The 64,742-nt window shown below is 43.6% G+C and overlaps 1 protein-coding gene across 2 annotated transcripts; it reads right to left on the reverse strand.

The window, feature by feature from the left end:
• Nucleotides 1-296: 296 nt before the first annotated feature.
• Nucleotides 297-48,901, reverse strand: LOC147416575 (coniferin beta-glucosidase-like). 2 transcript variants are annotated; one of them, XM_086508245.1, is made up of 8 exons: nt 48,187-48,502; nt 47,947-48,013; nt 2,379-2,437; nt 2,224-2,299; nt 1,844-1,915; nt 1,682-1,769; nt 1,350-1,602; nt 297-706 (listed from the first exon to the last, which is right to left on the reverse strand). In XM_086508245.1, the coding sequence occupies exons 1-8, from the start codon at nt 48,331-48,333 to the stop codon at nt 587-589; spliced, it is 882 nt and encodes a 293-aa protein (XP_086364371.1). In that variant the 5' UTR covers nt 48,334-48,502; the 3' UTR covers nt 297-586. The 2 variants fall into 2 exon arrangements, with proteins under 2 accessions (XP_086364371.1, XP_086364372.1); XM_086508246.1 differs by lacking the exons at nt 47,947-48,013; nt 48,187-48,502 and adding an exon at nt 48,576-48,901.
• Between the last annotated feature and the right edge of the window lie 15,841 nt (nt 48,902-64,742).

Raw genomic sequence — 64,742 nt, forward strand, 5'->3', positions numbered from 1 at the left:
CCAATGCCATCCTAGGAGTGCAACTCCCACTCCGTGTCTCTCTAAAAGTTCAAGTGTTAAAGAGTTTTTCAAGTTCAGTCTTGTGTAAATTCATCGCCTCACCAATGGCTTGCCAGTTCCGCACAGGTCCGCACGCACACACACATCCATACATACATATGTGTATAAACATGATGAACGTTGAAACCATGTGAAGAAAATGCTCTACTTTGTTTTTTGGACCAGCACAACATAATATGGTAAAAAGAGATTCCATTCAGTGAAAATTGTGTGAATAAATCACAATAAATAACAAAACAGTCTGCCCTTTTTGACCGGGCCACATTAATTTTTCTTAAGCTTATCGTACCCATCATTTAAAAAATTAATCTTTATGGGTCCAATTCTTCCTGATGGTAATCTCAAAAGCCCGAGGAGCTAATTTTTAAAAGTAATTTGATTGATGGATATAAAAAGTTCTCGAAAAGAATTGTAGAAATCCTTTTCAGAAACATGTGGCATTTTGTTCAAAACCTAGGCAGATTCGACAATCAAAGACTGTTTTTTGTACCAAACTAGTGTTGAAGTGATATTAACGCTCTTTTTCTTACCATCCAATTGAAAAATCCAGTGCTCTTTGGACTGCCATCACATCTGCATCAGAGCTGCTCATGGGGACATACCAAGCAGTACTAAAAGTCATGCCAATGGAGCCTCCTTGTGTAACCTAAGAAAAGGCATCTTGAGCACGGTCCATGATTGACAAACAAGTACAAGTAAAGAAATAGGGGCTATTTATAGCCCGAAGGCTATTTTTAAAGGGTGTTCAAGTTCATCACTATTTTACAAAACTCATTTGTCGAAAAATTAGCACAAAATTTCCAAATTTTTGTGGCTTTTGGAGAGAAATTTGTGAAAACATACTGAAAAATGCCATTTTCATCAAAAATTTCAAAAGATTCGGCCCAAACCCTATACTTGAAGGTTATATATACTCGCAAACCCATCTATAGCACAAAATTTTGCATGGGTCCTGATTTTTACCCTGCACGTTTAGCTATTTTTTACAAATTCGTGGGAGGGTCCTATTTTTTGAACGAGTCTTCAAGATCATTTGCTTATTTTACAAAAAATCATTTGTCAAAAGATTAGCCCAAAAATTTCAAGTTTTTGTGGTTTTAAGAGATACCTTTGTGAAAATTATGAATCTATAAAATTTACACTATGTAGTGCCATTTTTGTTGAAAATACTCGCCAACCCATCTACACTTACCAGTTCTTGAATGGTATTGTATTTTGCCCCGGCAGGTTGCAAAATTAAACACAAGCAATGTAATATTTCGTAGGCCGCATGAATATCAGAAGCACACCTGATATCTATCTCTATAAGCTCTTACAGCAGCTGCATGCGACAACAAAACATTGTGTCCAGCAATATAAGGCTCTGTCCCCGAATCTCCCGAAGCACACCCACCAACATACTTTGAGCATCTTCCTGGTGGAAAGGACCCATTGTTGAAGCCCAATAAAACAAACACACTAGGCTCATTGAACGTAATCCAGTGCTTCACTCTATCCCCAAACTCTCTAAAACACATTTCTGCATACATAGCAAAGTCATCCCTGCAGGTTGATACTTCTCATTAATACAAGTATAAAGAGACAGCTAGGTGACATGATGCATTCATCGTGCATTCCTTACACAATTTGTGGGCTGAGCCAGCCTCCATATGCATCTTGCAGATCCTGCGGCAAGTCGAAATGGTGTAAAGTGGCAAAGGGTTTGATCCCTGCACCCAGCACAACAGCTCAAAAGTTGCCTTCTGACTTGCTATTAGCGAGTTGGCTAATTAATGTATAATACCTTTCTCAAGAAGACCGTTGATAAGATTGTTGTAGAAATCCACTCCAAGCTGGTTAACTCTCCCTCTGCCCTCTGTTGCACAACAACAAGGCGAATAGAGACGTTAAATACGATAGATTAAGTACAAAAAAAAAGGTTGCACAATACTGGGCCTCAACTTTGAACCATATGCTAGGGAGTGCAAATAAGAGATGAGACAAACTCACCCCTTGTTCAAACATGTAATGAAATTTTTTTTAAGTGCCTACATATGATTGTCTAAATGTCAGTGCTTGTTGTATAGTTATTGATTTTGACATGTCACGGTCTTCTTTAGTCATTGCAGCACTGCTTTACTCTTTTGTCATGAATATTGAGAAAGAGGAAGACGTTTTACCTGCCTGGGATTAGTCGAGACCATGAAAATGAGAATCTGTGGGCATCAATCCCCATTTTAGACATCCGCTCAATATCCTCCTAAACAAAGAAACATGAACAGCACAAAAGTTACATATCCCGTTTATCAATTATTCACTCATTATGTTTTGCATACTACCTTGTAACGGTGATACTCATCGTTAGAAACACTTCCACTAGAGCCATCCACAGTATTACCTGCTTGCACAGTGAAGCATTGTTGAGACTTTTTCATGGCCTTGAACCACCCCTCTCTCTCTCTCTCTCTCTCTCTCTCTCTCTCTCTCTCTCTCTCTCTCTCTCTCTCTCTCTCTCTCTCTCTCTCTCTCTCTCTCTCTCTCTCTCTCTGTGTGTGTGTAACCAAGTAGCCGCATCAGTCACCAGCCTTGCTGCTTTGCCAATCCATCATAGCTACAAGGTCTTTGCTGCATGTGTAACCGGCTCCTGTTGCTACTTGCGACTTGATATTGCTGCGTGCCATTTGCTTTTATGGATTGCCGTGTCTGCTGTGTTGAGCTGTGATTTGCAAGCGGTGCCCCTTGTGAATTACTTGCTGCAGTACCTTTTACCTCTTTGCTTATTGCTTGTGAATTACTAAGGGCACAGAGACAAGGGAGGTTCTTGCAAGCCAGCACAAGTCCTGTAGGTTGCACATATCATAGATAATGAACCAACCAGACAATACTTTTGATCCAGATACATTTCAAACCCAGCCCAAAACAAAGGTTACATTCAAGCGGAAAGTCGGGACAACACATTGTCACCTAGTTCTCTCAGAGCAAGAAAACTATCCAGAGGAAAGGATGACCTAATATTTGAGAAGGTACATGTGATGATTAAAACAGAGTTAGACCTTATGAGGGGAGACCTTGAGAAAGAGATAGTATGCAAATGTGGAGAAATATAGAAATGCTATGTATGCGCATATGAGGGAAGACATGGAAAAAGAGATGCTTGGTAAGCATGATGAGATGTATATACGAGGGAAGAGAGGAAAAGAGATGCTTGGTAATCGTGATGAGATGTATACTGTAACAAACTTGGACACCCCAAGTCTAGATTCTACCGTGACACAGCAGAGATTCACTTTAAAACAGTTCACAAAAGATGACACAGCCTGGCGTAGTTCCGTGCCAAGAAGTATTGGCCCCAAAGACTGGCATCCCTTTCGGTATTTCTTTTTATATTAATCTGTGTGCACAGTACAAAGAGAGCCCGTGGGTGTTCACTCTCAAACTCTGCGTCCAGATGCTTTGAGAAATGAGCCCCTAAGGCCACTTATAAAGATTACATAGGGTTGCTAAAGCAGAGTCCCCAAAAGCTTCAAACTCAAAAGCAATCATCTCCAAAAGCTTCAACACTAAAAAAACAACCAGCGTGATTTGCATAATTCCGTTTGTCAAGCCACGTCAGCAGCCACCGCGTTTTGCGGCCGTCCGTACAGTGAACAAAAATTGCGGAGAGCCGTACGGCAACCACGTTAGCATATCTTGCGCTTTAATTTAATGTCCCCGAGGGGCCCTTGTCCTCTGGCGCTAGCCTCTTACTATTCAAGCTTGCCCCATGCTTTGATCCCTACTTTCAGTGTTTGCTCACATCTGAACGTACCTCTTTTCCCATCTGGGACGAGATTCTCCCTTCCCTCAAATAGATCAAGGGGCACTTCGCATTCAGAGCGGGACGTGTTGTTGATGCTGAAGGACCTTTGATCACTCGAGGAAGTAGCAAGAAAGGCAAAGGTAAGAAGAAGAAGAAGGACAAGGACATCGAATGTTACCACTGTCACAAGAAAGGGCACAAAGAATCAGAATGCAGAAAGAAGGAAGCGAGGAGAGGCCAACAAGGAGAAACAGACAGCCTTGACTGCAGTTGTAGCCTCTCACGAGAAGGCGGGGACCGCTCTTGTCACGACGATGGACCACACTCTTGCTACATCGCAGTCAGGTACTTGGGTTGTCGACAGTGGAGCTACCACTCACATCACTCCCCAATAGTCATGGTTTAGCTCTCTCACGGAGACTTATGGGCAGACCATCACTATGGATGACAACCATGAGATTCCAGTGTCTGGCACAGGCCAGATTACCCTCTTCCGTTTTACCTCAGACCCGAAGTTCAGTTTAGTGGAGGCGCTCTACGTTCTAGACATGGCCTTCAACCTCCTCTCTGTGTCGAGTTTGGACTCTCAGGGAGCTGACATACACTTTGGTAGTGGCACGATGACCATTTCTGATTCTACGAGAGGTATTGTTCTTGAACGCGGTGAGTACGATGGATCCCTATACCGCCTCACTGCTCTTCTGTCTCAGACCACGGAGTCTTCTTCTCTATGGCATGCACGATTTGGACACTTATGCTATCAATAGCTCCAGCAAGCTGCTAGGACCTCTCTCGTGGAGGGTTTACTCACCATCCACTCTTTTTTTTTTTTCCGAGAAAAATATCCTTCTCTTAGTTAATAAAGCTGCCCATAGGGCTACAACCACCTCTACTAGAGAGGGCTACATCAACCATAAGGGGAGACTCTCCCAATGAGAAAACAACATATGTACAATGAGGGCTAAATCAGGAGACAGGAGGAGGGAAAAGCCACACAGTTGGACGGTAGTGCCATCGGGGCTCACCCCGGACCATGGTGAAGAAAGGCCCAAGGCGCCAAAGTCGAAGGAACTCCTTTCTACGCTCCCGCATGCTGTCGGAGCTGCCCTGAAGTCTCTCGAACTGTCCCTTGAGAGTATGAATCAGGCCACAGGCAAGCTCCCGACACACCTCTCTCTCACTGCACCACTCTTGTGGGGTAAGCTCTGTAGCAGGCTGGAGTGTAGGTCGACCCCTGTAACAGACTTGGATACTCCAAGTCAAGAATCAACCGCGACAGCACCAAATAACCACTTCAAAACAATTCATAGATCACAATAGATTTGCACTGGCCCAGCGGAGTTCCGTGCCTAGAGATATTGGCCCCAAAGACTGGCGCCCCTTTCGGTATTTCTTTTTATATTAGTCAATCATCAAAGTACAAAAGAGCGGTTAGGGTTTCACTCTCAGACTCTGCGTCCAGATGCCCTGAGAAGTGAGGCCCTCACTACTAATTTAAAGGTTCCAAGGGATGCCCAAAAGCAGAGCCCCAAAAGCTTTAAAAATCAAAGCATCAGTTCTCTCTCTTAGAGAGAGTCTCTTTTTTTTTTTAATTAAAAAAAAGCAAGTTCTCTCTCTTTTATGCAAAAAGCAACGCCCAAAAGCTGCCAGCGCAAATTGCGGCGCAATTTCCGGAAAATCCGTACAACCCTGCCACGTGGCACTGGCGCCAAAAATTAGGGTTTCAGCCAGCAGTTAGGGTTTCCAGAAATTAGGGTTTGCTGCGAATTAGGGTTTCTGGCAATTTATAGGGTTTGCAGGAATTTTAGGGTTTCTGGCAGAAATTAGGGTTTCTGCTGTCCGCCACGTCATCACTTTGTGACATACCCCCCTCTTGAAAGCATTGTAATCGACCGCGATTACGCCTGCAAAACCGACAAAAGCCATAAACCGTCTTAGCAAAAACTGACTATTAGTACCTACGTACTAGGAACACACATCTAGCACATGTACAAAATCGACAGTCACATCACACGACATCACAGGACATCACAGGACATTCAACATTCATTCGGATCTTAGACCATGATTTATCGGCAATGTAGCTAGCAATCACATCTAGGTCCAATCGGGACCTCATCGATGTCCGATTGACTAACCCCTATTGCAACCATGTCTATTCGAGATCAATCAGACCAAAATGCTGCAGTCATTTCGGCTATCAGTTCCTGCACTCACAAGAAGTCAAGAACAAATCAGTATCATAATCAGGAATTCCATTTCATAAAGTCATCCAGCAGAATACTGTCAGCTCTCAGTATCCCTGAAGCTCAAAGAGACATCAGTGACTTTAGTATCAAAATCGAGGCATCTGTTGACAAAGGAGTGGAGTGACTCCCCTCTTGTGCATCCCACTGCACCAGATCTTCGGCCAAGCCGAGTTTCTGGCTTCCGTTTGGAGTAGACTATGCTAAACCAAAACATCGAGGTAAAGTTTCACAATACGAGGAGTATCTGCTAGGTCCTCCTCCTCCATCCACTTCGCATCAAATGCAGGAAAGTTCTTGAACTAAACCAAGAACCGCCTTCGGACTTTACCTTTCTTCGTATCGTTATGTGCCAAAATCTGTTTAGGAACAAGGATCTTCTCGTTTTCTTCCACTTCGGGTTGCTCATCGAGCTCCCCATCATCAGGCACATCACCCTTAACAGGGTTCAAGAGACTCACACGCAATGCATTATGAATCCTCCAAGTATCTGGCAGTTCCAATCGGAAGGAGACATCATTTATCTTGTCAGTAATCTGGAAAGGTCCGTAGTATCACATACTAAGCTTTGGAAAAAGCCTCTCCTTTCCCTTTTTCTTTCTTAGGCGTGCCTTCTCAAAAGTAAGAGCACCCAATCATCCTCCTTCAGTTTCCAGTCGCGACGATGGGGATCCGCTGCCTTTTTCTGTCGTTCTTGAGACTTCTGTAAAGTCTCGCGAACCTTGGCAGAAGCCGTATCCAAATCTCGCGAATATTCATCCGCTTCAAATTTCTAATCTTTCGTGCTCAGGAAGGATGGAACCTTCGCAGCAGTTTCAACAATCTCTCATGGCGTCTTCCCCGTCGAAGAGTGTATCGTGTTATTGTAGGCAAATTCCACCAAAGGTAAGTTCTTTTCCCATTGAGTCTTCTGATGCGAGATACAAGACTTCAATAAATCTAAAATCACTAAATTGGCAATCTCAGATTGCCCGTCAGTCTGCAAGTGGAACGATGACGAGAACTGCAACCGCGTGCCAATGTTCTCCCAAATTGCCTTCCAAAACAAACTCATAAATCTGGGGTCTCTGTCGGAGACAATCGTCTCAGGCGTGCCATGTAATCGGAAAATCATCGTGATCGTTCTGTATTCTCGGGAGATTAAAAAAAATGAAATCCATTTCAATACTTTCCCAGGGGCGGGTGGATATGGGTAAAGGCTGTAACAATCCCTGTGCCTTATGCCTGTCAAACTTGACCTTCTGGCATACCAAGCAACTGCGCACAAACTCTTCCACATCCTTCTTCAGTCTCCGCCAAAAGAAATCTCTCTCTACCCCTTTCATGGTGGTAGCAATGCCGCGGTGACCCGTAAAAGGTGGACAGTGGCAATCAGTCATAACCTTTTCCCTCAACGGCTGTGTAACTCACAACATAGTCTTTTTCATCAAGTAGCCTTCCCGAAGGGAGTATCCAGCTACTATCTCCCATCCCATATCCATGTGAAAATATCTGCAAAACCTGTATCTGTGGCATACTCATCGACCATATCCTCGAGGCTCCTATGATGTATCGCGGAAATAGCCAGAACCAACGGTTTCCGAGACAAAGCATATGACACCACATTCTTCTGTCCCTGCACATGGACAATTTGGAAGTGGAACTGTGACAAGATGTTCACCCACCGCATCTGCTTTTCCGAAAGCTGCTTCTGTGACAAGAAGTAGCGCAAACTCTGATGGTCTGTAAAGATAGTAAAATCCGCTCTGAGTAGGTAATGCCGCCACTGAGTAAGAGCATGTATAACCGCCAAAAGCTCTTTCCCATAGATCTGTGCTGTCATCTCCGGCCTAGAGAACAAACGGCTCTCGTAAGCTATGACATGGCCTTCTTGCAGCAAGACCGCACCCAGACTACGACCACAGGCATCACAATATACTTCAAATGACTTCTGCAATTCCGGCAAAGTCAAAATAGGTCTCGTAGTCAATTTCTCTTTCAATGTCCGAAAGGCAGTCACCTTTGTGGGTCCCCACGAAAAAGGTACTCCTTTCTGTGTCAAGGTATGCAAAGGGGAAGCAACCTCTGCAAACTTTCGTATGAACCGCCTGTAGTACGAACACAGTCCCAAGAAGCTTCTAACTTCATGGACATTCCTCAAATCAGGCCAATCACGGATAGTCTCTATCTTGGCCGGGTCCATTCGCACTCCTGCTGCTGACACAATGTGTCCCAAAAAGTGTATCTCTAGTAGGAAAATTTCACTTTTCTTTGCATTAATCACTAACGTGTGATCTCGTAATGCCTGAAAGACTTGAAGCAGATGATCTCTGTGTTCTGCCTCATTCTTCCAGAAAACAATGATGTCGTCAAAGAAAGTGCCAACAAATAGCCTGTACTCTCGAAAAATCCTATCCATCATCCGGTTAAATGTCGCAGGAGCGTTGGTTAAGCCAAAAGGCATCACCAAAAACTCAAATAATCCAAAAGTCGTCCGAAAGCTGTCTTGTAGACATCTCCCGGCGCTATCCTGATCTGATGATATCCACTCTTCAAGTCAATCCTGCTAAAGCACGAGGATCCCTGTAACCTGTCGAGTATATCATCGATCCTAGGAATCGAAAATCTGTTCTTGATGGTGATTTCGTTGAGAGTGCTATAATCGATGCACATTCTCCAAGATCCGTCTTTCTTCAAAACCAACAACACTGGAGAGCAATACAGTGAAGTACTAGGCTGGACAAGACCCTTTTCCAAGAGGTCTTTCACTGGGTTCATAATCTTTTCATTCTGTACTCGGCTCACACGATAAGGTGGCCGATTCGGTGGCGTGCTTCTAGATATGAGATCAATGGTATGATCTTCAGGCCCTCTCAAAAGCAATCGGCATGAGCGTGGAGAAAAAATCTTGGCGTTCTTTTCTTCAGGTCAAGACATATTGAACCTTTATCCATCGTTCAGTTCTCCCAAAAGAATGAGTAAGAAAACTGAAGTTCATCAAGTACAATCTCTAAGCCCTTCATTTATCAAAGTCGCTTTCTCGGCCCGGTAGTCAACCACGGCGTAGTTCTTGTGGTACCAAGGGATCCCGAGTAGAACGTCACTCGCGTGCCCTGAACACCCCTGTCATTGCAAACGAAGTTTGCCAATGCTCGGTGTAATGGCAACATCCCATCTGGGTGCCAGTCGAACTACCTCCGCTGTGGCGTCAGTCTGTCGGGCGTAGTTCCAAATCGAGCCGCCAATTCCAAGTGAAAAGAAGTTGGCCTTGGCTCCTTCAAAAGAGCTTCCTGATCCTTCGCTTTGCCCCGAAAGCGGCAAAGTTTGTACTTTCATTCATTAGATTCGGTGCAGGTCCCACGCCATGTGGTACCAGTTCCAAGTGAAAAGAAGTTGGCCTTGGCTCCTTCAAAAGAGCTTCCTGATCCTTCGCTTTGCCCCGAAAGCGGCAAAGTTTGTACTTTCATTCATTAGATTCGGTGCAGGTCCCACGCCATGTGGTACCAGTTCTGCTTTTCTATCTGCCTTTTCTGCCACATTCCTCAGTTGCTCTCGAACTCTCAGACCTGTCGTCGTCTTTATCATTCTGTTCTTTCTGTGCCTTATCAGGCCACTTTGCGGAAATATGTCCATGTTCCCTGCATCCAAAGCACTTCCACTCTCTGATGAAGCGAGCTCTCTCCTCAGGAGTAAGCTTGGGTCGTGCATCCTTTTTTTTTCTCTGGGTTGCTCTTTTTCATTCTACTTTCATTCCCAGAAGTCTGTTCGGCTCGTTGTGTCATGGCCTCATCTGTGGGATAGGTCAGACTACCAGAGTGAATGGCAAAGCCCCGCTTCGCATGACTCATCAACTCCTGAATAGAAGCCGACTTCTGTTCCAAGCAGTGATCTCGGATCTCTGTAGGTAGACCCAAGGTAAACCGCTCAATCTGTTCTCTGAACGAGATCTTCTTGAATGAAGAGGCGCGTAGAAAAGAGCTCCAGAATCTTTCACAATAAGAATTCACTGTATCGCTCTTGGTCATCCGGAGATGGTTCCAAGCAGCTCGTATATCTCGCTCAAACTCTTGAGTCAACCAAGAAGAAATAAAAAGCCTCTTGAATTTCAGCCATGTAACTGGCACAGTCTTGCTTAATAGAAGCGTGGACCACCAAGTACGAGCATTCCCCTTAGAGTAAGAGGCAGCTCTTCGAATCTTGGAGTGCTCTGAATAGCGTCCTCCCGCGAAAGCGATGTCAAACTGCTGTATAAAAGACAAAGCCTTCGAAGCATCTGAGTATCCTAAAAAGTATCAAACTTGATCGAGTGGCCACCTTCCTTAAACTCTCGGACTTTCTTGCTTTTATCTTCGAGAAAGTCATACTGGTTGGCTTTGTAAAAATTCTTCTTGCTCGCATAAAACTTTCCGTCATCGGAATCTGAGCTGTCTGTAGACGAGTCCTCAGTAGAACTGTCAGTCTCTGGGCGAGATGTAGCCTTCTTTGCCTTTTTCTTGCCCGTTCCGAAGCTTTGTGTCTTGCTTCGCTTTTTGCTTTTTTCTGTCTTCTTCGCTCTAATCCGAGGAGCTAGAAGAACTGTCAGAAGAAGAAGAAGAAGAACGGGGTACTCCTTCAAATCGAACACGCTTCTTCCGTTTCTTTGCCTTGTCAAATGTCAACCGACGACCCAAATATCCCGGGAAGTCAGTGCCTTTCTTCTGCTTTTTGCTGTGCTTGTTGGCTTTCTTTTGCGTGTCAAAAAGCTGAGCAATCCGTGCATCAACCACGTTCTCCAGTTCCTTCTCCGTATATTTCTTGGAGGCAGAAGGTTTCTTGAGAGCGGGTTTCGGGAGTGGTGTTGTGGTTCTCTGCCACTCCATCTGTACCTCTTTCAAAGAGGTCTGGTTCATATATTTTTCCATTATCGGGTCCTTGGCAAAATTGAGCATCATCTTTGTTGCATCGCCGATCAACTGGCGACGCTCTATCTCTCGCCGCTCCGCCTAAGTAGGCCAAGGCGGGCCATACTCTCTGCCTGAATCTTCGTTGTGATCCCAGCCCGCATCTCCAAATGCAGAGGGAGTCGACTGATCATTGCCTGAAGCCATAGGTGCCGCGGAAAAAAATTCGGGGATCGGATTTCCCGTAGAAGAGAAATCGGCCGTGCTCTGATACCACTGTAACAGACTTGGATACTCCAAGTCAAGAATCAACCGCGACAGCACCAAATAACCACTTCAAAACAATTCACAGATCACAATAGATTTGCACTGGCCCGGCGGAGTTCCGTGCCTAGAGATATTGGCCCCAAAGACTGGCGCCCCTTTCGGTATTTCTTTTTATATTAGTCAATCATCAAAGTACAAAAGAGCGGTTAGGGTTTCACTCTCAGACTCTGCGTCCAGATGCCCTGAGAAGTGAGGCCCTCACTACTAATTTAAAGGTTACAAGGGATGCCGCGACAGCACCAAATAACCACTTCAAAACAATTCACAGATCACAATAGATTTGCACTGGCCCGGCGGAGTTCCGTGCCTAGAGATATTGGCCCCAAAGACTGGTGCCCCTTTCGGTATTTCTTTTTATATTAGTCAATCATCAAAGTACAAAAGAGCGGTTAGGGTTTCACTCTCTGACTCTGCGTCCAGATGCCCTGAGAAGTGAGGCCCTCACTACTAATTTAAAGGTTACAAGGGATGCCCAAAAGCAGAGCCCCAAAAGCTTTAAAAATCAAAGCATCAGTTCTCTCTCTTAGAGAGAGTCTCTTTTTTTTTTTAATTAGAAAAAAGCAAGTTCTCTCTCTTTTATGCAAAAAGCAACGCCCAAAAGCTGCCAGCGCAAATTGCGGCGCGATTTCCGGAAAATCCGTACAACCTTGCCACGTGGCACTGGCGCCAGAAATTAGGGTTTCAGCCAGCAGTTAGGGTTTCCAGAAATTAGGGTTTGCTGCGAATTAGGGTTTCTGGCAGTTTATAGGGTTTGCAGGAATTTTAGGGTTTCTGCTGTCCGCCACGTCATCACTGACCCCCCTGTATCGCTATCATCCTGCTGGTGGAGGATAGCTCAAACTGTAGTGCATGGCCCGTGAGAGTGGACCAAGCAGCTGCCCCCAAGTGTAATGTCGTGCTGTGGAGAGAGCTGGCATCAGCCGAAGGACCCGAAGCCAGACTTGCTGTGCTGTAGGGCAGTCCCACAAACAATGATGCTGACTCTCCAAAGGATGGTCACAACTGCACATACTGTTGGAAGGCCGCTATGTACTAGCCAACTCCCACTGTTGTAGCTCTGTGTGCAACTAGCCACTGGAATGTGACTCGCTGCGGCTGTCTGGCTCCCACAACCTCGCCCAAAAGGCTGACAATGGCTGAGGAGAAAGGGTCCCTCCAAAACCACTCTCCAAGATCCCACTGCACTCGTGTCAGTGGACAGCTCTCCCAAGCCCAAAGCCTCCAGTGGCTTGTCTCAAGAGCTACTGGGTCAGGATCGATGACACAAGTCCTCCCGCAGATGCTCACTACTCGGATCCTCTGAAAACAACACTCTGCAACCTGTGGAGCCTCTACTGAGACTCTGTGTAGTTGACCCTTGCCCTCTATCTCAAAGAACATGAACGGTACAGTCTCTGAGCAAGCTCAAACTACAATGAGGACCTCCAGTCGCGTGAAGGCCCCCATCCATATGGGAGATGATGTCTCTAGAGGTGTGAGCCACTCAGCTGGTACTGCCTCTGTGATGTCCTGACACATGCTCTGCACCCCTCTCATGCCCTGCAACTGGATGCTCTGTAACTCCTCTGCCAAGCCTCAGAACTAAAGCCAGTCACCTAGAGTGCATGTTGGACCCTCTGCCATGGGACCCCAAGAAACATGAGGCCTACTACCAACCAAGTGGCCTCTCTGAGTGCTGACCAAGGGGTTCCAAACAAGGGGTTGTCTCAAGCGCTCCTCCATGCTTGTGGGCTAGTGCTGCTCTAGGCCTCTCTAGAGTTGCTCCCAAGAGCGAAGCAGGCTCACACCGAAGCGATCCTCTAGTCTCCAGCTCAGACCAACTTTGCGCATCTCTATAAAGATCCATTTGATGGAAGGTCCCCAAGGGCCTCCTGCCTGAGGCACTCGAGCTCTAAGCCGCTGAAGCAAAAGCTCCTTCCAGGACTCCTTCCCTGGAAGCAGTCCTCTAACCACAAACTTCCCAAGAACGGCTCTGCTCTGCTGTGTTGGGTCTTTGATCCCCTACCCCCCCTAAGAACAAGGTAGAGTGATGACCTGCCATGCTACTTTGGCCCGGGCTATCTGAGTGTCACGTCCTGACCAAAGAAAATTTCTGATCAGCCTCTCTACCTGGCTGATGCAGGAGCTCGAGAAGATCCAACAAGATATAATGTAGCACATAGTAGCCAACACTTGGTTGGCCACTACAACTCTACCTGCCAAAGAGAGTCGTGTCGAACTCTAATGTAGAAACTACCTCCTGATGGACAGGAGGAGGGGAGCAATCTGCTGCAATGGAGACAAGTCCAGGCCAACCTGATAGCCCAAGTATCGAACTGCAATCCCTGGGGGAATCCACCTAAAACCCTCACCTGGTAGCCAACCAGGCGTAGGAGCACTGCCAACCCAGAAAGCCACTGTCTTCCTCCAGTTGATCAGTGCGCTTCATGCATGACAAAAAAGTCTCAAGAGCCTGCTCACACATGTGCAAGTTGGCCACATGGCTCTCCAAGTACAAAGCTGTTGTCTCAGCATCTGGTGCTGAGAGGGGGTGTTAGAGTTACACCACCGTTGCTTCGCCATTTTGTACGGCTAGTGATTGTCCCGGGCTGGCCACACATCGCACATCATGGAGATTGCATGGGCGGACACTTTAGCACGTGTCCGGCCGGTCATTTTCTGAGCCTGGTTGGGTGCACACATTTTTAGCCATTTTTTGGGCTTTTATGTTTTTTGCACCAGTTACACATTTTGCCCTACCTCAGCTTAACATTCTATAAATAGAATGGTTAAGGTCTTGTAGTCAATCATTGTGTCACGAGATATCACGATCAAAGATGCCTTAGGTTGTTTTTGCTAGAGCTACGCAGACACAAGGAGTCTCTTGAGGAGATCAGGCAATGGGAGACATTCACAGAGGGAGATCATTGCCTTCTTTAGAAAAGACTCGGTAGTCAGATGAGCAAGCTTCACAGCAGACTTTCGAGCCCACCTATACCTCAGGTATATTAGTGGACAAAGCGATTAAGCTCGAGAGAGCTAGACATCCACGTCTACGAGGGTCACCACGACATCGACGGAGGGTCCATAAGAGAATCGAGACTATTCTAGCATGGCATGGGAGGCGTCTAGTACGACTATTTACAAAGACAGGCATTGACAATGCTCTTCAGCGACCGATGCATTACATTCTCGAACAATGCCCAATGCCAAGCATCCTCAGACAGTGATGATGATTTTAGTTTTTACTTTACTTCATTTTTATTTTGTGCCCAGACATTGTATTAGATCCACCAAGATTGTATCACTTTGGTCTCATAGGTCATTTTGGCCTTTTGAAGACGTTAATATAACATTTCATTTCATCTCTCTCTCTCTCTCTCTCTCTCTCTCTCTCTCTCTCTCTCTCTCTCTCTCTCTCTCTGTCTCTCTCTCTCTCTCTCTAAGTGGGGCTTAGAAAATTCATTGAAATCCTTAGTATGGAGTTGATCTAGATAATTTTCTATTTTAAGTAAGATGCAATAGAAGATCCACTTTGGAAGCTTACCACGAGCAAATAGTGAGTAATTTTGAAGATTGGTGGTCTTTAAGCATGAAGTAAGGATTTCTATACCATTTGGGATCTCCAACAACATCCTCAAAACAAATAGACTCTACATCGTGCACAATCTTCGCCATAAATGCACATTGGCCAGCCACATAACTGTCATAATTCAATCTTTGCACAAGATTCCTTACTCTCCCGGATCTATGACGTAAACTCCTCGTCCAGACTTTGCTTCGATCCACTTGAATCACCATCATCATGACCTACACTCAAATTTGGCATCCTTGGTGCATCATCGACCTTTTGTCTTCCTTTTCTTGATATATCTGATGAGTTTGCAATACTTACTCCCAAATGCACTGGCCCCAACATCTGGGATCCCTTTTTGTACTTTTTTTATATTGATAAATAACAGAGTACAATAGCCACGGAGTCACTCTACGATTTTGCTTCCAAGTTGATGTGCAGAAGTAAACCCGTAGGTTCACTCTTATAGGCACTTTTAAAGGCCCCTAGCCTAAAGGCAACAAATACAAAAAGTTGGCACTGCTTGAAAAGCAACTGCTAAAAATACTTGCGCTCCAGAATCTTTTCCTTACGCAAGAACTACCACGAGCAATATGATTTGCTGTGAATTGCACCGTAAAACGGGCTGCCTCATCAGCTTTGTACGGTGTCAGCCACGTCCTCACCTTGCAATGTCTCTCTCTCTTTTCTCTTCTGCTGACACGGTGATTTCCACATCACTTTCTGGCATGGGTGGAATTTGTTAGATTTACACCATTTTGTTGCTTCACACACACGTCTAGGGCATACATGTACGGCTAGTGTGCCTTCCGGCTGGCCACCCTTTGCATATGCATTTAACCTGCATTGTCCGGCTGCCCATTTCTGGGTCAGCCGCCCTCCTTTGTCCGGGCGCCTTCATATATTTCCATATATCATTTTCTTGTTGGGTTGTGGGTGAATTTTCCAGGCATTGCACTACCTCCCCTTGGGCACCTATTTATGGGGCCGGGGGGGGTACCCACTTTCATCATACTGATTGTATTGAGGGTCTTCTGCCCATGGTAGTCATGGGGGGCTGATCGCCCCCTCTTCACCATATCTTGCGTTTGTATTCTCTGTCTCTCTCTCTCTCCTCTCTCACGCTTCCGCACACGCGCACTCTCACATGGTATCAGCAGCTTCAGGCTCTCGATGATCCAAGGCGCATCTCCGGCGTCCGCACAAGTTCTCCTCCCAAGAGATCACATCAGCCAGCGTTTCTCGGAAAACTTGATCTGCCAGCATTTTCGATGGAGTTTAAGGCACTGCCGTCGCGGAGAAACCTTTCTCCACTTGCGTTTTTGCATTCACACAGAGGGATCACTTTCTGGCTGCCTAGCGCTACCCTTTTGGGCATTCACACAGAGGAATCACCTCCTGGCTGCCTAGCGCTACCCTTTTGGGCACCATCCGTCGCCGGAAAACCCCTCCCTCCCTCTACCTGCATTTTTCAGCCAGCAGATTTGCGTTTTCTGCAAGTGCACGACAGCAGCGTTTTTGCACAAGCAAGTCGCTTGCATTTTGGGCAGATCTGGCAGAGCTGCGTTTGTTGGACAGCAAAGCAACGTTTTTGCAGAGGGGGGGCAGCACCGGGCCTTGACCTCTACAGATCTTGCCTACATCACCGGCTTGGCATCCGGTGCCTTGCCGGCTTGTATCCTCTTCATTTCCATCAGATTACAGCCATTATACCCTGCTGTTTTCTCTGTTTTCAGCCTATCAAAGGTTGTGACTTTGATTCCCCACCCTCCCCAAACCCTCTGCACCACTCAGGACCCTACCGGGAGCGTACGAGCACGCTTTAAATTGCTGGACAGCAGCGTTTTCATCACCTTGTAGTTGCGTTTTTGGGTGGACAGCAGCCACATGGTTTGTGTTTTCACAGAGGATGAAGTTATCTCCTGCCAGGACACCAACCGATGGTGGTCCGTGCGGGTCTCTCAGTGACTACTGCAGTACATGGTATCTTCGACGTCGGCTTGATCATCTACGGCTGTATGATCCTTGGGAGATCCATTCATTCCAGCCTTTCATTCGGCGGTTGCGCACTCCAGAGGGGGTGGTGACTCGTGGTTTGCTATGGAAGCACGTATGCACTCATCAGAGGAGTTCACACAAGATATGGCCATGCTCATGGCATATGGGATTCCGACATTCCCGGAGACGACACCACCATCTTGGGTGGACAGACACTTACCACTTGACCTCGACACGTCTGATCACTTGCTTACACAAGAGCATTTACATGGACTTAGGGAGAGGATCTTGGATCTCTTCTTGGACAGGTTCATTGCTTGGATCTACAGACTGGAGCGGGACTTCAGTGCTTTGGACTCTCTTGGAGAGTTTACCCGCGAGATGTGGGAGATCGGGCATCATTATGCACCTACATCCGGAGTCACCCAGAGCTTGGCTTGGATGGTAGTGCAATTGCACTTCTACACTCTTGATCATTTGGATTGCTACCTTCAGAGTTGCTTACACTCACCCTCGGTAACCTTACAGCAGACTTATCCCCCAACCTGGGCAACAAGCCACTCCCAGCTCATTTACATTGCGTGTCACACCGAGTTGCGGTTTGGTGGCGTTGTTGGCGCGGATCCTGTTTTGGTTGACACCTAAGGATTGGAGGCAAGAGATACAGGCAAGACGGCGCAGACATCTTGGTCTAGCCACTTCACTTCACAGCGCAGACTGCTCGTTTTGGCTTCCCTACTTCCACAGGATGATTACGGTGCAAACAACTTGGTCTGACCACACCTCTTCTCAAAGGCCCTTCACAGCGCAGACTATTGAGTCTGGCTTTCCCTTCATCTTGGATTACCCTCCTACTGATAGGACACCATCCGGCGGTGGTCCGTAGGGTCTCTCAGTGACTATTGCAGCTTACGGTAGCTTCTACAATGCAAACTGTTTAGTTTGGCTTTCCTTGTTTCGGAGGACGTTTACGGCGCAGATTGCTACATCTGGCCTTCTTGGAGTTTTTACATAGCTTAGCCACCTGGCCACGCTGGGTTACAAGTTCATGCATTGACAAGCTTCCGTGCATACTAATAACGGTTCCTAGGCTTCCCCATTTTGTCCAGACAGTTTGACTACAGACACCACAAATCCTATTGGGCAGGACACTTGCAGGTCTATTGGCACTTCTTTTACCACAAGGAGTTGTTTTCACACTCAGTTCGGGACCTTCACGCAATATCGGTGGAGTAGAGCAGTTTGCTACACTGCTCGTCACGGCACTTTACCATGGAGATTTCTTGGCGGTCGTGACACCCCAGGCTGCTGCTACATTCGCGGAATTCGCCGAAGTATTATCCTTCAGTGGACATTGCAGCAGACATCTTCATCATTGGCCTCACATCTTCAGGCTTCATGCGGTTTGTTCAGCATCAGGTGCTAAGACAGGGTGTTAGATTTACACCACTTTGCTACTTCACACACAAGTCTAGGGCATACATGTATGGCTAGTGTGCCTCCAGGCTGGCCACCCTTTGCATATGCATTTAGACTGCATTATTCGGCCGCCTATTTCTAGGCCGGTCGCCCACCTTTGTTCGGGCGCCCTCATATATTTCCATATATCTTTCTCCTGTTAGGTTGTGGGTGAATTTTCCAGGCATTGCCCTACCTCCCCTTGGGCACCTATTTCGGATTTTGCGTTGACCTAATGACATGGCAGCTTGTACAAATTTCCACATTTTATGCTGATGACGTGGCAACTGTCACCAGCCAGTGGCAATTCCATTTTTGTTTATTTTCTCTTTCTTTGGGGAATTTCGTTTGTTTTATCTTTTGGAAACACCCCTCTAGAAATCTAACTGCCCTGCATTGCATAGCCAATGTGGAACTGTTCAGAGAGAGTCCAGGCCTGAGGGCTAAAGAGCACTAAGATTGGACAAGGACTATGGTTAGCCAAAGTGGGGTCATTGGCCAGCCAAAGCGGAATCCTTTGCTACATAGGCTACATTTCAGTTCTGGGTGTGGCTGCAATGTACAAAGAGGGTCAGATGACCTAGAAGAATATAATGGCAAAAACTCCTAAATTTTAGGGACTGCTATTTTTGGACGGCAAAATGTCTTCGCGTCATTACGTGCAGTTTGACATGGGGATCATTTTGTTACTTACAATGAACTCAAATGAAGTGCATGTTACATGAATGTTAGAGCTGTACAGATTGTCAGTTTGGCAATTGCTCTTATGGAATGTCCAAAAGTTTGTTTAGTGCTATAGAAGTGAGTATTTCTTGTCAGTTTGTCAAGGGTACATAAATTATTTCTATTGAAGAGTACATGTGTAACTGCATTCTTAAACTGTCGGTTTGGGTATGCTCGAAAGGTTACTAGATCCAACGTGTACTAAAAGACAGTGGCAAAATGTGACGCTTCCATTTTGTCATTGAAAAGTTATGGACTCAAAGCAATGGCCGAGTGTGACGCTTCCACTATGTCATTGGGACAGGGTTCACACGCAGGCAATACATGTGTCAACGAGGTGTTCACTGTGAGCATGTATGTGTCGTACATGTGTCGACACCGTTTCCGGACACCCGAGTGCTGACTGTAAGCATGTACGACATAGGTGCAAACGAGGACGTTTGAGATTTCAAAAGGGGGGTATGTCACCAGCCAGTGGCAATTTTTTGTTTATTTTCTCTTTCTTTGGGGAGTTTCGTTTGTTTCATCTTTTGGAAACACCCCTCTGGAAATCTAACTGCCCTGCATTGCATAGCCAATGTGGAACTGTTCAGAGAGAGTCCAGGCCTGAGGGCTAAAGAGCACTAAGGTTGGACAAGGACTATGGTTAGCCAAAGTGGGGTCATTGGCCAGCCAAAGCGATTCCTTTGCTACATAAGCTACATTTCACTTCTGGGTGTGGCTGCAGTGTACAAAGAGGGTCAGATGACCTAGAAGAATATAATGGCAGAAACTCCTAAATTTTAGGGACTGCTATTTTTGGACGGCAAAATGTCTTCGCGTCATTACGTGCAGTTTGACATGGGGATCATTTTGTTACTCTGTGGCCAAATCAACAGAGGCTGCAGGTGAGATATTTTTAGACGCGAGGGTCTAAAGTGGGAAAATGCACAAATGAGTGACACTCGGCACTCTGAGGCCAGTTTACTACTTAAAGAGAAGGCAAAAACGTGATTTTCAACTGTGAGCTCGTTTTTGAGTGCTGTCACAGGTGGGAGAGCTTCAATGGAGTGCTGGCTTACCCTCTATGTATAGTGAGGTGCAGGATATCATGACCTGCACACCTCTCACTGCTCTCTCTCTCCCCTATTCTTTATGGTTATGCCCCTCTAGTGGGCTTTTCAATTGACCAATGTACAGTTGTGTGGGTTCATGCGCGATTGCCGAGGCAAGAGCCTGTTGCACAGGTATTGGATTAGCTAGCGGCTAATCCCCCGCAGGTACGGGTGATTCGGAGAGGTTTCACCTGCGAAATCTCGTCCGATTCAAAGGGCAAGTATCCCTACAGGTGCGGGAGCTCGAGGACTTGCTACGGATGCGACCGGCACGCGAAACGGAGCCCGAAACAGTGAATTACAGCCTGCTGTGTATTTTTGCAGGTTTAGGGTTTTGGCCCTAAACGGACCCTAATACCCCCAGGAGGTTCGGGGACGCAAGGGGACCGCTGTACAGGTGATCTGGCGCATTTTCGGAGCAGAAAACAGAGAATTCAGCGTGCTGCAGATTCTCGCCAGGTTTGGCAAAGTGTCCGTATGCGTCGGGAAAGTCATCCAATGCGTGGGAATACTGACTGTGAAGGGTCCTAGTACAGTTATGCTGCCGAAATCAAGCCAGAACAGTTGAAATTCAGCCAAGATTGTGCGGGGCAGCTTGTAGGGAACCACAGCTTCTATTCCCTCTGTTAAAGAATAAAGAAATACCGAAAGGGGCGCCTAATTTAGGGGCCAGTCTCGTGTCGGTCTTCTCATACAGGTGCAATCTAGCATCTGTATCCCATTCCCCTCTCTTGTGTCATTATAGCACAGGTAGAATAGACGACTAATAATGGGTGAAAGCTAAATCAAGGTTTGAAGTAAAGTCTACCGCCCTTTTTGAAGTTAACAGGTTGGTTACATGGTTCCATCGACGGGATTAAATCACTTTTTTCTCAAAAAGTGAGCCTTGGTCAGTTTGGGTTAAAGACACACAGAGAGTTTGGGATGACCTTGAAAACACAGAGAGTTTGAGAGTAGATCGAGTGGATTTACAGGTGAGAAAGGCTACGAGAGTCTTTCTTTGGATACAGGTGAGAAAGGCTACGAGTCTTTCTTTGGATACAGGATGGATGGCAACAAGGAAGAGGGTTCCTCTTCAAAGGATAGACAGCCTATTCCAACTGCACATGAAATTGGCGAGAGTTCAAGCCAAGCAGAGAAAGCTTTGCAGGTTGTTACTACTGTGACCATGTTCAAGCAATTGATGGAGAATCCAAGATTTATGGAGTTCTTACAATCTTCATCAATAGCACATCAAGTTCAAGGCAGTTTTGGCATGCCAGGAATAGTGTTTAGGGGTATGCAAGGCATGGTGCCCAACCCCATTTATGCAAACATTGGTTTGCACCCAGGATTTCAGGGCACACAAGGTCAGTTTGGGGTGTCACAAGGCAACTTGGGTATGACTCGTTTTTCAATCCCATCAATGAATCTGACACCTGGACATCAACATGTTACTGGCCAGGGAGTACAGATGGCTCCCACAGGTGTACCCATTATGCAAACTGTCTCTTTTGACAATTTGGAGTCAACGGATAAGCTAAAGCCATACAAAGAAGATGATCAGTGAGTCCATTGACACATTCAATGGCTTTGATGAGAGGACAAAGGTTTTCTCTTTCCTCGAACAATTTGACAAAGCATTTGTTGGAAGGAGCATTTAAAGTCACTTTTCTGGAAAAAAAATGCAAGTCCGTGATGGAATACACTGTTGTTACAAGGACAGACTCCTTCCACTTGGAATGATTTCATACAGGTACCGAATTAGTTAAAGGCTAATTCAAAACAGGTACAGGATGATTTAACAAGATTTCTTGCGAGAAATCTCGTGTAAATCAAAGGGTAAGTAGTCCTACTGATGCAGAAGATCAAAGGCGACGAATTGGTGCAATTGGCACGCAAAACAGAGCCCAAAAGAAGAAAATACAGCTTGCTCTATTTTTCTACAGATTTAGGATTTTGACCCTATTTGATGCCTTTTTGTCCCAAGAGCTTCGGGGAAGCTAGAGGACAGTAATACAAGTAATCTGGAGCATTTTAGGAGCTAAAAACAGAGAATTCAGCGTGCTGAATTTCCAGGACAGGTTTGCAAAAGTGCTCTATTATGCGTGGATAATCACTTGGATATGTGGATTTTTGGTTGTGAAGGTTTCCACTACAGTTATGCTGCCAAAATTGGGTCAAAAAGAGAATTCTCAGCCCAATAAAAGTGACAACGTAAGGGTAGATCACAGGTTAATCTCCAAAGATCAAGATGAAGAGCAGAGAAAGATTGTTTTCGATGCTCAATATACAAATCAGTGATATTGCATAAAGGCTGAAATTGCCTGAGAGTTGGAAGATTCACAATGCGTTTCACGTGAGTCTTCTAAGACCCAATGTGGGTGATGTGCCAGAAGATATGTCAGCTGAAGATCAGCCGGAAGTCGAGGAACTTGACGAGATCTTGGTCCCGGAACAGATTTTGGCACATAAAGAAAGAAAAGAAAAGGCAAGGTTGCAAGGTGCTGTTTGGTAAAGTTCAAAAGCTATTCACCTCTGGATGTCAAGTGGATGGAAAAAAGTGAACTTGCAGAGTCACTAAAAGTATGGGAACTCAAAACCTTGGTTTGCAACCTACCTTGACCCCTTGAGATTCAGACCTAAATGGATTGTCAGTGTGACAATGGCTTTTGAAAGAAATAATGTACATGTTACTTACAATGAACTCAAATGAAGTGCATGTTACATGAATGTTAGAGCTGTACAGATTGTCAGTTTGGCAATTGCTCTTATGGAATGTCCAAAAGTTTGTTTAGTGCTATAGAAGTGAGTATTTCTTGTCAGTTTGTCAAGGGTACATAAATTATTTCTATTGAAGAGTACATGTGTAACTGCATTCTTAAACTGTCGGTTTGGGTATGCTCGAAAGGTTACTAGATCCAACGTGTACTAAAAGACAGTGGCAAAATGTGACGCTTCCATTTTGTCATTGGAAAGTTATGGACTCAAAGCAATGGCCGAGTGTGACGCTTCCACTATGTCATTGGGACAGGGTTCACACGCAGGCAATACATGCGTCAACGAGGTGTTCACTGTGAGCATGTATGTGTCGTACATGTGTCGACACCGTGTCCGGACACCCGAGTGCTGACTGTAAGCATGTACGACATAGGTGCAAACGAGGACGTTTGAGATTTCAAGAGGGGGGTATGTCACCAGCCAGTGGCAATTCCATTTTTGTTTATTTTCTCTTTCTTTGGGGAATTTCGTTTGTTTCATCTTTTGGAAACACCCCTCTGGAAATCTAACTGCCTTGCATTGCATAGCCAATGTGGAACTGTTCAGAGAGAGTCCAGGCCTGAGGGCTAAAGAGCACTAAGGTTGGACAAGGACTATGGTTAGCCAAAGTGGGGTCATTGGCCAACCAAAGCAGAATCCTTTGCTACATAAGCTACATTTCACTTCTGGGTGTGGCTGCAGTGTACAAAGAGGGTCAGATGACCTAGAAGAATATAATGACAGAAACTCCTAAATTTTAGGGACTGCTATTTTTGGACGGCAAAATGTCTTCGCGTCATTACGTGCAGTTTGACATGGGGATCATTTTGTTACTCTGTGGCCAAATCAACAGAGGCTGCAGGTGAGATATTTTTAGACCCGAGGGTCTAAAGCGGGAAAATGCACAAATGAGTGACACTTGGCACTCTGAGGCCAGTTTACTACTTAAAGAGAAGGCAAAAACGTGATTTTCAGCTGTGAGCTTGTTTTTGAGTGCTGTCACAGGTGGGAGAGCTTCAATGGAGTGCTGGCTTACCCTCTATGTATAGTGAGGTGCAGGATGTCATGACCTGCACACCTCTCACTGCTCTCTCTCTCCCCTATTCTTTATGGTTATGCCCCTCTAGTGGGCTTTTCAATTGACCAATGTACAGTTGTGTGGGTTCATGCGCGATTGCCGAGGCAAGAGCCTCCTGCACAGGTACTGGATTAGCTAGCGGCTAATTCCCCGCAGGTACAGGTGATTCGGAGAGGTTTCACGTGCGAAATCTCGTCCGATTCAAAGGGCAAGTAGCCCTACAGGTGCGGGAGCTCGAGGACTTGCTACGGATGCGACCGGCACGCGAAACGGAGCCCGAAACAGTGAATTACAGCCTGCTGTGTATTTTTGCAGGTTTAGGGTTTTGGCCCTAAACGGACCCTAATACCCCCAGGAGGTTTGGGGACACAAGGGGACCGCTGTACAGGTGATCTGGCGCATTTTCGGAGCAAAAAACAGAGAATTCAGCGTGCTGCAGATTCTCGCCAGGTTTGGCAAAGTGTCCGTATGCGTCAGGAAAGTCATCCAATGCGTGGGAATACTGACTGTGAAGGGTCCTAGTACAGTTATGCTACCGAAATCAGGCCAGAACAGTTGAAATTCAGCCAAGATTGTGCGGGGCAGCTTGTAGGGAACCACAGCTTTTATTCCCTCTGTTAAAGAATAAAGAAATACCGAAAGGGGCGCCTAATTTAGGGGCCAGTCTCGTGTCGGTCTTCTCATACAGGTGCAATCTAGCATCTGTATCCCATTCCCCTCTCTTGTGTCATTATAGCACAGGTTTGAAGTAAAGTCTACCGCCCTTTTTGAAGTTAACAGGCCGGTTACAGCAACTATATGAATCTCTGCAAAATACACTGGTAGCTTTTGGCGCTAGTGATTTTGGGACCGGATGCTTTTGAGTTTGATGCTTTTCATGTAACTTCTTTTGATCAGAGTTACCGGGGAACGTGTATTTCCATGCTTGGAACGCCGGCGTTCCGGCCGGTCGGCGGTGATTGGAACGCCCCGGAACCGACAGTCGGGCTCATACTGGAACGCGTTCAGAACGGCAGATCTCCAACGTTCAAAAACGGGCACAATTTTGAAATTTTCAAACGTTTAGAAAACGGGTAGTAAGCCCTCAAAAGCTATATATTGCCAAGCCCTCACACCCTTTTCCTTCACAAGCTCTCAAGCCCTCTTGCTCTCAAGCTCTCTTGCTCTAGCCTCTCAAGCTCTATTGCTCTCGAGTCTCAAGCTCTCAAGGCTCATTGCTCAAGCTTCAATCTCTCAAGCTCTCAAGCTACCAACTTCCAAGCTCTCAAGCTCTCAAGCTCTCAACCTACCAAGCTCTCAAGCATCAAGCTTTCAAAGTTCAAGGCTCTCAACTTTCAAGCTCTCTCTTGCTCTCGAGTCTCAAGGCTTTAAGCCTCAAGCTCTCTCGAGTCTCCTTCCAATTTCCATCATCTAGATTCCATGGCCTCTTCTTCTCGTACAACCCCCTCCGTTCATGCGGGCAACACTCAAAAGGCGAAGGAATGGTCGTGGTGGGATGAAGTGACCTCGGAGGGCACCTTGTCGGCGGCGGAAGGTTCTCGTGCATGGGCATGCAAGCTATGCTCCTACACGCGGAAAGGGGGGCATGACAAAGTGAGGGCACACTTTCTTCGAGTGCCGGGACATGAGGTGAGATTTTGCTCCAACGTAACCTTCGAGAAGAGGAAGGACCTCGAGGAAAAGGATTGGCAATTCAACCACAAAGCCAAGCCCGCACGCAAAGGTATTGATCCAAAGACCCTCATTTTCCCTTCTTCCTCTCTACCCGGTGTAGGTGTTGGTGCATCTTCACAAGGTCCAAAACGTCGCCAAAGGACCCTTGCCACATCTTGGGACCCAAAGAAGAAGGAAGAGGTGGATGCGGCCGTGGCTCGATTCTTCTATCACGACCATATCCCATTTGTCGCGGCGAGGTATGTTCATTGTTTTATGATTTATCAATCTTCTCTCTCATTTCTTCCGTTATGGTCGGTTCCACCTTTTTGATACTAACCTCTTCTATGTTTGATCGAAATAGGTCGGAGTATTGGAAAGTCATGGTGCAACGGATAGGAGAGTATGGCACCGGCTATGTGCCGCCATCTTCAGAGGCTCTCCGGACCACTTTGCTCGATCGAGAGAAGGCTATCGTGGAGCAAGCAACCCTCAATATTCAGCGTCTTTGGGCAAAACATGGCGTTTCCCTCATTGCCGACGGGTGGAGCGATACAAGGAAGAGATCTATCCATGGTCTCGTCGCATACTCGAGTCGAGAGATGTACTTTGTGCACTCTCATGATGCCACCGAGAGTGGAAAGTCCACCGATGTCCTCTCTGCAGAGTGGACGGCGGCCATAGAAACCATCGGTCAGCAACACGTGGTGGCCTTTGTCACAGATGGGGAGGCGTCAAATAGGGCAACAGCAGCTATTATAGAGGGCCACTATCCGCATGTGACAGTGTGCTTTTGCGTGGCACACTGCTTGAACAACCTTCTAAAAGACATCGGCAAGCTAGACTGGATCGCTCCAGTCATTGCTAATGCAGTGAAGATTGTTACTTTCATCAACAATCACAACTTGGTTCGGAGTGAGTACCTCAAGAGGTCGGGCGGGAAAGTGCTTCTAAAGTATTCAGACACCCGCTTCGCATTCAACTTTCTTCTTGTGCGCAGGCTGTCTGAATGTCAAAATGCGGTCCGACAAGTCTTCATCAGTGATGAGTTCACCACCTCTCCCTATGCAAAGACAGTTGCAGGGATTTTGTGCAAGGATAAGGCAGAGGATCTTGAGTTCTGGAAGGAGCTCAAGAGTCTAGACGCACAGGTAAAACCGGTGGTTCATTTGCTTCGAGTTCTGGATGGCATGGATCCTTGCATTGGCAAGATTTATGAGGCAATGGACCGCATGATTGAGCAGCTTGCACAGCTTGAGCCGAACGCAGAGCGGCATGAGGAGATCCATGCGCTTTGCAGCTCAAGGTGGAATTCATATGCCTCTCCTTTACACGGGGCAGCGTACATGGTGGATCCAGAGTTCCAAGGTGCAGGGCAAGAGACAGATAGGGAAGTCATGAACCAATTTACAGAGATCTTAAACAAGATGGTTCTAGACAGAGATGGTCGACGCATTGTCAGAGATCAGTTGAGACAGTACAGAGAGATGCGGGGGTCATTTGGCAGTCCAGATGCTCAGATTGATCGCAGGAAGATAGGTTCAATGCTATGGTGGGAGGACTATGGCAATGATGGCCCTGAGCTTCAGAGATTGGCGATCCGTATTCTCAGCCAGTCAGTTAGTACCTCATGCTTGGAGCAATTGTGGAGTACCTTTAGCCCCATTGCTTTCAAGAAGAGGAATCGGCTTGGAGTGGAGAAGGCTAATGATCTTGTCTTCGTTAGCGCAAATTTGAAAATGCTTTGCAAGAGTACAGACAAACAGACAGATCCTTTTACACAGTGGGAGATGGAGCAAGAGGCTCCTCAGGTAGGTGGAGATTCACATCCACCAACACCAGGTACTTCATCCGTGGCTGAGATTGAGCCGGACCTAGAGCTCAATGATGAGGAATGGGAGGATGTGCATGATTTACAGCCGGCTACTACCGATTGGGAGGCCTCTCAGGCTAGTGGCTCTTGAGTCTTGAGTCTTTGCCATTTATCCTTACCTTTTTGTATGGTTGCTTGAGCCTTGCCCTCTTTGCCATTTGTAGCTACTAGCATCTTTATGGTATTTGTCACCTTCAGTCTTTAGGTATTGTGGTCAGTGGTCACTGGTTTGCCCCCCTTTGTTTTTTTTGTAGCACCTTGGCGGCCCTTGAGGCTTGTTAGCCATAATTAATTCCAAAGTGTTATCTCTGACTACTACTCTTGCAATTATTTGAGAGCATTGTGTATGGGCATTGTGTTTGCTCAATGTTGTATATGTGTTATGTACTCTGGGCGCCGCACATCCCAATCAAGTCATAATAAGGTTGAATGGTCTTCGAATCGTGTTTTTGTGGGTATTAGAGTCAAAGGACTCTAGTACTACTTGTATCCAAACACATAACGCTAAAAAAAATGATATTTGGGTGTTTTTTTAGCCTCCCGTTCCCGTTCCCCCGTTTCGCAGGGAGGCTCGTCGCCGTTCCCGTTCCGCGTTCCGGGTAACTCTGCTTTTGATAGGCCAAGGGCCTTTAAATAGGTGCCATGGGCTCTTTCTCTGGCACGCTTCAGTATGGAGGTGCAGAGCTTGGAGTACCGACATTGTACTGAGTTCAAGAAATATAAAGAAATACCGAAAGGGACGTTGTCACGTGACACATCCAACCCTATGTGTCCGTGGACAAGCTACAGCACGACAAGGTTCAGTCAGTCCAGTCAGTCTTGATTTAAAAGTGATCTGGCACTTTTGTGAGTCTATTCATAGACCGTGCATGCCCAGTCACTTAGTGTAGATGCATATCCTCTGGTTGCACACAGCATGATCATAAGCATTCCCATCAGAATCCTTCAGGGAAATTTTCCGGTCCATTTAGCCTATTTTTGACATTTTTCACTTATTATTGGAAAGTAGGTAGGGCAAATTGAGTAAGTTTGTATATAAGCAAACCTAGACTAGAACTATTTGGCAGAAGAGGCAGCAGGAGCACCTTGCTCAACAGGCAACTTCTTAGCAGAACCCATCAGAAGACCTAGCGTTTTGCAGATTGCACGACCTAGCGTTTTTTCCCATCAAGATCAGCCAACGATTTCCTTTGTAGATTCCGGCGACAACAAGACCACAAGCCTAGCGTTTTGATCCCACATCTTCACCGCCAGTATACACCAGTACCTAGCGTTTTTGAAGACCTGCAGCTAGAGTTTTTGGAGATCATGATCTAGCGTTTTCAGCAGATTCTCAAGCCTAGCGTTTTCACTAGAGTCTCAAGCCTAGCGTTTTCAACAGATAAGAACAGACATTTTCAGCCCGGAAAGACCTGCAGTTTCAGCCCTAAACGAGTAGCAGAATCAGCCCCAAAGAACATCAGTTTTCAGCCTTCTGTAGATGCAGTTTTCCAGCCCTAAAAGATCAGAAAAATCAGCGTTTTCGGCAAGGCCAAATTTCAGCCCATAGCGTTTTTGGACAGCAGATAAAAGATTGCAGATTTCAGCCCTTAGGTCGGTCTCGTCGTCCCCGTCGTCATCACCGACATAGCCTAGACTTGCATCAGTCACATGCATTCCCATTGTACCAGTCTGTGCAATCAATAGTAGACCACTCTTGCCAACGAGAGTGGGGCCTTCGGAGGAGGGTTTTACAACGTCTTTGGTGTCGTATCTCTCTTCTCTCTCTATCTCTCAGTCTCATACACTTGCACGCACAGTGTCCATTCACTTGTTTGTGATCATAGCACTCTCTCATTAAGAACAGAAGGCTCTACCTTCCATAAGAACAAAAAGGAACCTTGAGCACAGTTCAGAGCACTCATCTTGAGCAAAGCACAAACATTCATTCCGGTGCACCTGACATTGGTATCAGAGCTTTGGCAGTGTTCTGTATCACTCAAGGAAAGAACCACAAGAATCAACAGAATTTTTTTTTGCTTATTGCGGTCACAGGAACCCAAGTTCGCTTGGGCGTGTCGATTCCTAATCGTGTTTTTGAAGAGTGATAAGAATCCCAAGAAAGAAGGGCTTGTCCAGCCTCCCCTTGTGTCTCTTTTCACTCATTGAGAGCGGACCGTGCACTTAGTGGTCGGCCACTTGACGTGAGGTGGGAAAAAGAAACCTTGGTGTGAGCGCAAGGCCGCTAAGGGGGTGCCGAGCAGAACTCAGGTGAAGTGAAGATCCTTCTCAAACACAGATTGCAAGCGAAAGAAAACCTCAAGAACCCAAGTTCCTCGTGAACTTAAGAACCCAGAACCCCCCCAAGAACCCAAGTTCCTCGTGAACTTAAGAACCCAAGACCACAAGAACCCACAAGAACCCAAGACTTCAGTGGATGGTCATCACTCGAAACGGAATGGATACTTCGCTTGGAGGTGATGAGCATGAGAGAGGCGAAGAAGAATTTTCCCCACTAGGAGGTTTTCCGACCCTCTCCCTTTCCCATCTACGACAAAGATTGCACTAACTCCTATGGAGGAGTTGAAGCAGTTGTTTGTGGAAAGAAAGCTAGAACGCAAAGAAAGAGAAGCAGACAGAAAGGCCTACGAAGAAGAAATGGCAACCATAGATCGTGACTACGAAGAAAGTGTGGCAGCCATAGAGCGTCAGTACGACTTGGAAGAAAAAGAAAGTCAAGCAAGATTTGATCGCGAGACAAAGCAAGAATGCAAGAGATGTTGCGACTCTTTTCTCAAGTTCAGGCACAGATGCAAGAGATTCGGGAAAAGGAGACTCTCTCAGTCTCTTCTTCTCCCAAAAATGACACATGATTTGCATGATGATGATTTGAATGACAATGACAAGCATGATGATTTGCATGATCAAGATGTGATTTCTCACAAGCATGATGAGTTGCATGAAGAAGATGTGATTGTTCACAACAAGGATGACGAGTTAGTTGATGCTTTTTCTAGCGAAGCTAACCTCGTTGCAGATTCGATCAATCACGAAGGATCGATCTTGGCTCTTGAGCCTAGGTCCAAAGAACCCCCTCAGGAAGAAGCGATCTTGGCTCTTGAACCTAGGTCCAAAGAACCCTCACAGGAAGTATTATGTGTTCGCATGATTGATACGCACGCATTGTTCGAGTGTTTCATTCGTGATCGTTTCCTGTATTTTAGTCAGCATCTTTATGTAATCCCTTTTACTACGCATGAAATATTGTATGTTGAGCACGTTTCACTCATGGATGAGCACGAATGTATGCGGATTTTTCATGAAAAGCTGAAAAGTATGTATGTAAAGAAGTCACATTCCATGTCTCTTCCTTGGCAAGACACAGTGGTAGAAAGAGCACATGAAAGTATGAGCACCAAGCATGGGCATTTCCGTTGTGAATTGCCACAGTTGATTGCTTTAAATCAAAAGAGAAAGATTCGATCTCATTGTTTGCGTGTGTGTGGTGAACGGTTTGGCACTCCGTCTAATTGTTCATCTACATTGCATGCACAGTCTTTGAAGACGACAAGATTTTTTCCACTCACTTTACATGGAATAGGTATGTTCATGGTTTTGTGTTGGAAATGGTTTCAGGAATTTTCAGCCATGGAGATTCTTGAAGAAGAAAGAAGCATGACTCTCGACGAAGTTGAAGCATTGAAGGAGCCACAGAAGACTGTGTCGCTCTCGGCGCGGCCCAAAGAAGCAAGCTTTGCAGACCTTTATGAAGTTCAAGTACCGCACGACCCACACATTAGAGTGGGCCGGCGAAGAGTCCCTTCCAGGATTCCGGATGCTATTGGCGATCTCCCTCGACGCCATACAGTTCGGTACCAGTACCTCACTTTGAAAAGGAGGGGATGTCACATGACACATCCAACCCTATGCGTCCGTGGACAAGCTACAGCACGACAGGGTTCAGTCAGTTCAGTCAGTCTAGATTTAGAAGTGATCTGGCACTTCTGTGAGTCTATTCGTAGACCATGCATGCCCGGTCACTTAGTGTAGATGCATATCCTCTGGTTGCACACAGCATGATCATAGGCATTCCCATCAGAATTCTTCAGGGGAATTTTCCAATGCATTTAGCCTATTTTACCTATTTTTGACATTTTTCACTTATTATTTTTAAGTGACTTTTGTTGGAAAGTAGGTAGGGCAAATTGAGTAAGTTTGTATATAAGCAAACCTAGACTAGCACTATTTGGCAGAAGAGGCAGCAGGAGCACCTTGCTCAACAGGCAACTTCTTAGCAGAACCCATCAGAAGGCCTAGCGTTTTGCAAATTGCAGGACCTAGCGTTTTTTCCCATCAAGATCAGCCAGCGATGCTTTGTAGATTCCGGCGACAGCAAGACCACAAGCCTAGCGTTTTGATCCCAGATCTTCACCGCCAGTATACCCCAGCACCTAGCATTTTTGGAGACCCGCAGCAAGCGTTTTTGGAGATCATGATCTAGCGTTTTCAGCAGATTCTCAAGCCTAGCGTTTTCAGCAGTCTCAAGCCTAGCGTTTTCAGCAGATAAGAACAGACATTTTCAGCCCGGAAAGACCTGCAGTTTCAGCCCTAAACGAGTAGCAGAATCAGCCCCAAAGAACATCAGTTTTCAGCCTTCAGTAGATGCAGTTTTTCAGCCCTAAAAGACCAGCAAAATCAGCGTTTTCATTAGCGTTTTCGGCAAGGCCAGATTTCAGCCCATAGCGTTTTTGGACAGCAGATAAAAGATTGCAGATTTCAGCCCTTAGGTCGGTCTCGTCGTCCCCGTCGTCATCACCGATATAGCCTAAACTTGCATCAGTCACATGCATTCCCATTGTACCAGTTTGTGCAATCAATAGTAGACCACTCTCACCGACGAGAGTGGGGTCTTTGGAGGAGGGTTTTACAACGTCTCTAGTGTCGTATCCCTCCTCTCTCTATCTCTCACTCTCATACACTTGCACGCACAGTGTCCATTCACTTGTTTGTGATCATAGCACTCTCTCATTAAGAACGGAAGGCTCTACTTTCCATAAGAACAAAAAGGAACCTTGAGCACAGATCGGAGCACTCATCTTGAGCAAAGCACAAACATTCATTCCGCTGCACCTGACAGGCGTCAACGTTTGGGGCAAGTGCTCTCTTGGGGTGGAACTCCGCCACTCCTCGTCTCGTGTGTCATGCATCTCTTTCAGTTCAATTGTTATTTGAAGTGCTTATCTTTTTTGGCACGTGGTGCCCATCCCATAACATCTGTTGCCCTCTCGGTGCTTCCTTTTATATTAAAAATCACCAAGTACCACTACAAGGGAGTCGTTCTCCAATTGTGCAACCATGCATTGATGTATCAGAGATGACCTAAGGCTCATATTTAAAGGCCCTTGGCCAAAAAGCTACAAACCCAAATGTTGAGCGCCACCAAAAGCAACAACTCCTAAAAACAGTAGCTCCAAAAGCCCTTTAGCATCAAAAACTATCCACGCTAGCAATATGGGCTGCCACACCATCATTTGCTTTGAGTTTTTCTACTCTCCTCTACATTTTGTCACGGATTAGGCCATGTCATCAATTTTGTGACATATACCCCTTAAAAGAAGATCAATCACCCTTGATTACGCCTACAAAATAGCCAGTGGACAGAGAATAGCTTAGTAGACACTGACTCTATGCTTAGATACATATTTGATTAATTGAAGATATGCACTGGCACAAAGAAACAAGTCCCTAAACAACCATAATCACATTCACATCACTATTCCCATGGGGATCTAAGACATGAACAGTGATCATAATGACTTATTTGGGCATCACATTTAGACCGCATTGATCTCTCACGGATGTCTTCATGCACACTGTGTTCATGCACTAAATCTCGTCGCTCCGGATTCATATCAACATGACGAAATGTAGCAGTCATTTAATTTTTTACACATACTCAAACAAAAATAACAACTGAAAGAGTACATGATTCATTTAATTCTTAAAGAAATTTCAAATTGCCAGCCCAAAGCTTATGGTAACTTTTATGTATATATCATAAAGTGACTCACCTGAATACTATCAACCTACCAGCAAGTTGGTTGACTCTATTCTCCTATGGGCAATCTGTGACAAAGGAGTGAAGCGGCTCCCCTCTCGTGCAACACGCACCGGACTAGATTCAACTCGTTAATTCGACGTGCATTTTTTAATAGTTCGAGCTTAACCAAAAGCCTCTAGTATCTCCAAGTTCCTCCTTCTCCATTCACTTTGCATCAAGAGCAAAGTAATTTCTGAACTTGACCATATATCTGCAAACCAGCTAACCATTCAGTTTCCTTTCCTTGTGTGCTAGGACCTGCTCAGGTATAAGAATCTCCTCCGTTTCTTCTACCTCTAGTTGCTCCTCTGGCTCCCTGTCCTCTAGCAATTATCCCTAGAAAGGCCTCAATACACTCACATGGAATGCATTGTGAATCTTCCCTATCCGGAAAATCAAGTCGAAAGGATACATCATTGACCTTTTTAGAAATCTTGAAGGGCCCATAATATCTCATACTAGCTTTGGAAAAAGCTTCTCCTTACCCTTGATTTTTCTAAGGTGTGCCTTCTTAGACCGAAGAAGCACTCAATCTCCTTCCTTCAAGTGCCGTTCTTGAGACTTCTACAAAGCTTCCTTAACCTTGGCACAAACAGTCTCCAAATCCTATACAAAGTGATCTACCTGAAAAAATTGTCCTTGATGCACAAAATAGGAGGAACCTTTTGGCCACCCTCGACAATCTCAACTCGTGCCTTCTCGTCGAATTATAAACATTGTTGTTGTCACTAGGAGGTGTATTTTTCTTATTGCCTTCTCTACGTAATTATTACATATTTTTATTTATTTTATTTTTGCTTGTTTTCCCTTGCAATTCTTAAAAAGGTGCAAGTGGACATTGCATGGCCAATGTGAAACGTCTGTAACCAAACGGGTTTCTCACATCGAGAATCTAGGTCGATTAGTCGGTGACTGTTCGGGCCAGTTCGCATTGAATTCTAATGAGTAAAGAAGCATATGTGCGCCTAAATGGAATTTGGGTTACCGGCAAGTCACCAATAACTTTATAAGTTGGGAGTGGTTAGGAAACCGAACCATAAGGGGTGTTAGGAGTTTTTTGGAAGAAGTGATTACGCATATGTACATACACATGCATGGTGCATCAAATAAAGAATTGCCCATTTTCCAGAGCCAGGTGGTTACGTGGGGTCCACATGTGTATAGGTAGGATAGGGTGTACATAGTGCATCGATTTTCACTATCACCAACACCAGTGTGTTTTTTCTATAATAATGAGGACTTGGTAGCACGTGAAACTTCTCGAGGAAGCTATCCGCGGGCCAACGACATGAGGTAAGTAGGTGCGTCAGATGGCATCTCGTGGCGTCAAGAGGTTGAATGGGGTCAATACTTCCACGTGGATAAGTACGGACACAACGTGGCTGTTTTCTTGTGATAATTATGCAAAAAGGTCATCATGAGGACTATATTTAGGGGCCACTTCACGTGGTTGCGGGATGCATTATTGGAAAAAGTTGAGTGCCAGGTGTGCGGATGGATGCTGCAGGGTGACAACTATGCACTGCGAGGCCACTTTTAGGCCTGTTCGGGGTCCGTTTGAGGTCAACTAAAAGGCCAAAGGTGCCCAAGTAATAAAGCTAAGTGTGGGAACTGAAAAACCTGAGAGAAGACCAGAAAAAACGTGGAGAGAAGAGGAGGAACAACCGCAATTGTGTTTTTGCTGTTTTTGGAGCTTGTTTTGGCCATAAACTGCTCATCCGAGGTCGGATTTGAGCACTTTGACATTGTAAACTGGGGTTTTGGGCCATTCCGGACGCGATGGCGCTATCCATTTTGCCAAATTCCTCGTTGTTTTTCTGCTCTTTTGGCTGTGTAAGTTTCTCCTATGAGCAAAGCTTCTGCTCCAATTTGTGATTGTATTTGACATATTTTACCCATATTGTGTGAGCTATTTGCCCCATTAGTGTTGGCCCAAGCTCAATTGTATCTAAACATCATAAATTTTTCTCTTTTGAGCTGAGTTTTTTGGGTGTGTGTGTGTCTCTCTCTGTGTGAAGTGGGCAAATGGATAGTCTCTCTCCTCTCACTCCATCGGTGTGTTCCTTGTCTCGGCCAGGTGGGTTGTGTAAGCCGAGTGGCGTCCCATAGTGTGCGTGTGTATCATCTCAAGAGTGTGTGTCGGGTCATTATAGAGGCGTTGTGTGTTTCCATCCCACTCACATTCTTTTGGCGCCCCCACAGAGGATCTTCTTCGAGTACCTTCTGCTTCGAGCTTCGGGATTATAGGTTGCAGATTATAGGTTACAGGTTACAGGTTACAAGGATAGGTACAGGTACAGGTGATTCACACAGGTACAGGTAGCTGGAGTAGAGTATACACTGACAAGTGGGAGTCACTTGCAGTTGCCGTGGGTATGCATAAATTGGCGTCTGTTTGAGCACATTGTCTTGTATTGTACGTTACTTGCGGATACTGCCATTGTACGCTTAGTGGAGCCATACTTGGTTTTATTTGGCAGTCCCACCCATTTCTGAGACTTGGTCTGGAAGATAGTCATTTCTGAGACTTGACTATACGAGGTTTGCATAAGCTTTCGTGAGAGGGTCGATAGCGTGAGGTTTTATTGAGCTAGGGGATTCTCAAATGTGAGATCCTTTCGGTGATTCAAGTGGTTGGAGCACCGTTTCGTGACCTCGCCATAGGCTATGTACTAGTGACTCCTACTTGATGCTCGGGTTCTATTGTTGGTGGCAGGTTATGCATACATATACAGTTTATATTTTGGGTTCTTACTGCTCTATTTCTAGGGAAACTCTGCCAAAATTTTTCCAAGTTGTGATGGCTGGTTTTTTGGTCTTTTGAGCCATTTATGCTGTTATGCTGCTGAAATTTTGGCAAAAATCAGAGGATAAGTCAGATGTGCCTTCTTGGGAGCTGCATGGTTGGCTTTAATGGATGATCAAAACGGACCTCAATTCACTCCTTTTCATTTAACACGAAGAATTCAGATAAATGTTCATGTGTCCAGGAAGATTTTTTTCCAGCAACGCATAGTCTTTATGTTCGGGCCAAGAAGATTAAGAGAGATATTGGAATGCCCTTTGCCTGTTGTAATTCCGATGATTATCTATGAAAACTCACTTGATGTGCATGTGTTTGTCCTTATCTAAAGACAAGCTCCATTGAAGTTTCTAGGGATTGAGTCAGTCAAAAGTTTGGGTTCTTGCACGTGTGTTCGAAGGGGTTCTCAAAACATCGTAACTTGGGTAGCCATGGCTTTCTCTTATCCGGAATTTCATGGAAGAAGTGATGAAGATGTGGAAGACTTTTTGGAAAAGATGGAGGTTGCCTGCATTAGCAACCAGATTCATGACCCGGCGCAGATGTTACGTCTTCTCCAGATTTGTTTGAAGAGTGATGCACGAGTTTGGTCCAAAGCATTTTAAGAGGAGTTGCATGTGGCTGATCCACCTGTAAGATTGAGTTGGGACAATCTAAGGCATGGATTGGAAGTGGAGTTTGTGAAGACAGAAGATCCTGACAAAGTGTGGCAAGAAGTATAAGGTTTGGTGCAAAGGGAAGGTGAGCCAGTAGATGCGTACATACGTAAGTTTTCATTGGCATGGAAGCGGATGTGCAAGGCCTTAGCACCAAAGCTACCCCCACCTGACATGATGAAGAAGGACAGGTTCTTGGCTGGTCTTTGGGAGAATATACGTTGGAGAGTAGAGCTAAAGAAGCATAGGACATATGAAGATGCACTACAGGTAGCAACGAACAAAGAGTGGAAGTTGAGGAAAATGAGCCAGCTAGGGGTGGAGTCTTCACCCAGGAGACCTGAGTTTCAGTCTATGGACTCTTTACAAGGTCGCATACCAGGGGTTCATCATGAACCAGTGGTTTCTATTACTCCTCAAGTTATGCCAGCAGTGGTCACTACAGCAGTGCAAGATGAAGGGCCGATGGCCAGTAATTAGAGAGGAGAGAGAGTGGGGCTGGCACTAGCAACTAGAGAGAGGAGAGAGAAACTCAACGCTGGCTTCTTCTTTTTTTTGCTGCCCAAACAGAGATCGCTGGTGCTTTGCTTTTCTTTTTTAAATGAGCTCTTGCTTTATTTTTAATGGGCTGACCACTTATTAAGTGGGCAGTTGGTCACTTTTTATTATAAAAAAAAGTGAATCTGGACAAAACTCCATAAAACTCAGTGAGCTGAAAATTGATGCTACACAATCACTTTCAAGGCGCCCCCGGATACAATTCTCAAGCACATATGCAATGCAAACACAGATTCCTTACGGGCAAGTGTCTACTTTTCTCGGAAAACACTTAAAATATTCCGCTTTTTAGAAAAAGCTTCTCAGAACCCATCTTTATTCTTGTGCTTGCCTCTTTACACGTAATCCTTTTTCCAGTTCGGGTTTCCTGCCAAACCAACAGAATATTCCCTTTCTGATGCTCCCGTCACTCATCGCGTGACGCATCAGGAATACCCGTTTCCCGATCTCTCCTACCGAACTAACGGTACAACCCCTTTGCTATGCTTAATGTCACCCATCATATGACGCATCAGAGTTGTTCGTTCCTGCTGGCTTTAAATAATTCCAATAGATCTACAATTCCTAACCTTACGGTTCAAGTGCACACATTTAAATATCCTAATTTCAATCAAAAGAAATTACTCGAGAAAATAAGAAAATAGTCCATTTAGCAACAACATGCACCATATGATCAACATCCTCGTGTCTTCCTACTTGGGTACATACTTTCTATGAGCCCTGGATGTAGGAAAGGCAAGCGGGCGTATTTCTACGAAGTTCACATTTGGTCATATTTGGAAGGCCATCCTTGAGGTCAGGGTGGATAATGTGGTGCAGGTAGCTCCACATTCCTTATGGCTCTTTCAAACCTTTGTTCTCTTCATCTATTTAGTAGTTATATATTTATGGGCGTAATATGTATGGTTTAGCAGTTATCACACACAATGCGTGCAACTACAAGGCTATGGGGGAGATGGTGGAAACGAAATTCCCTCGCATCGTTTGAACTCCATGTGTTGTGCATTGCCTCGACTTGCTCATGGAGGATATAGCCAAATGGCTTTGGGTGTAGTCTACTGTTTTTTATGCGACCAAAATGATGACTTTCTTTTGCAAGAAACATCAGGCTCTTGCTATTTTCATGAGTCATAGTGCACTAGATATGATGCGGCCAACAAAGACTAGATTTGCATACATGTATCTAGTCTTATAGAGGCTCTACAAGTTGAGGGATCCACTATTATAGATAGTTGTGGACCCAAAGTGGAGGTTGATGCACCATGCGCAGACCGAAGCTACTAAGTACATACAGAGGAACGTGCCTTGACAAGAGCTTTTGGCAGGAGGTGCATTCTTCGGTAGTGGCTCTTCAGCCTCTCTATGCGTGTGACAAACATGGAGGGATCTATTCTAGGGCTTGTGTACCATTTGTTCATGCAGATCAGGTGGCACATTGCCGCATGCACCTATTGACACAGGAGTGATAAGTCACCCTCTGAAGTAATCTCCAATCGTTTGTTCTTAGTTTTCTTGGCTTGTGCGTACTAAGTATTGAGTTGCAGGACAGACATCCTGGCTATTGTAGAGAGCCGATGGACGTAGATGCGTCGTCCCATTCATGGGATGGTGGCTTTACTTCATCCTCTCTACAAGACAACGGAATTTTTTGAAAGGACCACTTTGTTGAACTTGCAATCGTAGTACCTTGACATCATGTACGCTAAGGATGAGCAGCATGTACCTTGAGGATGAGCAGATGCCAGTAGACTGAGCAGCTATATAAACAACTTGGGTCCAGGAGTGTTTCCTAGAGGCAGGGAGCTACCAAGCTTCCTCTGACTTGGTGCATTGCCAGCTTGCACTTCGCCTTCTCTCGCAAGTACTTAGACTTGATTCTTGAACTACACTGAAATTTTTTGATAGTTGGGTTTAAAGGTGCTTTTATTTGTTAATAGTCATTATGTTTGGTGTTGGATCTTGATGAGTATAGAATTGCTTAACTTGAGCTTGTGAGCGCAATGGGAGTGCCTCCTTGCTCATACACACCAAGATAAGAAACTGCTTGAGCACTGAAGAAGCTGGTTTATTGTCGAACAAACATGAAGCTTGTGCGTAGTTTTCATGCTTTGGGGATACCCAAGCAGGTAAGCCATAAAATAGACGTCCTATTCTTATTTTGGAGATACTAGAATACGATTTGAATTAAAGGTTTTTACTTGACTCTTGAGTAGGTAGATCCGACTCGAGAGAAGATGGTTATTGACCCTACCGTAGAGGAGATAGACTGTCATATTAGAGATCAGCAAGAGGAGATTCTATGGGAGATTCATAGAGAGCTCAAGAGCATGGACGGGCGGGTGACTAGGTTACGAGAACGTACTTTGAGCGTTCCTCTTTGCCAGGAGGTTGCAAAGCCAGAGAGAGCACTATAGTAGAGCATATGACAAGGGAAATTGCCTGTGCGTGCTAGTTGGGCTCGTGCAAACAAGGTGGCACACCTTATTCAGTCTTCAAAGCAGGATGACCCAGATGAGGGGGATGTCACAAAGTGATGACGTGGCGGACAGCAGAAACCCTAATTTCTGCCAGAAACCCTAAAATTCCTGCAAACCCTAATTTTTGCCAGAAACCCTAATTTCCGGAAATCGCGGAGGCGGATTATTTTTATAAAAAAATTTATTTATTTATTTATTTTTTTGAAAATGATGAGCGACGCGAATTATGCTTTTGCTTTTTTTTTTTTTTTTTTAAAAGAGAAGACTCTCTAAGAGAGAGAGAGAACTGATGCTTTTGATTTTAAAAGCTTTTGGGGCTCTACTTTTGGGCATCCCTTGTAGCCTTTAAATTAGTGGTGAGGGCCTCACTTCTCAGAGCATCTGGACGCAGAGTCTGAGAGTGAAACCCTAATCGCTCTCTTGTACTTAGATGATTGATTAATATAAAAAGAAATACCGAAAGGGGCGCCAGTCTTTGGGGCCAATATCTCTAGGCACGGAACTCCGCCGGGCCAGTGCAAATCTATTGTGATTTGTGAATTGTTTTGAAGTGGTTATTTGGTGCTGTCGCGGTTGATTCTTGACTTGGAGTGTCCAAGTCTGTTACAGTGGTATCAGAGCACGGCCGATTTCTCTTCTACAGGAAATCCGATCTCCGAATTTTTTTTCCGCGGCACCTATGGCTTCAGGCAATGATCAGTCGACTCCCTCTGCATCTGGAGATGCGGGCTGGGATCACAACGAAGATTCAGACAGAGAGTATGGCCCGCCTTGGCCTACTTAGGCGGAGCGGCGAGAGATAGAGCGTCGCCAGTTGATCAGCGATGCAACAATGATGATGCTCAATTTTGCCAAGGACCCGAAGATGGAAAAATATATGAACCAGACCTCTTTGAAAGAGGTACAGATGGAGTGGCAGAGAACCACAACACCACTCCCGAAACCCGCTCTCAAGAAACCTTCTGCCTCCAAGAAATATACGTAGAAGGAACCGGAGAACGTGGTTGATGCACGGATTGCTCAGCTTTTTGACACGCAAAAGAAAGCCAAAAAGCACGGCAAAAAGCAGACGAAAGGCACTGACTTCCCGGGATATTTGGGTCGTCGGTCGACATTTGACAAGGCAAAGAAATTGAAGAAGCGCGTCAAGTTTGAAGACCTACCCAGTTCTTCTTCTTCTTCTTCTGCCAGTTCTTCTAGCTCCTCGGATTCGAGCGAAGAAGACAGAAAAAAGCAAAAAAACGAAGCAAGACACAAAGCTTCGGAAAGGGCAAGAAAAAGGCAAAGAAGGCTACATCTCGCCCAGAGACTGACAGTTCTACTGAGGACTCGTCTACAGACAGCTCAGATTCCGATGACGGAAAGTTTTATGCGAACAAGAAGAATTTTTACAAAGCCAACCAGTATGACTTTCTCGAAGATAAAAGCAAGAAAGTCCGAGAGTTTAAGGAAGGTGGCCACTTGATCAAGTTTGATACTTTTCAGGATACTCAGATGCTTCGAAGGCTTTGTCTTTTATTCAGCAGTTTGACATCGCTTTCGCGGGAGAACGCTTTTCAGAGCACTCCAAGATTCAGAGAGCTGCCTCTTACTTTAAGAGGAATGCTCGTACTTGGTGGTCCACGCTTCTTTTAAACAAGACTGCGCCAGTTAAATGGCTGAAATTTAAGAAGCTTTTTATTTCTTCTTGGTTGACGCAAGAATATGAACGAGATGTACGAGCTACTTGGAACCATCTTCGGATGACCAAGAAAGATACAATCAATGCTTATTGTGAAAGATTTTGGAACTCTTTTCTACCCGCCTCTTCATTCAAGAAGATCTCGTTCAGAGAACAGATAGAGCGGTTTACCTTGGGTCTACCTACAGAGATCCGAGATCACTGCTTGGAACAGAAGTCAGCTTCTATTCAAGAGTTGATGAGTCATGCAAAGCGGGGCTTTGCCATTCACTCTGGCAGTCTGACCTACCCCACAGATGAGGCCATGACACAACGAGCCGAACAGACTTCTGGGAATGAAAAAAGAATGAAAAAGAGCAACCCAGAGAAAAAAAAAAAAGGATGCACGACCCAAGCTTACTCCTGAGGAGAGAGCTCGCTTCATCAGAGAGGGGAAGTGCTTTGGATGCGGGGAACATGGACATATTTCCGCGAAGTGCCCTGATAAGGCACAGAAAGAACAGAATGATAAAGACGACGACAAGGTCTGAGAGTTCGAGAGCAGCTGAGGAATGTGGCAAAAAAGGCAGATAGAAAAGCAGAACTGGTACCACATGGCGTGGAACCTGCACCGAATCTAAGGAATGAAAGTACAAACTTTGCCGCTTTCGGGGCAAAGCGAAGGATCAGGAAGCTCTTTTGAAGGAGCCAAGGCCAACTTCTTTTCACTTGGAATTGGCGGCTCGATTTGGAACTACGCCCGACAGACTGACGCCACAGGCGGAGGTAGTTCGACTGGCACCCGGATGGAATGTTGCCATTACACCGAGCATTGGCAAACTTTGTTTGCAATGACAGGGGTGTTCAGGGCACGTGAATGACGTTCTACTCGGGATCCCTTGGTACCACAAGAACTACGCCGTGGTTGACTACCGGGCCGAGAAAGCGACTTTGATAAATGAAGGGCTTAGAGATTGTACTTGATGAACTTCAGTTTTCTTACTCATTCTTTTGGGAGAACTGAACGATGGATAAAGGTTGAATATGTTTTGACCTGAAGAAAAGAACGCCAAGATTTTTCTCCACGCTCATGCCGATTGCTTTTGAGAGGGCCTGAAGATCATACCATTGATCTGAAATCTGGAAGCACGCCACCGAATCGGCCACCTTATCGTGTGAGCCGAGTACAGAATGAAAAGATTATGAACTCAGTGAAAGACCTCTTGGAAAAGGGTCTTGTCCAGCCTAGTACTTCACCGTATTGCTCTCCAGTGTTGTTGGTTTTGAAGAAAGACGGATCTTGGAGAATGTGCATCGATTATAGCACTCTCAACGAAATCACCATCAAGAACAGATTTCCGATTCCTAGGATCGATGATATACTCGACAGGTTACAGGGATCCTCGTGCTTTAGCAGGATTGACTTGAAGAGTGGATATCATCAGATCAGGATAGCGCCAGGAGATGTCTACAAGACAGCTTTTCGGACGACTTTTGGGTTATTTGAGTTTTTGGTGATGCCTTTTGGCTTAACCAATGCTCCTGCGACATTTAACCGGATGATGGACAGGATTTTTCGAGAGTGCAGGCTATTTGTTGGCACTTTCTTTGACGACATCATTGTTTTCTCCAAGAATGAGGCAGAACACAGAGATCATCTGCTTCAAGTCTTTCAGGCATTACGAGATCACACGTTAGTGATTAATGCAAAGAAAAGTGAATTTTTCCTACTAGAGATACACTTTTTGGGACACATTGTGTCAGCAGCAGGAGTGCGAATGGACCCGGCCAAGATAGAGACTATCCGTGATTGGCCCGATTTGAGGAATGTCCATGAAGTTAGAAGCTTCTTGGGACTGTGTTCGTACTACAGGCGGTTCATACGAAAGTTTGCAGAGGTTGCTTCCCCTTTGCATATCTTGACACAGAAAGGAGTACCTTTTTCGTGGGGACCCCCAGAGGTGACTGCCTTTCAGACGTTGAAAGAGAAATTGACTACGGGACCTATTTTGACTTTGCCGGACTTGCAGAAGTCATTTGAAGTATATTGTGATGCTTGTGGTCGTAGTCTGGGTGCGGTCTTGATGCAAGAAGGCCATGTCATAGCTTACGAGAGCCGTTTGTTCTCTAGGCCGCAGATGACAGCACAGATCTATGGGAAAGAGCTTTTGGCGGTTATCCACGCTCTTACTCAGTGGCGGCATTACCTACTCGGAGCGGATTTTACTGTCTTTACAGACCATCAGAGTTTGCGCTACTTCTTGTCACAGACGCAGCTTTCAGAAAAGCAGATGCGGTGGGCGAACATCTTGTCATAGTTCCACTTCCAGATTGTCCATGTGCAGGGACAGAAGAATGTGGTGGCAGATGCTTTGTCTCGAAAACCGTTGGTTCTAGCTATTTCCGCGATACATCATAGGAGCTTCGAGGATATGGTCGATCAGTGTGCCACAGATACAGATTTTGCAGATATTTTCACACGGATACGGGATGGGGAGACAATAGCTCGATACTCCCTTCGGGAAGGCTACTTGATGAAAAAGACTATGTTGTGCGTTACACAGCCGTTGAGGGAAAAGGTTATGATTGATTGCCACTGTCCACCTTTTACGGGTCACCGCGGCATTGCTACCACCATGAAAGGGGTAGAGAGAGATTTCTTTTGGCGGAGACTGAAGAAGGATGTGGAAGAGTTTGTGCGCAGTTGCTTGGTATGCCAGAAGGTCAAGTTTGACATGCATAAGGCACAGGGATTGTTACAGCCTTTACCCATACCCACCCGCCCCTCGGAAAATATTGAAATGGATTTCATTTTTTTGATCTCCCGAGAATACAGAATGATCACGATGATTTTCCGATTACATGGCACGCCTGAGACGATTGTCTCCGACAGAGACCCCAGATTTATGAGTTTGTTTTGGAAGGCAATTTGGGAGAACATTGGCACGCGGTTGCACTTCTCGTCATCGTTCCACTTGCAGACTGACGGGCAATCTGAGATTGCCAATTCAATGATTTTAGATTTATTGAAGTCTTGTATCTCGCATCAGAAGACTCAATGGGAAAAGAACTTACCTTTGGTGGAATTTGCCTACAATAACACGATACACTCTTCGACGGGGAAGATGCCATGTGAGATTGTTGAAACTGCTGCGAAGGTTCCATCCTTCCTGAGCACAAAAGATTAGAAATTTGAAGCGGATGAATATTCGCGAGATTTGGATACGGATTTTGCCAAGGTTCGCGAGACTTTGCAGGAGTCTCAAGAACGACAGAAAAAGGCAGCGGATCGCCATCGTCGCGACTGGAAACTGAAGGAGGATGATTGGGTGCTCTTACTTTTGAGAAGGCACGCCTAAAAAAGAAACAGGGAAAGGAGAGGCTTTTTCCAAAGCTTAGTATGTGATACTACGGACCTTTCCAGATTACTGACAAGATAAATGATGTCTCCTTCCGATTGAAACTGCCAGATACTTGGAGGATTCACAATGCATTGCATGTGAGTCTCTTGAACCCTGTTAAGGGTGATGTGCCTGATGATGGGGAGCCTGATGAGCAACCCAAAGTGGAAGAAAACGAGGAGATCCTTGTTCCTGAACAAATTTTGGCACATAATGATACGAAGAAAGGTAAAGTCTGAAGGCGGTTCTTGGTTAAGTTCAAGAACTTTCCTGCATTTGATGCGAAGTGGATGGAGGAGGAGGACCTAGCAGATACTCCTCGGATTGTGAAACTTTACCTCGATGTTTTGGTTTAGCATAGTCTACTCCAAACGAACCCAGAAACTCAGCTTGGCCGAAGATCTGGTGCAGTGGGATGCACAAGAGGGGAGTTACTCCGCTCCTTTGTCAACAGATGCCTCGATTTTGATACTAAAGTCACTAATGTCTCTTGGAGCTTCAGGGATACTGAGAGCTGACAGTATTCTGCTGGATGACTTTTTGAAATGGAATTCCTGATTATGATACTGATTTGTTCTTGACTTCTTGTGAGTGCAGGAACTGATAGCCGAAATGACTGCAGCATTTTGGTCTGATTGATCTCGAATGGACATGGTTGCAATAGGGGTTAGTCAATCGGACATCGATGAGGTCCCGATTGGACCTAGATGTGATTGCTAGCTACATTACCGATAAATCATGGTCTAAGATCCGAATGAATATTGAATGTCATGTGATGTCCTGTGATGTCTGGTGATGTCCTGTGATGTCGTGTGATGTGATTGTCGATTTTGTACATGTGCTAGATGTGCGTTCCTAGTACGTAGGTACTAACAGTCAGTGTCTGCTAAGACGGTTTATGGCTTTTGTCGGTTTTGCAGGCGTAATCGCGGTCGATTACAATGCTTTCAAGAGGGGGGTATGTCACAAAGTGATGACGTGGCGGACAGCAGAAACCCTAATTTCTGCCAGAAACCCTAAAATTCCTTCAAACCCTAATTTTTGCCAGAAACCCTAATTTCCGGAAATCGCGGAGGCGGATTATTTTTTTAAAAAAAATTATTTTTTTTTTTTTTTTTTGAAAATGATGAGCGACGCGAATTATGCTTTTGCTTTTTTTTTTTTTTTTTAAAAAGAGAAAAGACTCTCTAAGAGAGAGAGAGAACTGATGCTTTTGATTTTAAAAGCTTTTGGGGCTCTACTTTTGGGCATCCCTTGTAACCTTTAAATTAGTGATGAGGGCCTCACTTCTCAGAGCATCTGGACGCAGAGTCTGAGAGTGAAACCCTAACCGCTCTCTTGTACTTTGATGATTGATTAATATAAAAAGAAATACCGAAAGGGGCGCCGGTCTTTGGGGCCAATATCTCTAGGCACGGAACTCCGCCGGGCCAGTGCAAATCTATTGTGATCTGTGAATTGTTTTGAAGTGGTTATTTGGTGCTGTCGCGGTTGATTCTTGACTTGGAGTGTCCAAGTCTGTTACAGGGGATGCAAGTCCGTCAATAGGGACCACCATTGTAAAGCCAAAGTTTGATAAGGAGGGCCATGTCTTGACAAATGGAGACATGGCCTCCTCGGATGCGTCTTCTTTAGATTCAGATGAGGAGATAAGAGTATCTCATGCAATATGCTTCATTTATTTTTTGAGTCATAACTTGGTTTTTTGGTTTTGGATCACTGGATGTATTTGACCTTGGTATTTTGATCATTGATGAGACTATTATCGTTGTCTCATGTCTCATTGTTAATGTTTTCTGTAGTTTCAAACTTTCAACATTCATTCATAGTGATTGTATCGAGTTATGATTGTCATGCCTTGGATAAGGACTAATTTGAAGTTTGTAACGTGTTTTGTTGTTGCACCATTTATGTATATTTGGGTCTCAACAGGTAATTTAAGTGTTCATTTCTGACCAATTGTTCAATTCTAACAGTTTCTAACTCGTACGAATGCCTCAAAGTTTATAGTTTATGCCACATGGTAGTCTTGGTTTGTAGTTTTAAGCTTTTTTGTAGTCATACTTATGAATATATCATGAACCTATTAAAGTATTGTAGTTATTAAGCGTTTTTAAAATAGCATACAAATTTTACATACCTTTACTCAATCCATTCAATATTATGTACATGACGCATAGAACACGCACCGAACACTACATACCTTACCGCCTTGATTTTGAGTCTTAAAGACCTGTTTTGGCTGCATTTTTGTTAAAATCTCGGCACAGATATTTTCTACATACTAATATTGTAAAGGATGACGAATCTTATCATTCACATTTGGAAGGCTTTTAACTCTATTTTTTAAATGCCATTCAATCATAAGCCAGAGACGTTCATCGCCAATTTCCATATCAAAAAAAAAAAAACTTAATTCTAGACCATTTGAGTTGAGCATGTGCAATACATTATGTGGCAACAAACTACAGGTATGATAAAAAAGCAAAGGCTATTCCAACGAAGATGAAAGGCCCGTGCTGCTATTAGTTGAGACCCAGCACATGCATGACCATTTTGTTTGATGCAATCTCTTGCATTCTGGGTTTCTCATGGGAAATGTGTTGAAGGGACGCAGTATAGAACTGTGCCTCATCAAATATGGCTCCGCTGCAGTCATATATTCCAGAACATTGTCTCTCAACTGAGAAACCGATCTCTTGGGATAGTTTCCTACGACGTTTAAATTTTCTCTTCTTCTTCTTCTTCTTCTTCTTCTTCTCTCTCTCTCTCTCTCTCTCTCTCTCTCTCTCTCTCTCTCTCACACACACACACACACACACACACACATTCTACATAATTAATAAACCTTTACGTATTATAAAAATACTAACTTTTGTTCTTTGTGAAAGTATCCCATATGCTTGGACCCCTACCATCTTCATCGGCTGCACCTTCATACTGTTTTATCGAGTAATTGAAGCAAAGAGTATTAAGACAATGCAATTCACAAGTATATTGGTAATAGACTTTATATATACATGCACCTTAATATTCTCATGATAAACCTACACACAATGTATTCATGATGGTGATGATTCTAAAAAAGACGTGGTGAAACAAAGGATTGCAACCTGGTACGCCGAAGATGCAGCACCGAAAAGAAATTTTTTGGGAAAATCTGATCTATGGAGCTGTTCATGCTCAGCACTGGTCTGTGCAAGAGCAGCCAAAAAAAGAAGTGAGAGAGCTAGCAATAATGCTCGTCTAAGTAGACGCATGTTTTCGGTCTCCAATCTCTGCTGTTGTTGTCCTACAATAACTAATGGTTCTTCTTCCAATCTATATGGTAACCCACATTGTCAGATCTTTTCTACTTAGCTATCTCATACGGTCTCCAAAACAACACAAAGATAGGGACACTCTTGACTTCAACAAAGTTCTTTACAAAATCTTTGGAGCAAAAGAGAGAATCTACATCTTTTCAAAAAGGAGGTGATAGCAGGCAAAAATTCTGGTATACCATCTGCATTTGAAAACGACATGGGCTATTAGCTCAGCGCCCCTGATAATTTCACCATTGTGCCTAGACTGTGAGCTTTTGCCACACACGGTCTGATGGGATCATCGCCGCCCGGTATGAAAGTTTTCTCACATAGGTGAATGCGTTGGATAAAGGCATGGCATAAAGAAAAATGCAACCTGCTAATTCGCTTGAAGGTCTGCCCCAATAATCCCATTCCTGATTACAGATTCCCCTTGAAGAGAAATCATAGACATGTGCTATGCAGATATGCTATGATGGCTACGGAATGTCTTGGAGAAACATAGATGGGCACAACGTATGATGATTACACGTAGACTTGGACACATCAAGAATGCGCAAAGAATCCCTAAAGGATTTGTACGGCGCAATCAAATGCCAATGATGCGTGCGTGCGTGCGTGTGTGTGTGTGTGTGTGAGAGAGAGAGAGAGAGAGAGAGAGAGAGAACCTGATGGGCGGTCCTCTATAATGAATTTGATCGAAGCAGACAAACGAAACCGAAATGGGTGTCCGCTTTCCAGCTTTGCGAAGCCTTACACTCCCCCACTTCTGCGCAGTCCCAATTTGACAAAAATGTCAATGTGCAATATGTCGCGTGAAACGGTGATGCCAACTTTACAACGACATGGGCTTTAAGTATCACTGAGGATCAGCGAGGAAGTTACAAAATGCTGAGAACCGTGGCACATGGTGCACAAACTATTTTAGGCTGGTCACACATTCAGCTAGCCCCGGCTATTTGTTGATTCCAAAGCCAATAGCTGCTCAGCACATCAACTTGGGTGCCTATCGCACATTACATATTGTCAGTTGCAGCTCAACGCCATATCGTACTCGATAGCCAATGCGCGTTCAAATCCATGAGGGTTTTGAACAACACCACAAGGTTGCCCATATATAGTTGAGCCTTGTTAACCTAGTCAGCGGGTGTTTCTCTGACTTGTTTCACTCATTATGGTGCTCAAAAGCTTCCAACTATGCAACGCCCTCTTTTGGCATTGTGCAACTTGCGTACCCAGATTCTTGCGCACCATGTGCAAGTCCACGTCATAGGCAGTGTGTAAACACCTTTAGTTTGCAATTGAGTGCTTTCAAGTCGCCTCTATGTGTGGTCAGTTCATGAATGAGATTGGGCATTTGGGATTGAGTATTCTCATGCCTGACGTTGCAAAGAAGATTTTCGGCATGCTAAAGCATGCCTTAGAGGAGAAGGAGAAAGGAGTACAAATTTCTGTATGCCTTCCTTTCACTTTTATATGTAAACTAGTGTGGCCGACGGCCTTCGGCCGCCTCTCTCTTTTTCTCTCTCCCCCCCTGCGTACGCACTGTCCTCACTGTAGTCAGATAAAGAAAATTGCGACACGTGGCACTGGAAAACCAGTCTCCTTAATATATAGTATAGATCCTTAATATATAGTATAGATGGGTCCTTCCTTTCAAGGTCTCATTGACTTTGTTGTCCTTGCTTTGCTTTAGAATGCCAAACTTTCTTCTAACTTGGTCATTTCATTTAGACCTCACTTGACTCCTTTTCCTTTCTTTTTAATGTTTCATTAAGCTAGTTTTGCAAAGTGCAAAAAACAAGTTACTATTGAACACCTTAGAAGATGTTTGTACGTTTGTACTTGTGGCTTTGTGAATGCATGAAGAATGTTTGCTATCTAGCATTGATTGTTTTTCATTATATATACAATCTCGTTTGTGATTTTTCCATGAGGCTACTTATTAATGACTCTCATCAAACGTTATTAATAAGGCTATGATTGAGCTCTTGAATTTGTATGTGATTTTGTGTGATGCCATGAGTGCATGAACGAGTTTGCCATTGTGCATGTGCATGTATGATTAGGTGATTATGGCAAGTAATTTTTCATCAAGTAATTAGGTGATTGTGCAAGTTATTTTTCATCAAGCAAGTAATCCTTGTTCTCATAAGGTTTTAAAGTGTCATGTGTGAGGTTGTGTGCGTGTGTGTGTGTGTGTGTGTGTGTGTGTGTGTGTGTGTGTGTGTGTGTGTTTTGAGCCCATGCAAAAGCTTGTGAGTGAGGATTCTGTTGGAAGCGATGTGTGCAAACAGAGACAAAGAAAGAACACACAATGGTTGAGTTGTAACACCTACTATCGTAGCAACACAGATGTATCTCCTTATTCACTTGATACAAGATAAAGAATCAGATAACAACCTCCTAATATTAGGACAATGTGCCTTTAAGCAAGCTATGGACATGCATACACTTGAAAACTTCTTGGAGGGTACATGTGAATCTTGACAAGCTCGATGTGTTTGTCCTCAAGTACCTTGCAAATGAAGTGCTATGTCACTTCAATGTGTTTCATCTTCACATGAGACATTGGAATCCACACTAGCTATATATCACTTTGACTATCACAATGCAAAACAAGGACTTTTTCATTAATGCCAAAATCTTTCAATAGATGAATAAGCTATACAGCTTTCTTGCTAGTATATGTTGTAGCATCATATATTAGCTTGTGTCGTAGACTGAGATGTAAACAAGATCGTCATGAAACTAACCTTCTCTTGTCCACATTCCCTACATCATTTGGATTTTTTTAGCTAACTACACATGCATCTTTACCTCCAAAGAAAATCTACAATTCTTCTGTACCATTCAAAAATCTAACCATGCCTTTTATTACCTCCCAATCCAAGAATCGCTACAAATCTTCTACTAATGCAATGTCTACATTCCCAAAATTGGCATTCATAAACAACCAACAAGCAGACAGATCTTTTATCTCTTAGCCCTTGCTGCATTTGATTAGACACAGTCCTCTTTGTTAAGTCTTGCATATGGAGGCAATGGAGTAGGAATTAACACCCCCCCCCCACCCCCCCCCTTCGCCCCTCATATTGAAACGTCCCATTACACAACAAATGTAATCTTTTTGTGACAAGAAAAGGACCTTCTTCAACCTACCACATGATGTGCATGCCAAGAATATGGCTTGCTTCTACCAAACTTGTTGACCGAGGGAAGAGAGAAATTGTCCCTACACTTCCAATTGCACACACACACACACAACCGTCAATATCATCCTTTTCAAACTTGATGCAGACTCATGATTCAATCATGTACATCTCTCTCTCTCTCTCTCTCTCTCTCTCTCTCTCTCTCTCTCTCACACACACACACACACACACACACATTAAATTCCATAGCCAAGCACTAAGGAAGAAGATGAAAATCCTACACATGGTATCATAGTGTGGTTGTGCCTAAGGCTTTAGGAGCAACAACAAGCAAGAATAGAAAAAATATAAATATGTGAATATTTTTATTTGGATTTGATTTTATTGTTGGTGGATAAGGATTGATATGAATTTTATTATCACGTTGTATGGTGTTGTGGCTAGTTGATCAATGAGTTGGCTAGGTGCAAGACTCAATTGTGATAAATTCTACTTTTTAATTGTGCAACCTCATTTTGAGATGACATTGGCAAGCACACCTCTCAAACATGTTATGCCATTAGGTTATTTAGCATTTTTTTCTAGACAATTTTTTTTTTTGTGACTCTTCATAAGCGAAGCCTACTTTATGATTATTGTAGCTATTTTGAGAATAAACTTGACCTACAAATCAAATAAATGCAAGATGGACATGCTCACTCTTGCATGGGATGAGATTGCACCCGATAATTGTGTTCCTTCTTTATGTCTTTGTCTCGACACATGCACTCACCTATGTTTGCATACTCACATGCCTCCCTCCCTCCCTCTCTCTCTCTCTCTCTCTCTCTCTCTCACATGGTATTTTTGCATGTTCGTCGTAGCCTACACTGTAGGAGTGGTATCAAAGCACAAATAATTGTTGCTCCTAGCGGTACATGGATCGTGACAATGGAGATCTTTATGCAGAACAAACAATGGAGCTAAGTTTTTCTTTCATGATTCTCTCTACATTTTTTTCTCTTCGAAGATATGAAGAGGTGGTTGTTGTTATCAAGTATCTTCATGCATGTATCAGAGTGGCTTTTATATCTTTTGACTTGAGTGTACGCATGCCTCAAGGCTTACGCCAGAGAGAGAGAGAGAGAGAGAGAGAGAGAGAGAGAGAGAGAGAGAGAGAACTTGATGGGCGGTCCTATTTAATGAATTTGATTGAAGCAGACAAACAAACCCAAAATGGGTGTCCGCTTTCCACTTTCCAGCTTTGCGCAGCCTTACACTCCCCCACTTCTGCGCAGTCCCAATTTGACAAAAATGTCAATTAGTGTATGGGGCAAAATGTCGCGTGAAAAGGTGATGCCAACTTTACAACGACATGGACTTTAAGTATCATTAAAGATCAGTGAGGAAGCTACAAAATGCTGAGAACTGTGGCAAATGGTGCACAAACTATTTTAGGCCGGCTACACATTCACCTAGCGCCTGCTATTTGTTGATCCAAAGCCAATAGCTGCTCAGCACATCGACTTGGGTGCCTACCGCACATTACACATTGTCAGTTTTGCAGCTCATCACCATATCCTACTTGGCAACCAATGCGCATTTCAATCCATGAGGGTTTTGTACGACACCACAAGGTTGCTCGTATATAGTAGAGCCTCGTTAACCCAGTCTTAGTGGACGTTGCTATGACCTGTTTCACTCATTATGGTGCTCCAAAGATTCCAACTATGCAACACCCTCGTTTGGCATTGTGCAACTTGCATAGCCAGATTCTTTCCCACCATGTGCAGGCCCATGCCATAGGCAGTGTGTAAATACCCTTAGTTTGCAATTGAGTGCTTGCAAGTCGCCTCTATGTGTGGTCAGTTCATGAACACGATTGGGCATTTGGGATTGAGAATTTTCATGCCTGACATTGCATGGAAGATTTTTGGCATGCTAAAACATGCCTTGGAGGAGAAGGAGAAAGGCGTACAAATTTTTGTATGCCTTCCTTTCACTTTTAAATGTAAATGGGTGCTTCCATTCAAGGTCTCATTGACTTTGTTGTCCTGGCTTTGCTTTAGAATACCAAACTTTCTTCTAACATGGTCATTTCATTTAGACCTCACTTGACTCCTTTTCCTTTCTTTGTTTTAGAATGCCTATGTTTCATCAAGCTAGTTTTGCAAAGTGCAAAAATCAAGTTACTATTGAACACCTTAGAAGATGTTTGTATGTTTGTGCTTGTGGCTTTGTGAATGCATGAAGAATGTTTGCTATCGAGCACTGATTGTTCTTCATCACATTATATGTACAATTTCGTTTGTGATTTTTTCATGAGGCTCCTTATTAATGACTCTCATAAAACTTTATTAATAAAGCTACGATTGAGCTCTTGCATGTTTATGTGATTTTGTGTGATGCCATGAGTGGATGAACGAGTTTGCCATTGTGCATGTGCATGTATGATTAGGTGATTGTGCAAGTAATTTTCTATCAAGCTAGTAATCCTTGTTCTCATAAGGTTTTAAAGTGTCATGTGTGAGGTTGTGTGTGTGTGTGTGTGTGTGTGTGTGTGTGTGTGTGTGTGTGTGTGTGTGTGTGAGCTCATGCAGAAGCTTGTGATTGAGCATTCTGTTGGAAGCGATGTGTGCAAAAAGAGACAAAGAGAGAACACACAATGGTTGAGTTGTAACACGTACTATCGCAACAACACACATGTATCTCCTTATTCACTTGATACAAGATAAAGAATTAGATAACAACCTCCTAATAATAGGCCAATGTGCCTTTAAGCAAGCTATGGACACACATATAAGATGTGTAGAGTAAATCTTTACTCGATGCCCATAACCACTTGACAATGTGAAAACTTCTTGGAGGGTACACCTTTCGTAAGAACATTTGCAAGGTTTCCATCTATGTGAATCTTGACAAGCTCGATGTGTTTGTCCTCAAGTACCTTGCAAATGAAGTGCTACTTCAAAGCAATGTGTTTCATCTTCACATGAGACATTTGACAAATGCAACAATGGCAACAACATTATCGTATAGCCACCTCAATAGCATCAACACATCGACCAACCCAAGAGCTGCAAAACCACTCATAATAGCTTACAACCACACAATGACAATCATTCCATCGGGCATTTAATGTCACACCCAAAAGTCAATAATGTAGTGAGTTAGCACATCAGCTATATCAAGCGGCAAAATAGCACATCAAAGGTTTCCTTCCAAGGGGTTCATAAGCCACACACCTTGCCCAACATAGTTGGTGCACAATGCTCACTTTTCCCCTAATATAGGATCCTCGCAACCTCAGTGTTGTTTTTGATCCCCCTTTTAGAGATCTCCTTTGAAAATTCCTACAAGAATTGTTATGGATTTTATGCTTCCAAGATTTTCAAAGCCTCATCTTTACCCCTTGAGAGTCAAGATGTTCAGCCACGCCCTCCAAGAAAAAGGAGTACGACTTCTTCGATGATGTTTTTTTGGCAAGCGCAAAACAAAATATTGGGCTTTTTCTTTTGGTGTAGGAAGCATCACCATCGACACACATGGACTTGCCAAGATCCTCTCACTTGCTTTCTTACTCTCTCACGCATGAACAACCACTCTCGCTCACCACTCTCTTGCTCTTTGTGCAACTACATGCCTTCATTGCATACAAGTGTATTTTTGCATCCACACAAACTTGCTAGTGTGCAAAATCCACAACGAACCCTCCACTATTTTTTGACTACATCTTCGACAACCAAGCCACCATGCCCAAAAATATACCAAGAACATCATTTTGGTGCTCCAAGCCCAGAAAATCTACAAGAAGTGTTCTTCGTGATTCAAGACTAGAAAATCTACAACAAATGGACATTGGTGTATAGCCTTTTCTTCTCGTTGTGGGGATGGGACTGGTTCTTTGATGAATTTATCCTCCAGAAGACTTCTACCTTGAAATGTGACTTGCATAACATAAACTATGTGATCAATCTCTGAACTCACAATGACACTGATAAAAAATCTTCACTGAAAATGGGAAACAACTCCCCCTTGTCAGGACTAACCTTTGAGAAATAGGTTATTATGGTACAATAAAGCTTGGAGGATGCACAATAGTGCCTCAATGAATGTGATAACAAGAGGGCTTTCAATGACGACATTAAAGATCATGACATCATCAAGCTCATGAAGGCTTCTCTTGAAGCTCAATAGAACCATAAAGAGGGCAAGGTAAGTTAAAATCATTTCCTTTCTTCAAGTTCGAAGGTTGCAAGATTGGAAATCTAGTGTTGTCATGGATTACACAATTTGATGATTACTTTGCCAAATAATATTTTACTGAATAAGATAAAAATAAAGTGTGCTACTAATCACCTCTTTGGTCAAGATTCACTCTAGTGGAGTGACCTTTGTATAAGTACAAAATGACCCACAACCTAGGAAAGCTTTTAGCAACAGGCTAAAGATTCTTTTTTTTCACCATAGTTTAGCCTTGATGTTTGTGGCTCTTGGGAACAAAATTCATAGACACCATTTCAATTGCTATATTGATTGCCTTTGGAAACATCTTCTGCTCAAGAGATGCGTACAAAGTCCTCCTTGGGGCAAGCATAGTGGTTATAAACTTTGATAGGTACACCCCTACCCCTCTCACTAACACTTTTGCACAATCACTCCCAACTCCTTCCCCATATGGAAATCACAACAATAATCTACCATAACAGAATCCATGACCTTCACCCACACACCCCACACCCCATCTCCAAAACATGCACACCAACTCTCTTCCATCATAAAAAAGAAATTGTATTGTGTCATAAGTGTTGGAACTATGGGCATACACAAGCCAATTGTCCCTCCAACAACAACCATCACCCGACCTCGGGGGGTTCACTATGTGTAAAACTACCATATCACGTGCATTCAAGACATGTTTGTAAAACCCCTTATTCGTGAATTTTTTAGAAATATAATATGCCCTTTTTTCTCCTTTTCTTTTAAAACGTGTCAGTATTTTTCAAGTTTGAAAAAATAGTATCCTTCTGTTTATAGATATAACTTTCAAGAACTTTAAATACCCTAGTGTTGAACTCATATGATAGGTTACATTTTTCTAAGGTGACCTCCCCGTGCACTTGACTGACATGGCATGAGTGCTAAATATTGAAGAGGACTTAAAACCCATTGAATTTGCTTTGGATCGAACGAATGAACTGCCACCACAAGATCCCGTAGCTAGATCCAAATAAGTACATTTCCGTTCATGTTTTCTATTACCAAAAAGGAAAAATTAATAATTCTGGTGTGTCTATATTGCATGATGATGGTAGTTCACATGATTTCATATTTGATTTTTTTTTGGAAAAAAGAAAGACGATTGTCATCATATAAAGTGAAGTGTACTTTCCAAGGAACCAAATAAAATGGTACAAGTGAAATTAATTCATTTGACTTGGTGCCTACCTTGACAAAAGTGAACTTTTTAATGCACCACTACAATCTATATACATCATCTTGGGAATTCCATTTAGACACTAGCACAATCCATACATTGATTATAATACACACATAATGAGCTTCACATTTAAGGATCAAGATATCTTCTTTCTAGAAATGCATTTCTTGAAATGTTTTCTCTCATCTCACATACACCAGCAGTTAATGCACTAAGGGAAGATGATAAAGCATTTATGTCACAATAGTTGAGCATAAAGTGCGATCCCTCTCACCAAAGGATCAATATTCTATTTAATGATGGTCAAAAACCATTAACCCATACCCCATGTTGATGACTTTCTTGATAGATTGAGAGGTGCAATTTTTCTTAGTAAAATTGATCTCAAAATTTGGCTACCACCAAATTTACATGCATCCTATCACACAATTTATCATGAGTAGCAAGAGGAAGAAATTTATAGTTCTTTAACAGGCAATGAAGTTTTTTCAAGGATCTACCGGTCCAAGGGTTGATCTACCAAATTCAGGTTTTTATGAGGGTGTTGTGGATGAAGATTTACATGCTCAAGCTACCTTTATCTAAAAATAACCTAATTTATTTTTTCTATTTGTGCAGATAGGAGTGCAACAACTCTCAAAAACTTCCACCAACCTAGGTACGGGGTTTTCAAAGATTCATGATGGTTATAAAGTAAAAGGGGGGTGATGATGCTAACCATTATGGTTATTACAAGGGATGCACAATTTTGTTCATTTTCTTGGACAATGCATCGGCAATGGTTGGGTTTGGATGCTCTTTCTACCGATGCTTATGTTAATGATGTTGAGGATGCCAGTACAAGGGAGTCGATGCTTTTATATGCTTACTGTTAATGAGGAAAAGGGGCCAAATTTTTATGGGATGTGGGTGTTGCATTATGGTTTAGGGGAAGCTCTACTTTATTGTGGGGGTCATAGATGCTATGTGCTCTCAATGGTATTTGATCTAAGAAATTCTAAGGATCTTAAGAAGCAGGTTCAAAATGGTTGGGTTCTTTTGAATGCATAGTGTCTTTGTTTACTACTTGATCCAAGAATAGCAATCTTGCACCAAAGTTATTTGATGTTGATAGAGATAGATAATGTATGGTCATGTGGATTCTATGAAGCTCTAGTGTTTGTAAATCTCTTCTTATTTTATTTCATCCAGAAGGGTGTTATGATGTCTATGGCTTGGGGTAGATTATGTATATGTTTCATAATGTAGGGGACTCATTGGGTTTAGGGCACGTATGCTCTAGCATCTATAGAAGCTTGCTTTATTGCTACGATCTTGGAGGTTTATGGTTACATGAAATTGAAGTTTGGGATATTTTTGTTATCATGCTCACACTGGAAGAGTGGTTGGATGAGAGCAGATTTTATACTTGCACTTTCTAAAGACGGTTGTCACACATTAGGGAAATTTTGGACTCTCAAATGGGCCCTATAAGGACTTTGACTTTCTCCCTCTTATTCACTACGGGTGCACGGTAAAATTTTTATAAAGGAAATCAAAACTTGTCGGACCTTTTGGATTTAGAATGTACTTATCGAGATCTATCCACTGGTATATAGCATGCCATTAGATTCCTTATATTCTAGAAGATTCCATTTTTTGATGTGACAATTCCGTCTTATAAATGGAATCTCTCCCCACATTTCAGCTTCAATGGAGAGATCATAACTTCTATAAATCAACTACAAATTTGTCAGAGTTTGGGGACTTAGAACCTACTTTCCAAGATCTTCCAATGATATGTTGGTTGATAGGATTTTGACAAAGTGTGTATGTACTTCACCCGGTTGCCCACTTTGGACAAGAGAGGCAAAGTCAAACCTCCTTACAAGGCCCCTTTGAGAGTCCAAATTATCCCTAATGTGTCAGAGGGTGTGCAAGTTTAGATATTGTGACGCTCCATGTCCACAAGGAGAAATTCAAAGAGGATGTCAATTTTTGGGTAGTATCGTCACTCAAGTTGATTATTGGCATCTATTACCTACTTGAGTGTAGGCTATTTGTGGAGAATGTCTTGATTGTCGATGCTTTGTTTGAAATGCATGCCCAATATTGTGAATGGAAATGCTTTGATTGATTTGAATGCTAATTATTGTGCCAAACGTGCGGCTAGCTTCAAGGGTCTTGAGGAGAGATGTTATGTTTAGCAATAATTTGGCCTATATTTAAGCTAAATGTGGTGCTCTTACAAAAGAACAAAAAGTTCTTAATGGGCACTCTCTTTGGAATGTCATCACCTTGAACGCATTGATAGTAGTATATGACCAACACAAGGTGTGGCAGGGAAGCTTTGACATACTTTAGTCTGATGCGAAGGGAAGGATTTTGTCCAATGCATTCACCTATGCTTTCACCTTGAAGGCAAGTGGCCTTACAAAGCCATTGACATTGGTGAGAGGATTAACGAGAATGTTGTTGGTCGGGCCTGTTGGCAAAGGTTGTGCTTTAGCAATGATTTGAACAATTTGTAAGTCAAATGTGGTGGTCTATGGCCGCCTTGTTAGCGTGTTACCATGACGGATGTCCATAGCATAGCCTTATGGTACTAGCATACTCTTGTCAATACTCAAGAAAGTGACTCGGATGGGAAACGGAGACCCTTTGAGGGTGTCAAACTCAAGATGTGAACCTAACAAGCACAAATGTCAATCTCTATAAGCTAATCAACAACTCAAAAACCATTAAAAAAATTTATGTCCTATCTTACCGCTCTTGGTCATCACGCTATTTCAATGACTAAAGGGGTTTATATAACCATGAAACTTTAGGGAAGCTATACTAGGTCTAAAGAGACAAGTCTACAAAATCTGGTAGCATTCCAACAAGGTACAAAAATCACAATCCATCATAAACCAAGTCATCAAAATTGCAATAGAACTATCCAAATAGGTCACCCTAAGGTCTAATATAGCACTCTCCTATAGTCATAATGACATAAAACCAAGTTTTAAGCACTCAAAACTGAAGATAAGTCTCTCAGACACTTAGTCACAAACCACGAGAGAACTTGAAGTGCTTACACTTGAGAGTAGAAGCAGCTTGACAACGTGTACAACATAGATCTTTCTTTATCCAAATAAATGTGTCCCCTCTCAAACTAGAACTATTGTCTTATATACCTAGGGCTTTGAAAAAATGGCTATTGGCCATCTGCTTTGGGCCATACATACATAATGAGACATTTACAACTCAGAAATCAGTAGCTCTAGGATCAAAATTATATCAGCTCATGTACATGGTTCTCAAAAAAAAAAGTACAATGTCTCAAAAATGGCTCTAAAATATGTGTCCGGCTAGGAGGGTCCCCATAAGCTATAATGGACAAACACTCCCTCCTTCCTAGCCGATTCACGTCCTTGTGCATGCTACAAAAGATCTATTTGTAATTTTTGAAGTGCGTAATTTATTGGTTGCCCCTGCCATTATGTCCACTTTAAAGGAGAGATCTTAAACAGAGTTTTTGAGCAGGGTACTTTGATAAGCCACATGCCTTGCTTGAAGCTCCTTTGTCAATGGATTAAATATGTTTGAATCCATTTCAAAGAAAAATGTTATGAAAGTCTCTTCAAAAGTCTGCATGTAGTGCATCTCACACACATCACTACCACATGTATATGGTAACCAATCCCCCTGGGAGTGATGCGATGAGCAAGAGTTGGCACATAATGTATAGGGAAGTGCTATGCCTTGAGTGCATGATCAATCCACAAAGAGAGGGGATGTTGCATCATGTAAGCCCACATTGGTTATTTGTCCCTATCCAACTTTTCTAACGAGTGGTTGTTGAGCTGATGCTCTCTCTCTCTTCCTCTCTCACACACAGTCGACGATAGCTTAAACCTTGATTATGATAAAAGTTTTTTTTACAAAATGACCTAGGTACTTTATATACTAAGGTCACCTTAGGTTAAACTTAAAATAAAGTTTGAGGGGTCAAATGGCTTAGTATTTACAATCTGGAAGTGTCATTGCACCCCATCTTCTGCTACTAGATTACCTAATTATTACAAATGATGTTTATAACCATAATCCGCAACATTCCATAACCCTCAGAGAATAAGGCTTTGTTGAGTTATGTCATGTTGTTGTCCTAGTCGTCAACACTCCCCCCCTCCTAATTCAGTCGTCCCTGACATTTACCTAGTTGTCGATGTCAGTGTGGTCTTTGTTGTTGCTTTGCTGTCATGAAGAAAATATAGGGTGTAGCCTTTGCATGAGCTCATCATGTTCGTCCGATCCGATGTACATAGTCTTCACATGATTCAGGAAAATCATAATTGATGACGAACATTTTCCAATTTTGTGTCTTCTCATTTGCAGAAATATCTTCTACAATCTGTATAAACCTTCAACTTCTTTAGGTCAAGTTGCACTTCAATGCAAAGTCTACCTGTCAAGCCGAAGCACCTGGGAGATAATTTTTTTGATTTGAGGTTCCCAACCCATGTTCAGCATTCGATCCATCTCATCAAGGACAATCTTTTGAGATCCTTTGATTACTACTGTGTGTGCTCTTCCTCATTGGTGACTCCTTTGTTCCTGCATCAAGGTGATCAAAGCCGCATTTGCCATTGTTAGCTTTAGTTTGCTGTGTAAATTGTTATATTGCTTCTACTTGATACATGACTTAATTAAAGCTTGACAAACCCCAATTAATCCCCAAGTTAGTAACTTGATTCAAAAGGGCTTTATCCGACATCATTCGCGATAGATGACCATCGATGAGCTATCATGGTCCATTTGTCCGTAAATCTCATATACATGATGGACAAAGTATGTAGATGGCTATCATGGCTTTAATTTTGAAAAAAGTGCATCTTTGGCTAGGGTTTTGACCTTTTTTTTTTTTTTTTGAAACCCTTAGCTTGTACTCTCTATTTGTAGCCTCTTGACAAAGTTTGGCTTGATTTGGACTTGTATTTGCCACTTTTCTGTGTGTCAGTCTCGAAGATGATTTATGAGCATCTCTGGCATCTTCTGGCTAGCAAACACATGTAGAAACAATGACGATGACCAAAATTTGGCTTGATCCTTGGTTGCTCCTGCAGGCATCTATCACGATAGATGACTGAATTGTTATTTTTGCCCCTTTTTTTTCTTGTCAGTATGGTTATTCCCTTTTGTTTTCTAGGCTTCATTAAGTCACATACAAGATAGAAGATTTACAGTATAAAGATCTACTTCCTGTATACGGCCTTGTAGTCGCACGAAATGTCTGATAGAAACTTTTCACTTGATGGCTGCTTTTGTTTAATCATATCACCAAATTTCTTTGTCCTTTAGTCCATCCCGGAGTTTGATGACAATTATCAATCATGTTTGGCCTCACGTTGTTGTTGAAGGAAGATCAACATTCTTTCTTACCTCTAACATTACCCACGGTGCATATAGCTTTTGACACATGCTTCGTGAAGTGTCATCATTTTCTTGGACCTTCTTTGTTTTGTATGGATCGACATCTCTTCAGTCTTTTCTTCATCTGGATTATGGATTTTTCTTGCCGTTCTTTTAAAATCTCAAAAATAACAAAATAAAACCAAAATCAACTCAACTCAAAAAGCAAAATCAAGCTAATAGAATTCTAAACTCTATGTACACTGTACAATGTCCCTAGGGGCTCATTTATGGCTTTTGTCCCCATACTCCTCTTGTAATGCTATTATGAGGGCATATACTCTGATTTTTTTCAAAAAATGTCACAATCAAACACAAAAATTCAATACAACTCACAAAACATTGCCCTCTAATATTCATATATTAGGTCCGCATTTAGAATGCCCCCCCCCTCCTATTTGGAGTCCTCCTTGATGATAGGGTATCACCAAGGGTATGTGTTGTGCTTGGGCAATCAAAAAATGTGCCTATGCAGGCCTTGTAATGTAGCCCTATTATGCATACACAGTCAATGCATGGAAAAGATTTATGTTGTGCAAGATGCGGGTATAAGCACTTTGCTTATTGGCATTTGATGTCGAAGCTTCCTATCCTAAGCAATGTGATGTTTTTTGAAGCTCCTGTGTCATTTGCTTGATTGAAGGTTGTAGAGATTTTTTGAAGGCTTACTTATCTGTTTCTTTGGAATCCAGTTTAGCCTTGTGGTTGGTTTTTGTATTTGGCATTGTTCCTTAGAGTGGATCCTCTTCTAACTGTACTGTAACCGTAGGAGGAATTGGAAGAATTCAAGCGGCGGTGCAGTGACATCAGTTTTATTGATTTCCTTTTGGACCCGCTTCTTCGTGATTACTGGTTGTTTTGTTGGCGTTGCTCATTTGGGAACACATACTTGTCCCTGCTTTGTTTGTGTTTGAAGAGACTTCTTTGTGATCCACCTTGTCTTTGTGTGAGTCAGCGGCCATCTTTTCTTCAGCTCTTGCACTCTTGGTTGAGGACGAGGTTCAGACTTTGGAAGTTGACAATCTAACCGTTTTAAAATCCAAATGACCTCCGACCTCTTTGTGCTTAAGTCAACTTCTTTGGAACCCAAATCTGAGTTATGGAAGCTTGTGACTTTGTGTTTTTCCTAGATGCTCTTGCAGACTTTGACTGTTTTCCTTTTGGTGTTGGATCTTGTGATTTTTCATTAAAGATCTTAGTTTTCTTGACCCATACTTGCTTTTGGCCAATCTGGCTCTTTGGTATCCAGATTTGTCAAACTTTTTGGTTCTGACTTGTTTTTCGTTGCTTTCGGCCTTCTTTGGTTGTTACGGATGTTACTAGTGATGGTGATGATTCGAGTTTCTGATAGGGGATGTCATATGAATCATCACTGTTGCTACTATCCTCAATAAGTTTACATTCTAGCACTTTCCCTTTGTGGTTTGCTTGGTTATGGAAAGTTACTGTTTGCTTTCCCTTGGGTTGTTGTTTCTGGGATGACTTAGGTATCCACTTGATTAGCGCATTGGTAGCTCCTTTACATGGCTCTGCACTTCTTGGTTGAGTCTTTTCTTCATGTATGAGATTCACGTATGAAGATGCTTGTTGCAATTGCGTTTCCATCGAGGATTTTGGAATCCATTTTTGATGCACTTTATTCTTGTATCGATGAAATTGGCTCCTGGGCTTTTGATCTGGACAATCATAAAACCACGCATTAGTTAAAGTTTTGTTTATGTCACCTGCTGTGTCGTCTGGATTTCCGTTGTTTGCATCTTCTTGAAGCTCGAAGTGTTCTATAGAGTTGTAGAACTAGTCTTCTTTTTCATGTTGTTTTTCCTGGATCACACTCACTGCACAATAAGAAACAGCATCATAGCCATTTTCATCACAAAATTTTGTTGTTGGATCATCTTGAATAGCGCACACATGAAGAGTGGCCAAGATGTGTTCCCATTCAAGTGGCTCTAGCTCTTCCTCAAGAAAGGGTTCTGGGATGTAATCCATATCATCAATTACCCTTTCTAAGATGCCTTCCTCTCGCTTTAAACTTTTGCATTGCGAAGCTCCACACATTCACAATTCTTTAGGCTTACCCAACCATGTTGGAAGTTCTGATCCTGCTACAATAGCTGAATCAAACTCCTCCATAGGTGTTCTTGTCACATCCCTGTAACTATGGTCCTTCAAGTTTATCTTTGTCATCGTTTCCATATTTCTCAAGTAGATATAGTCATAGCCCCAATCTTGGACCATTTTCAATTGTCGCATGAATGGTCTTCCTAGAATGATATCATAATTATTCTTCTTGCCAAAGTCAACAATAGCAAAGGTTTGCTCATATTCAATTCCACATGAAGTTACAATTACCTTTT

This window comes from Adiantum capillus-veneris, unplaced genomic scaffold (assembly GCF_014529385.1).
Source record: "Adiantum capillus-veneris isolate H3 unplaced genomic scaffold, ASM1452938v2 Hic_scaffold_800, whole genome shotgun sequence".
Lineage (NCBI taxonomy): Eukaryota > Viridiplantae > Streptophyta > Polypodiopsida > Polypodiales > Pteridaceae > Adiantum > Adiantum capillus-veneris.

What these genes read in the sequence shown, in the direction of transcription:
- LOC147416575 (XM_086508245.1), bottom strand. Translation starts at nt 48,333, where the DNA reads ATGCGTCTACTTAGACGAGCATTATTGCTAGCTCTCTCACTTCTTTTT. An exon ending in TACTTTCACAAAGAACAAAA is followed by an intron (nt 2,438 to 47,946) that starts GTTAGTATTTTT and finishes CTGTGCAAGCAG; the next exon opens with GTAATACTGTGGATGGCTCT. An exon ending in ATGGTCTCGACTAATCCCAG is followed by an intron (nt 1,916 to 2,223) that starts GCAGGTAAAACG and finishes GTTGTGCAACAG; the next exon opens with AGGGCAGAGGGAGAGTTAAC.